We start from the raw sequence: 72,089 nt of genomic DNA on the forward strand, positions 1-72,089 counted from the left end.
TGTCCGAGCACTTCTTAGGTCGAAATTTGATAGCAACCTGCAAGAAAACAAACAGTTTCTTCAGATCAAAATAATCAGCAATGATCTATATGTTACATTTCCAAAAAAGAAACAAGAAACCAGATGTTTTGTGATTAAAGCAAGAGTAGATTACCTTCTGGTCATCACATCTACGCGTCCCTTCATACACGGTGCCGAAGCAGCCCCTACCCAGCACTGCTTTCACTTCATAAAAGGAGGAAAATGCTCCTGAAAAAAAAAAAAAAACACACGCCAAAGGATCAGATTATGATTCCTACATAACGTGGCTCAAAAAAATCAGAATACTGAACAGGGAATTAGACATATGCCAGTAGCATAAATATAAATGTGAATTAATGACAGTAGACGCACCTGTAGCTGACCATAAACCAGTTGCACCTGGGACGGGTTTGGGCTCAGGATCAGCCAGCTTGAGACTGGATGAACTGGGAACAGGCGTAACCTTGTGACTGGATGGTCCCAGGATAGACGATAACTCTGAAACAAGATCTGATAGACTTGAAACAAGATCTGATAGACTTGAATCGAGGCGGACTGAACCTGACTGGGAATCAGCTGGATCCAGAGTGGATGGACCTGAGGAGGGTAACGGGTCAGATGTGCTCTTGAAGTAAGATGCACCTGGGACGGGTTTGGGCTCAGGATCAGCCAGCTTGAGACTGGATGAACTGGGAACAGGCGTAACCTTGTGACTGGATGGTCCCAGGATAGACGATAACTCTGAAACAAGATCTGATATACTTGAAACAAGATCTGATAGACTTGAATCGAGGCGGACTGAACCTGACTGGGAATCAGCTGGATCCAGAGTGGATGGACCTGAGACGGGTAACGGGTCAGATGTGCTCTTGAAGTAAGATGGACCTGAGGAGGGTAACGGGTCAGATGTTCTCTTGAAGTAAGATGGACCTGAGGAGGGTAACGGGTCAGATGTGCTCTTGAAGTAAGATGGACCTGAGGAGGGTAACGGGTCAGATGTGCTCTTGAAGTAAGATGGACCTGAGGAGGGTAACGGGTCAGATGTGCTCTTGAAGTAAGATGGACCTGAGGAGGGTAACGGGTCAGATGTGCTCTCGGAGTAAGATGGACTTGAGACGGGTAACGGGTCAGATGTGCTCTTGAAGTGAGATGGACTTGAGACGGGTAACGGGTCACATGTGCTCTTGAAGTAAGATGGACCTGGATCGCTTAAGTCCCAGAAGAGGACAGATATTCGTGGCTGTAGATCTGCTGGATCTGGGTCCACTGTGTCGTTCCCGTAACAACTAAAGGCGGAAGGCTTTATAGTCTTCCATGTTCGTTGGATGAATGCCCTGATGTCTTTCTTCACCCTCCTTTTTGATTGATTTTCTAAAAAAGAAAAAAGAAATGGAAAAGTAAATTAAATTACGCCACGCCAAGTTTGGACAGAACAATTTGGTCTAAGGCAAATCATTTTAAGGCAATAAAGCAGAACAAAGTGATGGACTTATAATAGCTTGTGATTGTGTCATGGGATACAGTAGAGAATCACAAAATCATTTTCATATAAATAAATCCCTTTGTAAACATATCACTACAACCCACACACAAAAATGCCTTTTCAATTGTTCCTTAAAAATAAAATAAGGATTATAGTGCGGGAAAAAATCAATTAATAAATAAATCGCGATTCTATCTTTTACCTCTTCTTTATTTTATCAATTTTGACGCAAACGTGCACCTTTCGGACAGCGCATCAAGAACCGGATTAACCCGGTACTTCGGTACCACCGGTACTTAAGAAGAGCTGGTACCGTAACGGTTTAATTTTTTTAGTACCGACTTGGTACCGAAGTACGAAGTACGTTGTCTTTTGACAACACTAGAAGACTGTGTAATGATTGTAGTCAGCTTAAAGGGCATTTGTTTTATAATATTGGGTGGACTAAAATGGGAAGAAAAACTAAAAACATTTCAAGGTTCACATTTAATTCAGTAGGATTTTATTTTCTTCTAGACCTATTAAACTGTGTACCGCAGTCAAATAAGAAAAGTAACACAAAACAGTAAACTACAATCAAAATGCACATATCAAATCGAAATTTTATTCAAAATCGAGATTCAATTCGAATCGTGAGGTACCAAAAGATTCCCACCTGTAAGAACTGATTTTCCTGTTAAAACAAAACTCACCCTGCAATAAAGCAGTAAAATGCACAATGGACAGAAGATAGCAAAGACAGAGCACAAAATCTTGGCCTGCCCAAACTTATCTCATTGTCCCCTTGTTTGACTTCAACTCACCTCCTCCTCCCCCTCCTCTTCTCCCTCCTCAAGGCACTGAAAGGTCATATATATCACATATGGTATATCTTGTGAATATGTTGTTTTTCCTTTTCATGTTTGATGTCATTTAAAAGGGCACAGGGCGATTGGTAAAATGGTCTTAATTTCATTGCAGTCATTGGTTTAATGAGAAAGATTGAGAACTTAGGATAATCCTGTATCTCTCTGGCTGATATCTCTTTACGATATCCCAAGAAACCAGGTGCTACCCCCCTCGGGTACATGGATTGGCCCAAACAACTCTAAACAACATTTGCTTAACCCCCCTTCTGTTCTGATCTGGTATTTAAGGTGAGGGAACAGAGCAACCTTTGGGAATCTTTTACCAGGAGAATCCCCCGCACAGTAATGCATGTCAGTATTTTCCTGTTGGAAAGCCTTGACACATTACTGTGTGTCTTTGTCAGGAAAACATTACTTACTTTTAGAGTCGTCTTTGAGTAAATGATGTCATATATTTTTTGAATTGGCTTTTAATAATTTACTTCTGTAATTGGCATGAAACATTTTTACCTGACAAATAAATGTTAACCTTGATTTATTCTGCATTCTTCTGAAATCATTATTTCCAGTAGATTAATGTGTAGTCTGGTGTTTCCGCAAAATTTTGTCCAGAATAGATCAAACTGGAGGCACTTTGAATGGACCATGGGGCACATCTTAGGAAGACCTCCTGATTTCTGACTATTCCCTGACTTAGCATGTTGTATGCTGCAAATATTAAATAAATTACACCTATGGGTCTGTAGTGTGCGGCCGCATGGGGTAAAATATTTGTACTGCACCCTCTGACTATTTCAGGACTGGCTAGTTTGTGATCGTGAGCGCGCAGTCGCGACGTGACGTCTCAAAGCGACACTAGGTCCGTAATGAACAAATAATTGAAAGTATGGGATAATCAGAATAATCAAAGATCTAAATTAATTCATAATCAATATTTATGATTATTTTCTAATCAGAAATACGATCTAAATTTGATTATCATTTGAAATTGGAGTCAGATTACGCATAGAGCTAAAGTAATACTAAAACTAAGTTCCAATAAATTAAGTGAACTTCACTGGATCGATGAAAAGACATACACGCTTTAAACCTTCGCCAGGCCGTTGGATTCCGTCGTTGGGCTAATGGATGGTCCTTACACACCCCTAGATTACAGTGAAGAAATAAAACAGAACTAGATCCCCACATGCTAAATGTTGAACACTAATGAAGGGGAACATAAATAACATAAACAGCAGACTAGGGCAAAAGTAAAAATACAACTATAACGAAAAGAATGACAGTAGACTAATAATAGACTTACCATCAGACTCCAGTGTGGATGGACTGGAGAGGGATAATGGCTCTGGATCCGTCTGATTATTAGAGTTCAGTGTCATGCAAGTCCATTCATTCAAGGACTCAAAGCCGAGGACAGAGCGCTTTATAGCCCTCCATTTTCTGCGGAGAAACGCACCCATGGCTTTCTTCTTCTTCTTCTTCTTCTTCTTCTTCTTTGTTCGGTTTTCAGCAAACACTGAGGGAAGACATCATGAAGAAAGAAGACAATGTTCTTCAATATTTAATGCATGTTTGAATAAATCTGGCAAGTTTTTTTATGACAGCCAATGTTTATATTTCATATAACTTTATTATTATAAAAATAAATAAAAGTGTAATTTAAGTGTTTATACAAATCAGTTCATTTTTACCTTCAATATTATAGTAGGCTAATGAAGCCTATAGGCTACAACTGACTCCCATAGTTTACAGCATTAGTTAAGAGATTTGTTTTCCTTGAGAAAATTTGCCATGTATTGTACCTGATATCCAAAATAATCAATATTGAATCGAATCGAAATCGAAACGAATTGCAAGCTTGTGATTCAAAATCGAATCGAACTGTGAAATTTGTGTCAATGCCCAGCCCTAATTATTAGGTGAGACAACTGGAAATGTGAGACATGAAGCTTAATCGTCAAAAAAAAGGATTATACAAAGTAGCATAAACACTTAAAGTCCCCCTGTGGTGAAATATAAGCCTTTAATGTTGTTTATGTGTCTATGTGGTGTTTTTAATATGCTTTAAGACAAACCATGTGTAAGTCGAGTATTTTCTCCTTAAAACTGCAGTGAACCAAAGACAGTCTCAAAAACACGCTTTGAAATCGCTGGCGTTTCTGACGTCACAAACTACCTTGTAACCAATCAGATCAACGTGTGATCGTCAACCAGTGGATCTCTGAGCTGAGGGAGTGAGTGGAGGCGGGGCTCATTTGCATATAGAGGCAAGCGTGTCGAGTTACCGTCAAGATATTTTAAGAAACGACGGATTGTTTTTCAAGGAGTTTTTTTACACGTCATTTTGATGATAAAAGACGAGTTTAAGTGATGAAATGATTGACTACAGGGGGACTTTAATAATTAGGCACACAAGATGAAAACAACACAACTCAGTATAATGAAAGTACTGACAGTAATAATAATGACCATAGACTCACCAAAAGCCCTCCCTAAACCAGATGGATCTGGGATCTCAGAATCCGGTGCCGATGGACCCGGGACAGACGATGGGTCGGGATCGTCCTGACTGGAGTCCGGTGTCAGCTCGATACTAGAGAGACTGGATAATCCTGAGACAGACATCAGCTCTAGATCCGGTGCCGACTCTGGATCCGGGACAGATGAACCGGAGAGAGATGGCAGCTCGGGATCATCCGGATCGGCATTAAATGGCAGATCGAGACTCGATAGATCTGCATTAACCGGCAACTCGACTCCAGATGGACACGGGTCGACTGGTGACGCCCGGTCAAACCCGGATAAATCCTGCTGGACATCCGTGGGATCGCAGTAGGGCACTATATCGACCTCACTGCAAAGCTCTATAGCCTTTAGGGTGGTAAGATCTATAGCCTTCCCTATTTTCTGTAAGAAAGCATCGATGCCTTTCTTCTTCTTCCTGTTCTCTGGCTTTTCTAAAGAAAGGTAAAAACATTCCCACAAGAAACCGTAAATACTGAGGTTTGACATCATGAAGAAAGAACATGATGGGATGAAAAAGGTTTAGGTGAGAAAACAGTTAAAGATGTTCATCCCAAATCATCCCAGTGCTCCGATTACACACACACACACACACACACACACACACACACTCACACATGCTTTCTTCAGGGTTCATACACCTTTTCCAAGGTCAAATTCAAGCACTTTCAAGGTCCATTTTAAAGCTTTTTCCAGCATCTTACACCACCGTAAATCACAAACCAATACAGTCAAAATTATTATTTAGTGTTTTAATCACATTAAAAGAGATAATGCTATAAACAGCCAAAATTGTGTTTCGTAAATAGTAGAAGGATCAGATATTTAAGCAAAACACAAGTTTTATTTTTCAAAATGCATCAGTGTCTAAGTAGATAATGCCTATGAATAATACTTTTCATTATATTAATGTCCAAATATTGCTTCCCAGATAATGTGATTTTAAGGCTGTAGAACTGAAGTAATTTCAAGGGCTGAAAATATGAAGACAGGATTTGAACAGAAATATTTTACAGGCCTTGGTTTTGGGACACATTCTTGATATAGACAAGGTTTGAACAAAATCTGAGACAGTCCAACAATAACCTGTAACTCCATTTTAACCCAGAAGACCCTGACAGAGCACAAGCACCTGCCTGATAAATAGCCAATATTACTTGAAAGAAAAAAATGTATAAATAACATAAACAGCAGACTAGGGCAAAAGTAAAAATACAACTATAACGAAAAGAATGACAGTTGACTAATAATAGACTTACCAACAGAATCCAGTGTGGATGGACTGGAGAGGGATAATGGCTCTGGATCCGTCTGATTATTAGAGTTCAGTGTCATGCAAGTCCATTCGTTCAAGGACTCAAAGCCGAGGACAGAGCGCTTTACAGCCCTCCATTTTCTGCGGAGAAACGCACCCATGGCTTTCTTCTTCTTCTTCTTCTTCTTCTTTGTTTGGTTTTCAGCAAACACTGAGGGAAGACATCATGAAGAAAGAAGACAATTGTTAGGTGAGACAACTGGAAAAGTGGGACATGAAGCTTAATCGTCTAAAAAAGGCTTAGACAAAGGGCGTTTTCACACCTGAGAGGCCGAACCAAAGGTCATGTTTAGATACATTATTGTACACATTCGGTTAGTTTTGGTTTGGTTTCACATTGCAATTATGCGAGGCACTAAAGAACTCTACATGACGTACTGGCGTCCTGTCGTCATCATCTCTGTGGGCTGCATCTTGACATTGATTGGTTTGTAAACAGACGTGCGTCTGACGTCAGCGTGTTGTCAATTCGGCGGATAACTTTGACAAGAATGAATGAACAGACGCATATCGTCGCCACTTTACTGTTATTATTACGGCATTACTCCCTGCAGCGCCAGCTATACTCCAGGCTAGTTCACATTCGCCAAATGAACGTCCTCGTTGTGCGAACATTTTATCGTCGCCGGCAGGATGCAGGACATGTGTGTGTGTGTGTGTGAATCAGCTGGAAGAAACGCAGTGAGCAGGACTGACAGATCTGCACATAAATATTCTTCTTCAGTTGTTTAGGCTAAGCGGGAACCATCGGATCTTCCTGTAAATCTTCTGAAAGTCCGAACCATACAGAAAATGCTAGAAACGAACCAAACCTTTGTTCAGTTTGATCAGGACCGAGACTACCTCTTTTCATCGGACCAAATTTCGTCTGTTTGGTGCGGACCGCGGTCCGGGGAGGTTTAATTTAATAAGGTGTTTTTAATATGCTTTAAGACAAACCATGTGTAAATTCATAAGTCGACAGCATTGCTGAGTATTTTCTCCTTAAAACTGCAGTGAACCAAAGACAGTCTCAAAAACACGCTTTGAAATCGCTGGCGTTTCTGACGTCACAAACTACCTTGTAACCAATCAGATCAACGTGTGATCGCCAACCAGTGGATCTCTGAGCTGAGGGAGTGAGTGGAGGCGGGGCTCATTTGCATATAGAGGCAAGCGTGTCGAGTTACCGTCAAGATATTTTAAGAAACGACGGATTGTTTTTCAAGGAGTTTTTTTACACGTCATTTTGATGATAAAAGACGAGTTTAAGTGATGAAATGATTGACTACAGGGGGACTTTAATAATTAGGCACACAAGATGAAAACAACACAACTCGGTATAATGAAAGTACTGACAGTAATAATAATGACCATAGACTCACCAAAAGCCGTCCCTAAACCAGATGGATCTGGGATCTCAGAATCCGGTGCCGATGGATCCGGGACAGACGAACCGGAGAGAGATGGCAGCTCGGGATCATCCGGATCGGCATTAAATGGCAGATCGAGACTCGATAGATCTGAGACTGACATCAGCTCTAAGAGGGATTCAACGGAGACAGATGATGGCGGCTCTGGATCATCTCCGGAGGCCGATGACGTCTCAGAATCGGATAGATATGCATTAACCGGCATCTCGACTCCAGATGGACACGGGTCGACTGGTGACGCCCGGTCAAACCCGGATAAATCCTGCTGGACATCCGTGGGATCGCAGTAGGGCACTATATCGACCTCACTGCAACCGAGGGTGGGAAGCACTTTAGCCTTCCCTATTCCCCGAAAGAAAGCACAGATGCCTTTCTTCTTCTTCCCTATTTTCCGTAAGAAAGCATCGATGCCTTTCTTCTTCTTCCTGTTCTCTGGCTTTTCTAAAGAAAGGTAAAAACATTCCCACAAGAAACCGTAAATACTGAGGTTTGACATCATGAATAAAGAACATGGGATGAAAAAGGTTTAGGTGAGAAAACAGTTAAAGATGTTCATCCCAAATCATCCCAGCGCTCCGATTACACACACACACACACACACACACACACACACACTCACACATCTTTTTCCATCGCTTTCTTTTTCCTTTCTCCCAAACAATCCCAGCAATTACAGCTTTACAGTAGTGGCCACAAGTGACGTCCGGCCCAGGATAATTTACATCTGCATTTAAATATTATTATAAATGTGTTTAAGATTAAGATTGTAGTCATATTGCATAGTTGTGCTTGGAGTCAACTTTCATTTCTGATAATAACGCAATGAAACATGACAAACTGTGCAACATAATTTGTTTCCAGGCTGTCATACAAAGATATGATGAAAACATGCACACACAAAAAAAACAAGAGACAACGACCAAATATTAATAACAGAATCTGTTGTAGTCAATATTTACTTTTCCCTGTCAATTTTTGTTTTTCTATCTATTTTTCTTTTTTTGCATAGTAAAATAAAACCTGTAGCTGTAGTATGCCTTTTATTACCAAATAGTTTTGTCAGATAAATAACCTAAGCCAAATTTAGTTTCTCCTTATTTAAAAAACATACATTTTCTCATATTTTGAGGAAATAACCCCTCTGGACATCAGTTTTGGCCACTAAGTTACTGTTCATGTATAAAGACAAAAGCTAACAATCACAGAACTAACGTTAGCAGCAAAGAAAAAGAACAAGCCGCATTTTTGCAAGTTTGTTTTTAGGATTATTATTGTTGTTCAAGATTAAATCCGTATATGAAAAAAGTTCAATTTACACTCTTTATTGTTATTACTACGGCTGAACTGAACGGCTAACGTTACTATAGTTCTCCTTTATGCTTTTGACCGTTAGTTTGAGTCTCTCACCGGTCGGGCTGTTCTCCTCTTGTTCGGGAGAAGCTGATGTTGGATCGGTGGCGTTTCTTCCAGAGTCCCTGAACATCATCTCAACATCTGTGTGTCCAGAGTCACTGAACATCATCTCAACATCTGTGTGTCCAGAGTCCCTGAACATCTGCTGAATCTGAACTGCTGGCTCTGAGCTCCACAGACTCGATCGCAGGAGAAGCGCGAGAACAAACTGCACTGCTGACAAACTCTGTGTGAAAAAAAAAGTGTTTGAGCGCGTGTAAATATACTATATAGCTGTCAAACTTTCCGTATTTCAGTACTTTTCAGTATTTCAAACTTTCCGTATGTTTGCCGGCTTTCAGAAGACAGTTTCTGCTGAAACCCTATGACGTAGTCTCTAGTGTGACGTCACAGTCGCGGCGGGTTTCAAATTGAAGAGCGACTTTTAAATTTCTCGCGTCCATCTCAGGCTCAGCGAGGACGTTTAATGTTTTTATTATTAGGGCCCGAGCACCGATGGTGAGAGGACCCTATTGTTTTTGCTCCGTTTATTATTATTCTTCTCCAAAGTGAATCGCTTTTTAGAGGGCCTTAACATGCTCGAAAACTCATGAAACTTTGCACACGCTTCAGAAGTAGTGAAAATTTACGCGTGATATGGTTTTCAAAATTGGGGGGGGCAAATTCGGTAAATTATTGCCCCCACATTTTGCCCCGGCTCCTGGATTCACGTACAGGTATGAAATTTGGTACATACATGTAATGACCCAATACCTACAAAAACGTCTCTTGGAGCGTAGCCCTAAACACAACAGGAAGTGAGCTATTTTGAACTTCCTCTCAGATTTTGGGAAGTTTTTGCCATTTCCTGATGTTGTACTTTAACCAACTCCTCCTACAGTTTTGATCTGATCCTCTTCAAATTTGGTGAGTGTAATCTGAAGGCCTTTGCGACGTTAAATTGCGAAGATCTTGAGTTTTCGTCGAAGGTTGTGCCCTCGGCGGCCTGACAAACGTACACCCAATTTCGGCCTTCTGGTGATATATGCATGATCAGATAAGTTCAATATTAATGTTGCTTGCAGTTCTGATGTTGCTAGGCAACCACAGACAGCCTGCAGTAACTCAGGCATACAATTTCCAATCTGCCCCAAACTTCACATGTTTGATAAGAGTCCTGTCCTGAACACATGACCATGCTCATATTTGGTTATAGCAATAGCGCCACCTACTGGTAGCAGGAAGTGTGGCAAATACAAAACGTGCTCGAAAAATCATGAAACTTTGCACACGCTTCAGAAGTGGTGAAAATTTACATGTGATATGGTTTTCAAAATTGGGTGGGGCAAAATGGCTTAATTATTGCCCCAACATTTTGCCCCGGCTCGACGTTTCACGTACAGGTATGAAATTCGGTACATACATGTAATGACCCAATACCTATAAAAAAGTCTCTTGGAGCATAGCCCTAAACACAACAGGAAGTCAGCTATTTTGAACTTCCTCTCAGATTTTGTGCAGTTTTTTTGCACCATTTCCTGATGTTGTACTTTAACGAACTCCTCCTACAGTTTTGATCTGATCCTCTTCATATTTGGTGAGTGTAATCTTAAGGCCTTTCCTAAAGGCGCCGGGTGGCGGCGACAGGGGTGCGAGGGCCCTTTTCATCGCTGCTTGCAGCTTTAATTACTATTTATTTTTATTCCATTTATCTAAATAATTTTTTTTAACACCATACAGGAGTTTTCTTCTCCATCTCCATATTAAAATATGAAACTCCACTCCGCATTGTGCCTAACAACACTTCATCAACTTGGATGTTTAAATCATTTAAACTTACATCATACATCAAAATGACTCAAAAAATCTTGTATAACTTACAAAATAAGTTTAAAATTGCTTAACTTATTTGAGTTAAATCAATTTAAAAACATGTTGTCAAAACTTATATATATATATATATAAATTCACTGTAAACCACAGCTTCTTGGGGCTTATTGCTTTTTAAAATCAGATTTAAATATACATTTAAATATTTAATTTTAACATTTTATTATATATGATTTTTTTATTTATTATATACATGTATTTATTATATTCTTGAACAAGGAAAAGGAAGACAAACTGCTGAGGATTGTTTATTGCACCAAAAGACATTTGAAAATAATTCAGTGTGTAAATACAAGCTACATGGAATATTACTGCAATGTGCCTAACCTTTTATCACATGTCTTGGAGTATCGCAATATCAAATCGTGGTTCATGTAATTCATAACTGAATGTGACGAGACAAGAAATGTCTTGCATTTTCGACATAATTAGACATACAAAGAGTGAATGTGCATATGATCATTTTTTTGTAAACAGCTTAAATTAGGCCTACACTACTTAAATCTCTTTTAGTCCTTTATTTAATTCCTTTAAATAAATAAATAAAAATTACTCTCCACCCACTAATCAATCATGGACTAAATATAATCTATGCACATTACCAATAGGGATGAATGATGTTGAAGAAAAATGCGATAACTCATTTAATAATGTGATTTTCGATATCATATCATATATTCGATGTGTAAAATAAATGTAACATGCGAACACACGCACTCAAACATACTGAAAGTTTGACCACGATCCAGTATATCCACACGCGAACAAACATGTGAGTGTTGTAGCAAATTCAAAGTCCTCAAATTGTGTCTCAAAGAAATCTCTCAAGAGTCGAAGTTTCAGAAGAATTAACTTTATTGACAAGCAACAAAGTGAGATGCAGCTATTCATCTGACTTGCAAAGGTCGAACTTCAGGTCTTATACCTTTTCTTATCACTAGGTAGCCAATCAGCTATCTTTCTCTTTTTGCTCCGCCTTGAGATCTCGCTACCGTTAGAATCATCTTTCCCAGAGACATCTTTCTATTGGTGGAAAAATCTTTAGCCACACCCATTTAAAAAAAATATCTCAGGTAACATGATTCTCTGCACCTACAGTGTTCTAGTGCCATCCATCATTTTTAATTAATGTTTTTAGTACCATCTTATCAACTACCTATACACATCTTCTCTCTGAGCTTGTTAGGTACTTTTCCATCCTCACAGACCCTTTGACCTAATTAAACCTGATTTATCCTGATTTAACCTGGTTTCTGACTGAGATACAGCAATACAGACTTTTACATGAGGCAAAGGAAAATCTCCAACATGAGCTGATATTCAGTGACTCTGGACACACAGATGTTGAGCTGATGTTCAGTAACTCTGGACACACAGATGTTGAGCTGATGTTCAGTAGCTCTGGACACACAGATGTTGAGCTGATGTTCAGTAGCTCTGGACACACAGATGTTGACCTGATGTTCAGTAACTCTGGACACACAGATGTTGAGCTGATGTTCAGTAACTCTGGACACACAGATGTTGAGCTGATGTTCAGTAGCTCTGGACACACAGATGTTGAGCTGATGTTCAGTAGCTCTGGACACACAGATGTTGAGCTGATGTTCAGTAACTCTGGACACACAGATGTTGAGCTGATGTTCAGTAACTCTGGACACACAGATGTTGAGCTGATGTTCAGTAGCTCTGGACACACAGATGTTGAGCTGATGTTCAGTAGCTCTGGACACACAGATGTTGAGCTGATGTTCAGTAGCTCTGGACACACAGATGTTGAGCTGATGTTCAGTAACTCTGGACACACAGATGTTGAGCTGATGTTCAGTAGCTCTGGACAGGCAGATGTTGAGCTGATGTTCAGTAGCTCTGGACAGGCAGATGTTGAGCTGATGTTCAGTAGCTCTGGACACACAGATGTTGAGCTGATGTTCAGTAACTCTGGACAGACAGATGTTGAGCTGATGTTCAGTAACTGTGAACAGACAGATGTTGAGCTGATGTTCAGTAACTCTGGACGCACAGATGTTGAGCTGATGTTCAGTAACTCTGGACACACAGATGTTGAGCTGATGTTCAGTAACTCTGGACACACAGATGTTGAGCTGATGTTCAGTAGCTCTGGACAGGCAGATGTTGAGCTGATGTTCAGTAGCTCTGGACAGGCAGATGTTGAGCTGATGTTCAGTAACTCTGGACAGGCAGATGTTGAGCTGATGTTCAGTAACTCTGGACAGACAGATGTTGAGCTGATGTTCAGTAGCTCTGGACACACAGATGTTGAGCTGATGTTCAGTAACTCTGGACAGACAGATGTTGAGCTGATGTTCAGTAACTCTGGACACACAGATGTTGAGCTGATGTTCAGTAACTCTGGACACACAGATGTTGAGCTGATATTCAGTGAGTCTGGACACACAGATGTTGAGCTGATGTTTAGTGACTGGACACACAAATGTTGAGCAGATGTTCAGTAGCTCTGGACACACAGATGTTTAGCTTTTTTTCAGTAGCTCTGGACAGGCAGATGTTGAGCTGATGTTCAGTAGCTCTGGACAGACAGATGTTGAGCTGATGTTCAGTAGCTCTGGACAGACAGATGTTGAGCTGATGTTCAGTAGCTGTGAACAGACAGATGTTGAGCTGATGTTCAGTAACTCTGGACGCACAGATGTTGAGCTGATGTTCAGTAACTCTGGACACACAGATGTTGAGCTGATGTTCATTAACTCTGGACACACAGATGTTTAGCTTTTTTCAGTAACTTTGGACAGACAGACAGACGTTGAGCTGATGTTCAGTAACTCTGGACACACAGATGTTGAGCTGATGTTCAGTAGCTCTGGACACATAGATGTTGAGCTGATGTTCAGTAACTCTGGACAGACAGATGTTGAGCTGATGTTCAGTAACTCTGGACACACAGATGTTGAGCTGATGTTCAGTAGCTCTTGACAGACAGATGTTGAGCTGATGTTCAGTAGCTCTGGACACACAGATGTTGAGCTGATGTTCAGTAACTCTGGACAGACAGATGTTGAGCTGATGTTCAGTAACTCTGGACAGACAGATGTTGAGCTGATGTTCAGTAGCTCTTGACAGACAGATGTTGAGCTGATGTTCAGTAGCTCTGGACAGACAGATGTTGAGCTGATGTTCAGTAGCTCTGGACAGGCAGATGTTGAGCTGATGTTCAGTAACTCTGGACAGGCAGATGTTGAGCTGATGTTCAGTAACTCTGGACAGACAGATGTTGAGCTGATGTTCAGTAGCTCTGGACAGACAGATGTTGAGCTGATGTTCAGTAGCTCTGGACACACAGATGTTGAGCTGATGTTCAGTAACTCTGGGCAGCCAGATGTTGAGCTGATGTTCAGTAGCTCTGGACAGACAGATGTTGAGCTGATGTTCAGTAACTCTGGACACACAGATGTTGAGCTGATGTTCAGTAACTCTGGACAGACAGATGTTGAGCTGATGTTCAGTAACTCTGGACAGACAGATGTTGAGCTGATGTTCAGTAGCTCTTGACAGACAGATGTTGAGCTGATGTTCAGTAGCTCTGGACAGACAGATGTTGAGCTGATGTTCAGTAGCTCTGGACAGGCAGATGTTGAGCTGATGTTCAGTAACTCTGGACAGGCAGATGTTGAGCTGATGTTCAGTAACTCTGGACAGACAGATGTTGAGCTGATGTTCAGTAGCTCTGGACAGACAGATGTTGAGCTGATGTTCAGTAGCTCTGGACACACAGATGTTGAGCTGATGTTCAGTAACTCTGGGCAGCCAGATGTTGAGCTTATGTTCAGTAACTCTGGACACACAGATGTTGAGCTGATGTTCAGTAGCTCTGGACACACAGATGTTGAGCTGATGTTCAGTAGCTCTGGACACACAGATGTTGAGCTGATGTTCAGTAGCTCTGGACACACAGATGTTGAGCTGATGTTCAGTAGCTCTAGGCAGCCAGATCTTTTCTCCTTAAACAGCCTTCTTGCAGTCTAAAAACATTGGGTGTAAGAGCCTTCTCTCTGGCAGCCCCTAGGTTGTGGAATGCACTTCCTTTAATTGTTAGGAATGCCCCAACATTAGGTAGTTAAACCCCCATCTTTTTAAGATAGTGTTTGTGTCTTAATTGGAGGCACTGGACACTGGATTGTACACAGCAAAATATCCAGTGTTGTTTAGAGTTGTTTTTATGGTGTTATTAATTTACCAGTGTTAAAAAGTGTTGATTCTGGTGTTGATTTGAATGGCATCAACACGTGCAGTGTAAATCAGTGGTGGAGTCAGAGTAATTACAGTGAGTTGACATAATTGACACTGGTGATGAGGTGATCCTATTTCCGGTCCTTGTACATTATTGTTTCCTGTTTGATTAATGGCGGACGACCATGAGAATATCGACAGTGTTCAAACAGGTATAGGATTTTTAACCAAGTTAAGCCAGTTTTCATATTTAGTTTACGTTTCTCAACGTTGTCGGAGTGCTAACATTTTTCCTTTTAGATTACGGGGAAGAGCACCGATAGCAGCCACTATGTCATCTTGCAAATTGAGGTAAGATTTACATAGTTAATGCTGTTCAGTTTGCACATTCGACATGGGTTCTGTTATATTTTAGAATTTAAGGTGGAAATTGACTAGATCTTTTCTGTGAATCGTGTAACTTTAACTGCGTTAAAACCATAGACTTTAAAAAAAACACAAATGAACGCAAATAATGCATCCATATGGCCCACTATTGGGCGATATTCATGCTATTGTTAAAATTACTTTTCAATTAAAACACAGATTTGGGTTTGCAAGACCTGCTGCTCTTCAAGTCTGACAGTCAATGTGGAAGAGGACATTTTCCACAAATGAATCGCAGTCCACATTTATGCTTAAAGGGGTAGTAATGCCCTTTTCACAAGATGTAAAATAAATCTATGATGTCCCCAGAGTGTGTATGTGAAGTTTTAGCTGAAAATACCCCACAGATATTTTTATATAGCATGTTAAAGTTTAGTAGCAGTATTAACATTAAGTGACATAGCATCAGGCCTGGCTCTCCACTTCGTGGCTCGACCACCGCCTCTGTACAGTGGATGCCCATGACTCCATCGAGATGATGAAGATTGATCATGATCTGGCTACTACGGACCATATACCCTTTCTCATGGTGTTGAACACAGGCAATTTACCGGTGTTGTTGCCTGTGGAAAATGGCATTGATGGAGGGAAAATAAATTGGTCAAAATTCTCTAAGAAAGATGTCTAAATATGTCTATCATTCTGATGCCTTGCTGGGTAATATTAAGGTCCCAAAAGATGCCTTATTGTGTCGGGATATGAACTGTAAGAATGTACAACACTCAAGGATTTATGTTCCCTGTATGAAGCTATTGTAGAGTGTCTCGGTATTTTGAGTTGGCCTCTATTGATACTTTGCAGTCACGTGATATCTGGCGGGCAACAAACGCGGTTAGTGCATCCAATCGCACAACAACTATCTGGCATGTCGTGTACACTTCAAAACACCAACTTTTGTATATTAAAACTGGCAACGTCCTGGCAAGATCCTTGAATAGTTTACTGCTTTTCGTTGCTAGAGAATGACGTTCTTGCCCGCCAGCCAGTACAACTGACGTCACGTGCAAAGTATCAATATAAACCTAGGACAAAAGTGTGCAATGCTAAGCCAGGTTGGAAGGATCATGTAGAAGAGCTTCATGCAGAGGCCCGAAATGCTTTTAGAAAATGGGCTGAGTCAGGCAAAAGCAGGCATGGCCCCTTATTTGAAAATAAGAAATGCACTAATGCTAGATTCAAATATGCACTTTGCTATATTAAAAGAAATTAAAACACTATGAGGTCAGATTCACTGGCATGGAAGCTGCAAAAAAATAATGGTAATGACTTCTGGAAAGAAATAAAAACTATTAATAATTGCAAAACATCTCTTCCATCTAATATAGATGGTGTGAGTGGTCCTGATGAAATCTCAGAGTATGGTGGTAACATTATGACCTGTTAAACTGTGTAAAAAGTAATCTGTTTGTAGTGGATAATGTAGAGTATAATGATGATGTTGTTGCCACTTCTGCTGAAGTCCATGAAGCAATATTGAAGTAAAGAGATAATAAGGCCTGTGGCCTGGATAATATTACAGCTGAACATCTTAATCTTGCCAGTAAGAAACTGTGTCCTCTGGCGGCTGTTATGTACCTGATTCTGTGCTCTCTGTTGTGCTAGTACCAGTTATTAAAGATAAAGTGGGGAAGCTGAACAGCTCAGATAATTACAGGTCAACAGCTCTGGCCAGTGTTATGACAGTAAAACCAATTTGGTTTTAAACGAAAGCAAGGCACTGATTTATGTATTTTTGCACTGAAGGAAATTTTAGATAAATATAATAGGCAAAATTCCACAGTGTTCTTGTGCTTCATTGATGCTTCTAAAGCATTCGATCATGTTAATCATGAGAAAATATTTTCCAAAAGTGGGGTCCCTGGTTTTTTAATTATAATCTTGGTTTATTGGTACTCGCATCAGACAGTGAGAGTGAGATGGGGAATGTAACATCTGCTTCCTTCCAAGCAGAGGTGTAAAGTCCAGGTTAAGAAAGTAAAAGTCCTCCTCAGTATTTTGTTCCAATCACCTGGATTTGCTAATTCAGACAGGAGATAGAACTAATTAGTGAAATCAGCTGACTGAGTTCATGGGTGGAATAAACATATGGCAGGACTTCTACTCATTGGCCCCTGGATTACCCACCTCTGGTTGTAGTTCTTGTGTTTCTGCTCGTCTCTTTTTCTGTTCTCTTCAGAGGTGTAAAGTCCAGGTTCAGAAAGTAAAAGTCCTGCTCAGAATTTTGTTCCAATCACCTGGATTTGCTAATTAGCAGTTTTTCAGACAGGAGATAGAAATCAGCTGACTGAGTTCATGGGTGGAATAAACATATGGCAGGACTTCTACTTTCTGACCCCTGGACTATACAACTCTGCTTCCAAGTGACCAATGGTGTTCGCCAGGGCGGAATTCTGTCTCCTTTTCTTTCTAATATGTATATGAATGATTTGTCTGTGATTTTAAAAGCATGTGGTACAGGCTGTAGGGTTGGTGACTCACTAATTAATCCCCTTATGTACGCTGATGATTTGGTCATTTTTGGCCCATATAGTGCTGGTCTACAACAGCTTCTGAGAATATGCACACATATGGTGATGATTTTTATATAAAATACAATGCAAAAAAAGAGTAAGGTCATGATTATCAGAAGTAGAGAAGATAGACAGTCAAACTTCCCTGACTTCTATCTGTCTGGCACTGCACTTGGGGTGTGCAGAGAGATTACATATTTGGGCCATATTATTGCAAATGACCTGTTGATGATTAGGATATCTATAGGCAGCGTCGGAAGCTGTATGCTCAAGCAAGCATGCTATGTCATAAGTTTAGCATGTGCTCTGTACCTGTGAAGATCTCACTCTTTAGAGTGTATTGTACACCTTTGTATACTGCCTACCTGTGGTGTCGTTATAAGCAAGGCAGCATTAGAAAACTCATAGTGGCTTATAATGACAGCGTGAGGCTGCTGAGTGCTAAGTGCAAGCCATATGTGTGTCAGTGTCGACCTACTCTGCAGTTTTACGTAACCTGATGTATAGATTTATGTGTAGGGTATCTGAGTCAGAAAATGACTTAATCGCTGTTTTGGCTAACCCTGTACCCTGTCAGATTTTCTTCTAGACTGTGGAACCATTGGCGAACATGTCAGTATGTTAGACACTGGACATTGTGGAAGGTTTTGTATTTTTATGTCTTACTCTGTGTGTTTTTATTGTGTTATGGATCCTCCTGGGTCTGAAATAAAGTTTATTCCATCTGTCGCACAGAAGCCAATGGCACATGTCACTATGGGTATTGGCACATCCGGTCTTCATTGGACATTATCGCGACACCTGACAGTAGCGACTGACAGATTAATCGAGCACCTATACGGACGTAATTGTGACACAAAATACTAAATAAATTGCCTAATTTTGTGATATTTTAAATATCAATCAAACGCATTAGAGTCAGTAATATTTTTTCAAACTTGTTATTTGTCTGTATTTGATTGGCATGTGCCACTGAATGTTTTGTAATACCAGTGCGACTTTATTTTGTGTATCTCGCAGTCACAAACTGCCCATTCCATGAAAGACATGAAATAATTCTCTCATGGGTCACTGCGAATAACGTAGGCTATTAACAGTCGTGTCCGTTACTGTAAACCTTTATTTTTGTGTGATTCTGCACGGACACACGCCAGTAGGTGTCAGTATAAGTAAGTGTAACATTAGACAGCGCAAGATTCTCGTCTGACTCATGAACAATTGTTCAACAAAAACTGTATTATAATTTGCCTGCTATCAGTTATAGTTTAACATTTCCATCTTCACCGTACCGCTCAGTAAAACACACAGCTGTGCATCACCAGTGCAACAGTGAAAAGACCCTCTCAACAGTGTCTCGCCATGTTCCCAACGCTGTTTAAGCAACATACACTGGTATTGTGGTATATTAAAAATTCATATCATACATAACAAAAATAAACAGCGGTATTCGGTATGAACGGGTATATTGCCCAGCACTACAACATAGGACACCTAACAGAGAGACACGGGTAAGATACATTTCCATACAGTAGGAGTTTTTCTTAGGGGTGGCACAGAAATCTTCATTATTTCAAGATAAAAATGAGTTTGACTGTAATGTATTGAGATAGTAGTGAAGTAGGTCATGGAATACTGAGTGAATTTTGACCTTTTGTTGTATTATTTCTCACCTCCAGGGATATTAATAAAGGGGCTCACGCTATAGCTAAAGCTCAGTCAGCTTCTGGTTCTCAAAACCCACCATTGGCTTGTTCTCCGTTGTTGCATCTTCATGGATGAGATATGCAGATAACGACATACTGTAGTTCAAAGATTATTCAACCATCAATCAACTCTTCAACCATTCTGAGTTTGTCTGTTTCAAAACTCTTAAAAAATCTGTTTTGAATCCTCATGTGTAAGAATGTGAATCATGGCGGAAGTCAACAGCACATAAATGCCAGAATGTAAAATTAGTTATTTTATGCATTTCAATATGATCCATTTTTGTTTTTACTTAACAAATTAAGGCAAAATTAGAGCCTGTATTCTAGTACAAATGCACAGTGCTCACTTATTTTTGCATTAAAAAAAATTATATATCAGCTTGTGCCTTATATTGTGATCTCACATATCAGAATATTTTATTCCAGAGACATGAAACACATATAACAAATACAGACATGCATGCACAGTTTTGACGCAGCTTTAATCGCCTTTTTTGGTTATTTGTGTGAAGTTGACCATTTCGTCACTGGCTTGATTTACTGACGCATAAACGGCAATAAACGATTTTGAGACAAAGAACATCTGTCATGAATCATTACATATCAGAAATCACTGTTTGCAGATCAGGCATTACAATTAACACGGTTACTTGCATGTTGTGGCATTACTGTCCTCTGTTTGCTAAACCTCTGCGCCGAAATTGTGACTGATTTACCAAAGAATCCACAATGAAATGGACCGAACAAACCAATTATGCTTTACTGAGACATTCACATAGCTGAAAGTAAATAATATCCTTTGGAAGGATATTTTTAATCCTGTATCTCTCTTCTCATCTCACAGACACGATGATGTATAAGTGGGCGTTGATTTGATTCTGCAGAGGCGGAGGCGAGTCTCTCATCGCACTATTACATCATAATGTGACAAAATCCGCAATGAGTCCTTTTCTGAACTTGAAATCAATAAAAGCTGTTTTGAATTCTGAAGGTTACAGGATATTTTTATAGTCATTTTCATAGGAAAATTTGATTTCTCAATTCATGACCCCTTTAATACTTAAAATGTAATTATTTATAGCTTGAATAAAGAAGATTTTGTTTCTATTAATTAAGCTATTTTATAATTGATTCAGTAGCCTGTTTTTCTTCTTTCTCAAGGTATTTTCTGTTCTTCATCAACCCAGTGAAAGGCACTAAAGTGGAGAAGACAAACATCCCGTCTTCACGTGAACCTAAGAGTCCTTACACTGATTTAGTGGCGTGACGTCTGAAACTCTTTCATCTTGAAGGTTTGATTCAGCTCCTATGTTCAGTTCTTCAAGATTAAGAAGCAAGATCAAATAGTAACAGACAAGTGTTTGTTTTACTGCTCTTATATTTTCTAATTTTCTACAGTTTAAAACTGTAAAGTTGTTTACATTTTTAATGTATTTTTTACTGAATTATTCTGGAAATATCAGACGCTTTAATATTACTTTCTGCATCAGGGAATCTTGAGCGCTGGAATCCTCCCGATGGCCAAGAGCAGCGACTGTCACACGCGCCTCAGAGTACATCTCTCGGCTGATGAAAAGCTGGAATAATTGAGGGAGGTTGAATGCTTTTGTCTTTTTGAAGTATTTTGTCTTTCTAAACACTGCATTGCAGCCTCCACATAGTTGTTTGTTTGGCTCCACGTGTTGGCAAGTCTTTCCTAAAGCTGAGAGCCTAACTCTCACATCGATTGTAAAGAACCCGTAGATAGGTCGGGAACTTCTTGTATCTGTAGCGAGTTAAGACAATTAATGAATTCAAAACAATAAATCCCTCAAAACAGGCTTCTGGAGGGTGAACATATCAGAAGTGCTAATAAAATGTGTATGCTACCTCTGCCTGTCTACTATTCTCTCTCCCTGTTGGTCAAAGGGTTGTCCAGGGCTGGTACAGCAGTTCAACTGTACTCGTCTCCCTGGCATAAAGCATGTCTTTTACTGCGCTGAACAGTGTCTGCCTGTCCTTCATCTCAGTGTTGTGTTCTTTGTTCCACTCACACTCACACTCACACTCACACACACACACCTCCACACAGCTTGCAGAAGATGAACTATGCAGAGCAGCCGTGTGGCTTCAGGAAAGCCCTGGGCTAGAGCTCCCATTTCTGCCTTTAAGTCTTCTGTGAGAAACACACACTGCCTCACCTCGCCCTCCAAAGACATCCTTCATCAATGAGGACTTCAGCAGCTCCAGTCCCTCACTAACTGTCCTCTCCTCCTCTGACTGGGTTATCACTATCACACTATTTTGGAGTCCAAAAACAGACAGTCCGGTCCATAGATCTGGTCTGAGAAAATGCTGTAAATTGAGAATGTTTTAAAAAATAATGTCATAAATAGTTTTTGGTGGGGCCTGAGCACAGGTGAGACACACACACACACACTCACTAACTCACACACACACACACACGCACACACACACACATACACTATCTCTCTCTTACGCCTATGGATGTGATCAGGGTGCGATTTGTGAAAAAAACAGAGGGGGGGGATGTTTTGAAACATTTTTATTCATAAAAATAAATCATGAGAACATGAACTTCATTCACTGCATTTGCTGCTCTGGACCCTTTTCATTGTTCCCAGCTAGCTAGCTAGAGTTTTCGCGCTGAAAAATTACATAAATATTTGTACTTGGTGACATTCTGAAAAAAGCCGTACATGGATCAAAGCTAATGGACAGGATCAGATAAATCAGAGCTTAGATTCTCTGCCCGAGCCGGAACTTGACCCGACCCGGGCCGGCCCTTGATCCAGAACTTGTGTTACAAAATGCAACACCTCATGAACATGTCATGCTCAGCGTCTCCTCCACTCGCACGCATCACCGGCCCGGGATAATAAACTTTAAAAATATTTATTTTGTTTAAAAAATATTCTATATTCTAAAACCTTGTTGAATTAAATTAGAGTTGTAGCCTACTAGGCCTACTCCTCCTAGGCCATCCAAAGTTCATTCTTGTTCATTTTCTGTGTTCATCATTGTTCACAGTTTTTTTTTTTTTTTTTTTTGTTTCTTCATTCGGATACATTTGCGATCCATTTCATTCTGAATAAACAAACAAGGCAGTTTACATGATTTGTCCTTGTTGCATTATTCATTAAGATAATAATTAATAAATGCACGCACAATTATCTGTGAACTTGATAAATGTTGCAGATATGTTTTACTATGCACAAACAAATGCCTTTCAACTTATGTGTGCAAAATTCAGAAGCAGTAAATGAATGTGCAGCAATTTGTACAGAGATTCTGTAGGCCTACTATATGTGTTGTAGCCATTAAATAAGCTCATTTAGTTTCATATTTGTTCAAATATTATAATGTTATTTTTTTCCATCTATGTTGATTTATGAAAAGTGAACAGCACGAGTAAGATAGGATGTGCAGTAGCCTATATCGGGAGACTTGGAGTGGGTCAGACATGATTTTGACCACTTCATTAAGTTTTGTTTTGTAGAAAACCTTTCTTTAAAGTGAATTTCGTTTTGTATCAATTGTATCTTAATTTTAATACATTTTTCATCAACGAATTGCATGTATTTAATAAATAAGAAGCAAATATAGCAGACATAGGCTATAATCATAGAGGCGCCACCGCGGTCATTTGCACTGCACGTTAACTGGAGCGCATCTCATCATAAATTAACCGAAACTAAGTGTATGCCTGCCTCAAAGAGAATATTAAGAAATATATCTAAAGAAAGCTTGAAATGTCTTTAAACGAAACAATTCAAAACGAAAAGAAATAGGCAACACTCTGATGTAATCCATGCATTTCTCCATATATGCGCATTCACTACGGAGATGGCGATCGTCAACTTCATCTTTGCTTCATCTCAACTTCCCTGGCGCCACCCCTGGGTTTAAATCGGGCTCGGGCTTATAATTACAGTTAATGTGTCGGGCCGGGCCGACAAAGTCAATTCGCCTCATTCGGGCTTCGCGTCTACCGCGCCGCACGAAACGCCTTCGCGCCCAGGACCTCTAGACGCACGTAAACGCGTCTTTACATTGACTTAACATTGAAGTCACTCAAGAGTGAGTGAGTAATCAAAAAACCTTTGCGTTTAGCCTCAATTGAGTAAAACACTGTATGTGTAACTTCGGCCATTCATAGTGGTGTGACTGGGCTGCTTGTCATCATAGAAACAGATAATCAGACTGTGATGTTTATTCCCGCTTCAGTAGTAGGCTATGCTGAATATGCGGCGTAAAAAAAGACCTGCAACCGTCTCGCAAGTGTTGATAGGCTATTACTCGTGAGGTGTAACCAATCATATAGCGCCGTGGGCGGGACATTGAGCGAGTCTGCAGAGTGGTGATTACAGAGAGGCTGCGGAGCCAGTCAAAGTAGCGCATTTTAAAATAAAAAGGACTTTAATCAAACCACGGATCCGTGATAAGTTTTGTGATCCTCCTCGCCACTAGTGAAGTAGCACTGATCACTTTGAGGGGGGGATACATTTATCCCCACCGGGGATAAAAATAATTAAGCAGAGGCAGGGATACGTTGACCAGAAAGGGGGAAATCCCACGCATCCCCCCCGGCAAATCGCACCCTGGATGTGATGATTAAACGATAAACTGACCTTTGACGATAAACTCATGCTGTTAGACAGTATATGAACCAATTCACACCGATTGATGGCGTCTTTTTTTCGTCCTGAGGTAGCCTGTAAAAGGATATTTTGGGGTCTCCTTTTTTGTTGTTGCACCCCACCATACAACATATTGAAGGCATAGCTAGCTAGTTCCTTCGCGACTGACGTGAATCAGGTACTCAAGATGGCGGCAGACAAGTTTTAGAAATGAGCGACGTCAGTGAGGAGATGTTGGTGACATCATCTGATATTCATCTATATATATATAGTATATATATTATTATTATTATAATTTTTTAGATGTATCGGCCCAAAACGCACGTCGACCCACCGGGAAAGTGAAGAAGTTTGTCCACATTTTCATTTGTACAGCTGTGTGCAGATCCCATTTGTACAATATTTTTGTAAACAATTAAATAAATGTAATACTTAATGCATGTGTGAGTTTCTTCGTTTTTCTTTTTTTTGTGTGTGATTTGGATGGTAGATAATAGATATTGGCTAATCAACCATTAATTTGTCCTGCCGGACTATTTGGGTTGATAATTGTAAGAAAGTAAACATACAATGCCTTTCACATGTAAACAAAAACTTTGTTTTAATTGTAAATTAAAAATAATAATAATAAAATGATAAAATAAATTAAAATAATAACAACAGTAACAATACATTTTACAATTTGGGGGAGGATAGATGTATGTTCACTGATCCAACTCTACACTGAAGGCTGTTAATTGTAAGTTCTTAGTCCATGGCAGAGACTGGGGGAGAAAAACACTTCTTAATTCTTAATGCCATTCATTCATGCCATTAACAGCTCATCAAAATTAATTTCTGATTAATTAAAAGTATTAATTTCTTTCATTGCTTGCGGCAACTTGTGTGCAGCGGTGAAGCGCTCGGCGAAACCATCCACCGCAGGGCCGAAGAGACCAGTGTGAGAGCCTGAGTAGTCGAGGAAGGCAGGCTTAAAGATTTGCGATTTTACAAGTATTGCGATTAAATATTGCAATATATTGCAATTTTTTAAACACTAGACCATCGGGAAAAGTTAAATCAGAAATAATGATACTATGAGGTTTTAAAGGTCCCATGACATGCTACTTTTTGTAGGCTTTAATATAGGCCTTAGTGGTCCCTAATACTGTATCTGAAATCTCTTTCCAAAAATTCAGCCTCGGTGCAGAATTATAGTCACTAAAAGCCAGTCCCAGAATGAGCTTCCTTCAGACGGGCCGTTTCGGTGTCTGTAGCTTTAAATGCTAATGAGGAGGAGAAAGGCGGCGCAAGGTGGAGGGTGGGTGTGGCCTTGACCATCTTGCGGCAACGGTACCATGCATGTTTACGTTGGATGTATTGCATGGATGAGTGCCATCCAGTAAAATTGCCGTTTGCGCATTAGTTCGCCCACTACCGGAGAAACCGGCATCTCTTCTGCATTTTCTTAAAAGCTGAAAAATCCCAGATTAACTCAGTTATTTTGACAGGAAAATACAAACAAGAATATCATTTACATGTAGCACATCAATTTTGCGTGGTATAATGTAAGACTCTTTCTCGCTCTCTTTGCGTGCGTGAGAGAAACGCGACAGCGAGCGCGCGCCTTCACACTAGAGTTTACGGTACGTCACACACAGGTACGCTGAGCTGAATGATCGCTTGACAGAGAGCGAAACTCTCAAGCGCTCAGTCAGTGTTCAGCGAGTGGAAATATATCTATGCTAAACTTATACTTGGCATCTACATTTTCATTTGAATTTCCTGTTGAATGCACGACAATAAAGCACCGCAACAAGCGCTTCATTGATGTAATACGCAAATGCAAATTATCAGAGTAAACTCCGAGAAAACCAATGGAGAAAACCCGAAAGTAAAACAGATAATTTTATAATTAAATATTGCGATACTTTGCGCTACTGTATCGATATAATTGCGTGCGCAAAATATCGCGATACTGAACAGAATCGATTTTTTCCCCCACCACTAGTTCGTATGTGTTTAAAATTTTCTCAGATATAAACACATTTGTTTTGCTTAACCTATTTATGTACAATTTAAAATACTAAAATACTTTAAATTCTAAAATGAATTTTAAGGTCACACAAAAAAGTCACACACAAACCATAGTTCAAAATAATAGCATTTATCTGAAATAGAAAGCTTTTGTAACATTATACACTACATTTTAAAGAAAGTAATAGCCTACTTTTCCCTCAGGAAGATTTCATGTTTTCTTGCGTGGCTGGATGTTGGACTCATGAACAATAATCACGTTGTTTCAATTCACCAAAACTGATTTGCCGAAATCAAAACCCGGCCGGACAGTGAAAGGGATTTGCCGTTAGCGCGAGAATCTCCGGATCGAACCGGGAGCGACCAGTGTCAGACAGCAGAGGATTCTGTTCGCAAATCAAACAATAATTTGTCCCAAAAGAATAATTAATTCTCAATTTAGAGATTGATTTTTTATTATTGATTATTTGTTATTTGATGGTCTGATGCACGTGAGTGAGGGCTGTGTTTGGATGATGCGGTGTCGTGATCATTCTCACGTGTCGTGTTGCTGTTGTATCAGTCAGTGGTTAGATCAGTGTAGCAGTCTATTTAATCGGGACAAGGGAGGTCCCGTACGGGACAAATAAATTAGACCCAAAATACGGGACGTCCCGGCTAATTCGGCAACCCTACCCGGTTCTGTCTCCCCTTCACACTTGGTGGGGACTGAGTCAAGTGATTCATATGAATCAAGTCCCCTTTCTGCCTGCATCCCCATGGCGTGTAAGATTGCATCATCCAAATGATGAAAAAGTTTTGCTGTAAACAATGTTTTTTTGCGACACCACGATATAAACGATAGAGCATATATGAAACAATAGACTTTTTATAACGCCAATACGATATCGTCATATCGCACAGCCCTACATCGCAGCCATGGAAACATTGGGATTCATGACGAATGAGACAGTTGTGTGTGAGATTTTATTTTAGAGAATAGTCGCACAACCTATTCGATATTCTGTAATTCAATCAACTAATCGAATATTCACAAACCGTGACTCATCCCTGCATGGAATCTCTCGTTTCTTTCCCCAAATCTTCACTCGCGTCTCACCCATTTTCTAAGGGGATTATAAACGTTTCTTCCTTGGTTCGCTTTTAATTAGGCCCATTATATTCATATTCTTTACTGTGGTAACATAGAAGAACGCTGTAGGACAGATATCCTACATTTGTACTTGCACGTCAAATTATTTTTAACACCGTTTGTGCTTGTTATTAGACATGGTAAAGTGCGTCAAGTTTATTTGTAAACCGCATTTCACACGCGCGGGTGATTTTAGTTTCGCTTTCTCTGGCAGCGCAATATCAAACATAGCCTAAATGTCTTGCCCTTGTGGAGGATAAAATGTCTCTTTCCTGTATGACACGTTGTGTGGAAATATAAAACTAAAGGGTTCTTTTTATTAATAGATTTTACTTTATTATATTATTTAAGTTACCATTATTTACTGATATTTATTTCAATGCTTTACAGGCTTTAGTGTGTTGTTTCTTTGACAGAATTGCTCAAATAAACACTTTTTTAATTTCGAAACAACCCCCCCAACCACCGCCGGTAGTTGGTCCATTAAAAAACTGCCGCTGTCACAGCCCTATCAGTGTTAAACAGTATTTTTATTAGTTGTCTGGAATTTTGAAATAACTTGAATTAATATGATAATATTAGGATGGTTGTGTACGTTACAACCCTGGCTCTAGGGATGCAACATAAAGGACACAAAAACAGAAGTCTGCCAATCAAAATAAAGTTTATTTAATATTAAAAGAAAAAGGGGACTGTAGAAGCAGAAACACTGCAGTGCTGGCTGCAAGACGAGAGAGCGCGAGAGCATGTGTCCTAGATTTAAAGTGGCTCCCTTCAGGTGACACCAATTAACCCGTTGATTGCAGGTGAGCTACCAGGGAAACTGCAATGAAACACAGATTAGAACACTCCCACCCTTAAAACATTGCTATAGAATAACCTTTGGCAAAGTCAACAAGTACATGAAATATAAACAAACACAAGCACATACGACCTTGACAGAGCATCCGCCAAAACATTATCCTTCCCACGAATGTGGCGGACTGCAAGGTCATATCCCTGCAAAAACAGGCTCAATCGCATTAAGCGCTGGTTAGAGTTTCTCATGCTGTGGAGGAACACTAGGGGATTATGATCTGTGTACACAATAAGTGAAACAATTGATGAAACATACACATCAAAGTGATTCAGAGCAAGAATAAGGGCCAAAGCTTCCTTTTCAATTGTAGAATAGTGCTTCTGATAGCAAATTGATAATCAAATTTCTTTGAAAAACAGCACACGGGATGCTCAACTCCCACTGAATCATCTTGGAGAAGAACCGCACCCACACCAAAATCACTAGCATCCACATCTAGCTTGAAAGGTCTGTTAAAATCAGGGGCAGCAGGAATAGGAGAACTGCTCAATGCCTTCAGATTGTCAAAGGCCACCTGACATGACTCCGTCCAAACAAAAGGAACCTTGGGACTAAGCAGGTTAGTTAAAGGTGTAGCAACAGTGGCAAAAATTTACCAAAAACTCCTATAGTATCCTGCCATACCCAGGAAACGTTTTAGTTCCCGCAGAGATGATGGTACAGCAAAGTTCACGATGGCCTCCATTTTTGCTCCAACTGGAGACACATGACCATGGCCAACAACTTTGCCCAAGTAAGTTACTGTGGCCTGCCCAAACTCACACTTGGAGAGGTTCAGGGTCAAATTTGCAGCCTTTAACCGTTTGAACACATCCAAGCTGGGCCAAGTGTTGAGACCAGGTAGAACTATAAATAACCAAATCATCAAGGTAAGCCTCACATCCTGCAACTCCTTCCAACACCTAATTCACCAGACGCTGGAAAGAGGCAGGTGCATTTCGCATGCCACAACGTTATAATGGCAGAAGTTATCCAGCGTCACAAAAGCAGAGATCTCACAGGCTAAGTGGAACCTGCCAGTAGCCTTTTAAAAGATCTAACTTTGATACAAAGGATGCAGAATCAACTTGGTCAATACAGTCATCTAGCCGTGGAAGAGGATAGGAGTCAGGCTTAGTGATGGCATTTACCTTACAAAAATTGGTACAAAACCGAAACGAACCATCATGCTTCTCAACTAATAAACATGGTGAACTCCAAGCACTAAATGTCGGTTCAGCCATGTTATGTTCTAACATATACTCTACTTCTTTGCGCAAAAACTGGCGTTTAACAGGATTCACCCTATACGGGTGTTGCTTAGGCTAATAGGGTTAGCCTGGCCTACATCAATGTCATGCTCTAGCACATTGGTACAAGATGGAACATCAGAAAACAAGGCCAAATATTGACCAATTAACTGAATAACAGAGCGCTCAGAAAGATTTAGATATGACAAATGAATGTCTAAATCAGCCAGAATTTCAGAATTTGGCAATCTACTCTGAGCAATCTCAGAGACAGCAACACCTTCTACGGTCTCAGAAGATGGAGCATTCAGTGCAGCCAAGGCCTTGACCTCTGTAGACCCTGTTTGATTACAGTCAAAATAAGGCTTGAGTAAATTCACATGGCACATGCAGGTTTTCCTTTTACGAGTCTTAACCAAGTAGTTACACTCACCAACTTTCCGATCAATGGTATACGGACCACTATATTGAGCCTGCAATGCAGAACCCAGTATTGGTAAGAGCACCAGCACTTGGTCTCCTGAACAAAACACACAATGTTTAACCTTTCGATCGTCTTCATCTTCTCCTGAGCTGCTTTCAAATTTTATTTGGCCAGTTCACAGGCTCTACTAAGCCTGAAACGAAAGTTAGACACATAGTCCAAGAGGTTAGTAGGAGTAGAATGCTCAACATCTAACCATTTCTCATTTACCAATTTCAAGGGCCCCCTCACAGTATGGCCAAACACAAGTTCAGCTGGACTGAAACCAAGGGATTCCTGAACCAACTCTAACTGCGAAGAGGAGTAGTGGAATGCCATCATCCCAGTCGCTCTCAAACTCTTTGCAGTAGGTCTTCAGCATAGTCTTGAGAGTTTGATGGAATCTCTCAAGTGCACCTTGAGACTCTGGATGATACGCAGATGAAATGCTATGCTGAATAGACAACTGCTTTAACACCTGGGAGAAAAGGCGAGACATAAAATTAGACCCTTGATCCGACTGAACAACTCTTGGTAGTCCAAACACTGTGAAAAACTTAATAAGGGCTTTGGAAATGGCAGGGGCTGTGACCTTGTGCAAAGGAACAGCTTCAGGAAATATTGTGGCAGCACACATAATTGTGAGAAGATATTGATTACCTGACTTGGTACGGGGAAGAGGTCCAACACAATCAATCAAAACATGTTCAAATGGCTCTCCAATGGCAGGAATGGGATGTAATGGAGCTCAGGAATAGACTAGTTAGGTTTGCCTACAACCTGACAAACATGACATGATCTACAATACTGAGCCACATCGGACCTCACCCCAGGCCAGAAAAAATGCTTGGCACGGGGCTTACAAATGCTACAGTCTTTGCAGATTTCCGTTTCTTACTTAAAACAGGACAATCTGCGATAAGATGGCCTGGTCTCTTACAATAAAAACAAGCCCTTTCTGAAATCAAACCATCATTAGTCATTTTATTGGCAGGTGATGAGGCAAAGGGCACAGACTTTACAAACCGAGACCTATTGTGCTTAATCTGGACCTGAACCTCAGCTTGTTTGTCACCAAACTTTACCTTATGGGTAAAGACAAACTCATCTGCCAAGATTGCAGCTTGTTCTAAAGTCACTGCCTTCTGTTCATTCAAATAAACAGAAACAACCTCAGGCAGACAGTTTTTAAATTCCTCAAACAAAATGAGTTGTCTACGATGTTCCTTACTTTCCACCTTCTGAGATGTACACCACCGATCAAACAGATTCTCCTGTTTTGCAAACTCAACATAAGTGTCGTGAGCAAATATTTTACAACTTCGAAAACGCTGGTGATAAGCTTCAGGAACCAGCTCATATGCCTTCAATATAGCTGCTTTAACCTCATCATGATTAGCACTCTTCTCAAGGCTTAGAGCTGAATACGCTTCCTGAGCTTTACCCACCAAGATACTTTGTAAAAGCAAAGTCCACATAGTTCTCAGCCACTTTGATGTGGTTGCCACTAAGGCTGCACGATCATTTATATATGTAATGATCATGCTAAAATAAACAGGTAGATAGATATTCTTCTGATCTTCAGAAGGGTAGGTACGCGAAACGAATTTTCCCGACAGCGCTTTATCTTTAGAGTGGGAAAGGGATTCTCCATAGGGAGAGACTAGTTGGTACTTCAGCACTGCGTTGTCATCGGGTCCAGGCGAAGGTCCTTCATCAGATCTGGATACGGCCTGGATCCGGCAGGCTGCGGGAAAACCTCGGGATAAACAAAGACACTAAAATTAGCGTAGATGCCATTCTTCTTATGATGTAACGAGCACATCAGGATTTATGGGAAGTGTTCCCGGTTCCGGCTGACCTAATCTATGCAGCCTAACATTGAATTATAAAAGTCTATAATGTATTATGTGAATTCTAGGTAAAATGCTAGGAGTGTGTGTGTCTGTGAGTCTGTGAGTGTGTGCGTCTGTGAGTGTGTGAGTCTGTGAGTGTGAGAGTCTGAGTGTGTGCGTCTGTGAGTGTGAAAGTTTGTGAGTGTGTGCGTCTGTGAGTGTGAGAGTCTGTGCGTCTGTGAGTGTCTGTGAGTGTGTGCGTCTGTGAGTGTGAGAGTCTGTGAGTGTGAGAGTCTGTGAGTGTGAGCGTCTGTGAGTGTGTGCGTCTGTGAGTGTGAGAGTCTGTGAGTGTGAGAGTGTGAGCGTCTGTGAGTGTGTGCGTCTGTGAGTGTGAGAGTCTGTGAGTGTGAGCGTCTGTGAGTGTGTACTGTGAGAGTCTGTGAGTGTGAGAGTCTGTGAGTGTGTGCGTCTGTGAGTGTGTGCTGTGAGAGTCTGTGAGTGTGAGAGTCTGTGAGTGTGTGCGTCTGTGAGTGTCTGTGAGTGTGAGCGTCTGTGAGTGTGTGCGTCTGTGAGAGTGAGAGTCTGTGAGTGTGAGCGTCTGTGAGTGTGTGCTGTGAGAGTCTGTGAGTGTGAGAGTCTGTGAGTGTGTGCGTCTGTGAGTGTCTGTGAGTGTGAGCGTCTGTGAGTGTGTGTGAGTGTGAGCGTCTGTGAGTGTGCGTCTGTGAGTGTGAGAGTCTGTGAGTGTGTGCGACTGTGAGTGTGTGCGTCTGTGAGTGTGAGCGTCTGTGAGTGTGTGCGTCTGTGAGTGTGAGAGTCTGTGAGTGTGAGCGTCTGTGAGTGTGTGCTGTGAGAGTCTGTGAGTGTGTGCGTCTGTGAGTGTCTGTGAGTGTGTGCGTCTGTGAGAGTCTGTGCGTCTGTGAGTGTGAGCGTCTGTGAGTGTCTGTGAGTGTGAGCGTCTGTGAGTGTGCGTCTGTGAGTGTGAGAGTCTGTGAGTGTGTGTGACTGTGAGTGTGTGCGTCTGTGAGTGTGAGCGTCTGTGAGTGTGAGAGTCTGTGAGTGTGTGCGTCTGTGAGTGTGAAAGTTTGTGAGTGTGAGCGTCTGTAAGTGAGTGTGAGAGTCTGAGTGTGTGCGTCTGTGAGTGTGAGAGTCTGTGAGTGTGAGAGTCTGTGAGTGTGTGCGTCTGTGAGTGTGTGCATCTGTGAGTGTGAAAGTTTGTGTGTGTGCGTCTGTGAGTGTGAGAGTCTGTGAGTGTGAGCGACTGTGAGTGTGAGAGTCTGAGTGTGAGAGTCTGTGAGTGTTAGTGTCTTTGAGTGTGTGCATCTGTGAGTGTGTGCGTCTGTGAGTGTGAGCGTCTGTGAGTGTGAGAGTCTGTGAGTGTGAGAGTCTGTGAGTGTGTGCATCTGTGAGTGTGTGCGTCTGTGAGTGTGAGCGTCTGTGAGTGTGCGTCTGTGAGTGTGAGAGTCTGTGAGTGTGAGAGTCTGTGAGTGTGTGCATCTGTGAGTGTGTGCGTCTGTGAGTGTGAGCGTCTGTGAGTGTGAGTCTGTGAGTGTGTGCGTCTGTGAGTGTGAAAGTTTGTGAGTGTGTGCGTCTGTGAGTGAGAGTGTGAGAGTTTGAGCGTCTGTGAGTGTGAGAGTCCGAGTGTGAGAGTCTGTGAGTGTATGCGTCTGTGAGTGTGTGTGTCTGTGAGTGTGAGCGTCTGTGTGTGTGCGTCTGTGAGTGTGAGAGTCTGTGAGTGTGTGCGTCTGTGAGTGTGAAAGTTTGTGAGTGTGTGCGTCTGTGAGTGTGAGAGTGTGAGCGTCTGTGAGTGTGTGCGTCTGTGAGTGTGAGAGTCTGTGAGTGTGTGCGTCTGTGAGTGTGAGCGTCTGTGAGTGTGTGCGTCTGTGAGTGTGAGAGTCCGAGTGTGAGAGTCTGTGAGTGTATGCGTCTGTGAGTGTGTGCGTCTGTGAGTGTGAGCATCTGTGTGTGTGCGTCTGTGAGTGTGAGAGTCTGTGAGTGTGAGCGTCTGTGAGTGTGAGAGTCTGTGAGTGTGTGCGTCTGTGAGTGTGTGCGTCTGTGAGTGTGAGCGTCTGTAAGTGTGTGCGTCTGTGAGTGTGAGAGTCTGTGAGTGTGAGAGTCTGTGAGTGTGTGCGTCTGTGAGTGTGTGCGTCTGTGAGTGTGAGTGTCTGTGAGTGTGAGCGTCTGTGAGTGTGCGTCTGTGAGTGTGAGAGTCTGTGAGTGTGAGAGTCTGTGAGTGTGTGCGTCTGTGAGTGTGAAAGTTTGTGAGTGTGTGCGTCTGTGAGTGTGAGAGTCTGTGAGTGTGTGCGTCTGTGAGTGTGTGCGTCTGTGAGTGTGAGAGTGTGAGCGTCTGTGAGTGTGTGCGTCTGTGAGTGTGAGAGTCTGTGAGTGTGTGCGTCTGTGAGTGTGTGCGTCTGTGAGTGTGAGAGTCTGTGAGTGTGTGCGTCTGTGAGTGTGTGCGTCTGTGAGTGTGTGCGTCTGTGAGTGTGTGCGTCTGTGAGTGTGAAAGTTTGTGAGTGTGAGTCTGTGCGTCTGTGAGTGTGTGCGTCTGTGAGTGTGTGCGTCTGTGAGTGTGAGAGTCTGTGAGTGTGTGCGTCTGTGAGTGTGAAAGTTTGTGAGTGTGTGCGTCTGTGAGTGTGAGCGTCTGTGAGTGTGAGAGTCTGTGAGTGTGAGAGTCTGTGAGTGTGTGCGTCTGTGAGTGTGTGCGTCTGTGAGTGTGTGCGTCTGTAAGTCTGTGAGTGTGTGCGTCTGTGAGTGTGTGCGTCTGTGAGTGTGAGAGTCTGTGAGTGTGTGCGTCTGTGAGTGTGAAAGTTTGTGAGTGTGTGCGTCTGTGAGTGTGTGCGTCTGTGAGTGTGAAAGTTTGTGAGTGTGTGCGTAAGTTTGTGAGTGTGTGCGTCTGTGAGTGTGAGAGTCTGTGAGTGTGTGCGTCTGTGAGTGTGAGAATCTGTGAGTGTGTGCGTCTTCTGAGTGTGAAAGTTTGTGAGTGTGTGCGTCTGTGAGTGTGAGAGTGTGAGTGTGTGCGTCTGTGAGTGAAAGTTTGTGAGTGTGAGAGTCTGTGAGTGTGTGCGTCTGTGAGTGTGAGAGTCTGTGAGTGTGTGCGTCTGTGAGTGTGAAAGTTTGTGAGTGTGTGCGTCTGTGAGTGTGTGAGCGTCTGTGAGTGTGTGCGTCTGTGAGTGTGTGAGTCTGTGAGTGTGTGCGTCTGTGAGTGTGAGAGTCTGTGAGTGTGTGCGTCTGTGAGTCTGTGAGTGTGTGCGTCTGTGAGTGTGAAAGTTTGAGTGTGTGCGTCTGTGAGTGTGAGAGTGTGAGTGTGAGCGTCTGTGAGTGTGAGTCTGTGAGTGTGTGCGTCTGTGAGTGTGAAAGTTTGTGAGTGTGTGCGTCTGTGAGTGTGAGTGTCTGTGAATGTGAGAGTATGTGAGTGTGTGCGTCTGTGAGTGTGTGCGTCTGTGAGTGTGAGAGTCTGTGAGTGTGTGCGTCTGTGAGTGTGAAAGTTTGTGAGTGTGTGCGTCTGTGAGTGTGAGAGTGTGAGTGTGAGCGTCTGTGAGTGTGTGAGTCTGTGTGTGCGTCTGTGAGTGTGTGCGTCTGTGAGTGTGAGAGTCTGTGAGTGTGTGCGTCTGTGAGTGTGTGCGTCTCTGAGTGTGAGTCTGAGTGTGTGCGTCTGTGAGTGTGTGCGTCTGTGAGTGTGAAAGTTTGTGAGTGTGTGCGTCTGTGAGTGTCTGTGAGTGTGAGCGTCTGTGTGTGTGCGTCTGTGTGTGTGCGTCTGTGAGTGTGAAAGTTTGTGAGTGTGTGCGTCTGTGAGTGTGAGAGTCTGTGAGTGTGTGCGTCTGTGAGTGTGTGCGTCTTCTGAGTGTGAAAGTTTGTGAGTGTGTGCGTCTGTGTGTGTGAGAGTGTGAGTGTGTGCGTCTGTGAGTGAAAGTTTGTGAGTGTGTGCGTCTGTGAGTGTGAGCGTCTGTGAGTGTGAGCGTCTGTGTGTGTGCGTCTGTGAGTGTGAAAGTTTGTGAGTGTGTGCGTCTGTGAGTGTGAGAGTCTGTGAGTGTGTGCGTCTGTGAGTGTGAGAGTCTGTGAGTGTGTGCGTCTTCTGAGTGTGAAAGTTTGTGAGTGTGTGCGTCTGTGAGTGTGAGAGTCTGTGAGTGTGAGAGTCTGTGAGTGTGTGCGTCTGAGTCTGTGAGTGTGTGCGTCTGTGAGTGTGAGCGTCTGTGAGTGTGAGAGTCTGTGAGTGTGAAAGTTTGTGAGTGTGAGCGTCTGTGAGTGAGTGTGAGAGTCTGAGTGTGTGCGTCTGTGAGTGTGAGAGTCTGTGAGTGTGAGAGTCTGTGAGTGTGTGCGTCTGTGAGTGTGTGCATCTGTGAGTGTGAAAGTTTGTGTGTGTGCGTCTGTGAGTGTGAGAGTCTGTGAGTGTGAGCGACTGTGAGTGTGAGAGTCTGAGTGTGAGAGTCTGTGAGTGTTAGTGTCTTTGAGTGTGTGCATCTGTGAGTGTGTGCGTCTGTGAGTGTGAGCGTCTGTGAGTGTGTGCGTCTGTGAGTGTGAGCGTCTGTGAGTGTGAGAGTCTGTGAGTGTGAGAGTCTGTGAGTGTGTGCATCTGTGAGTGTGTGCGTCTGTGAGTGTGAGCGTCTGTGAGTGTGCGTCTGTGAGTGTGAGAGTCTGTGAGTGTGAGAGTCTGTGAGTGTGTGCATCTGTGAGTGTGTGCGTCTGTGAGTGTGAGCGTCTGTGAGTGTGAGTCTGTGAGTGTGTGCGTCTGTGAGTGTGAAAGTTTGTGAGTGTGTGCGTCTGTGAGTGAGAGTGTGAGAGTCTGTGAGTGTGTGCGTCTGTGAGTGTGTGCGTCTGTGAGTGTGAGTGTCTGTGAGTGTGTGCGTCTGTGAGTGTGAGAGTCTGTGAGTGTGAGAGTCTGTGAGTGTGCGTCTGTGAGTGTGAGAGTCTGTGAGTGTGTGCGTCTGTGAGTGTGAGAGTGTGAGCGTCTGTGAGTGTGTGCGTCTGTGAGTGTGAGAGTCTGTGAGTGTGTGCGTCTGTGAGTGTGTGCGTCTGTGAGTGTGAGCGTCTGTGAGTGTGTGCGTCTGTGAGTGTGAGAGTCCGAGTGTGAGAGTCTGTGAGTTTATGCGTCTGTGAGTGTGTGCGTCTGTGAGTGTGAGCGTCTGTGTGTGTGCGTCTGTGAGTGTGAGAGTCTGTGAGTGTGTGCGTCTGTGAGTGTGAAAGTTTGTGAGTGTGTGCGTCTGTGAGTGTGAGAGTGTGAGCGTCTGTGAGTGTGTGCGTCTGTGAGTGTGAGAGTCTGTGAGTGTGTGCGTCTGTGAGTGTGAGCGTCTGTGAGTGTGTGCGTCTGTGAGTGTGAGAGTCCGAGTGTGAGAGTCTGTGAGTGTATGCGTCTGTGAGTGTGTGCGTCTGTGAGTGTGAGCGTCTGTGTGTGTGCGTCTGTGAGTGTGAGAGTCTGTGAGTGTGAGCGTCTGTGAGTGTGAGAGTCTGTGCGTCTGTGAGTGTGTGCGTCTGTGAGTGTGAGCGTCTGTAAGTGTGTGCGTCTGTGAGTCTGTGAGTGTGAGAGTCTGTGAGTGTGAGAGTCTGTGAGTGTGTGCGTCTGTGAGTGTGTGCGTCTGTGAGTGTAAGTGTCTGTGAGTGTGAGCGTCTGTGAGTGTGCGTCTGTGAGTGTGAGAGTCTGTGAGTGTGAGAGTCTGTGAGTGTGTGCGTCTGTGAGTGTGAAAGTTTGTGAGTGTGTGCGTCTGTGAGTGTGAGAGTCTGTGAGTGTGTGCGTCTGTGAGTGTGTGCGTCTGTGAGTGTGAGAGTGTGAGCGTCTGTGAGTGTGTGCGTCTGTGAGTGTGAGAGTCTGTGAGTGTGTGCGTCTGTGAGTGTGTGCGTCTGTGAGTGTGAGAGTCTGTGAGTGTGTGCGTCTGTGAGTGTGAAAGTTTGTGAGTGTGAGTCTGTGCGTCTGTGAGTGTGTGCGTCTGTGAGTGTGAGCGTCTGTGAGTGTGTGCGTCTGTGAGTGTGTGCGTCTGTGAGTGTGAGAGTCTGTGAGTGTGTGCGTCTGTGAGTGTGAAAGTTTGTGAGTGTGTGCGTCTGTGAGTGTGAGCGTCTGTGAGTGTGAGAGTCTGTGAGTGTGAGAGTCTGTGAGTGTGTGCGTCTGTGAGTGTGTGCGTCTGTGAGTGTGAGAGTGTGAGCGTCTGTGAGTGTGTGCGTCTGTGAGTGTGAGAGTCTGTGAGTGTGTGCGTCTGTGAGTGTGAGCGTCTGTGAGTGTGTGCGTCTGTGAGTGTGAGAGTCCGAGTGTGAGAGTCTGTGAGTGTATGCGTCTGTGAGTGTGTGCGTCTGTGAGTGTGAGCGTCTGTGTGTGTGCGTCTGTGAGTGTGAGAGTCTGTGAGTGTGAGCGTCTGTGAGTGTGAGAGTCTGTGCGTCTGTGAGTGTGTGCGTCTGTGAGTGTGAGCGTCTGTAAGTGTGTGCGTCTGTGAGTCTGTGAGTGTGAGAGTCTGTGAGTGTGAGAGTCTGTGAGTGTGTGCGTCTGTGAGTGTGTGCGTCTGTGAGTGTGAGTGTCTGTGAGTGTGAGCGTCTGTGAGTGTGCGTCTGTGAGTGTGAGAGTCTGTGAGTGTGAGAGTCTGTGAGTGTGTGCGTCTGTGAGTGTGAAAGTTTGTGAGTGTGTGCGTCTGTGAGTGTGAGAGTCTGTGAGTGTGTGCGTCTGTGAGTGTGTGCGTCTGTGAGTGTGAGAGTGTGAGCGTCTGTGAGTGTGTGCGTCTGTGAGTGTGAGAGTCTGTGAGTGTGTGCGTCTGTGAGTGTGTGCGTCTGTGAGTGTGAGAGTCTGTGAGTGTGTGCGTCTGTGAGTGTGAAAGTTTGTGAGTGTGAGTCTGTGCGTCTGTGAGTGTGTGCGTCTGTGAGTGTGAGCGTCTGTGAGTGTGTGCGTCTGTGAGTGTGTGCGTCTGTGAGTGTGTGCGTCTGTAAGTCTGTGAGTGTGTGCGTCTGTGAGTGTGTGCGTCTGTGAGTGTGAGAGTCTGTGAGTGTGTGCGTCTGTGAGTGTGAAAGTTTGTGAGTGTGTGCGTCTGTGAGTGTGTGCGTCTGTGAGTGTGAAAGTTTGTGAGTGTGTGCGTAAGTTTGTGAGTGTGTGCGTCTGTGAGTGTGAGAGTCTGTGAGTGTGTGCGTCTGTGAGTGTGAGAATCTGTGAGTGTGTGCGTCTTCTGAGTGTGAAAGTTTGTGAGTGTGTGCGTCTGTGAGTGTGAGAGTGTGAGTGTGTGCGTCTGTGAGTGAAAGTTTGTGAGTGTGAGAGTCTGTGAGTGTGTGCGTCTGTGAGTGTGAGAGTCTGTGAGTGTGTGCGTCTGTGAGTGTGAAAGTTTGTGAGTGTGTGCGTCTGTGAGTGTGTGAGCGTCTGTGAGTGTGTGCGTCTGTGAGTGTGTGAGTCTGTGAGTGTGTGCGTCTGTGAGTGTGAGAGTCTGTGAGTGTGTGCGTCTGTGAGTCTGTGAGTGTGTGCGTCTGTGAGTGTGAAAGTTTGAGTGTGTGCGTCTGTGAGTGTGAGAGTGTGAGTGTGAGCGTCTGTGAGTGTGAGTCTGAGTGTGTGCGTCTGTGAGTGTGAAAGTTTGTGAGTGTGTGCGTCTGTGAGTGTGAGTGTCTGTGAATGTGAGAGTATGTGAGTGTGTGCGTCTGTGAGTGTGTGCGTCTGTGAGTGTGAAAGTTTGTGAGTGTGTGCGTCTGTGAGTGTGAGAGTGTGAGTGTGAGCGTCTGTGAGTGTGTGAGTCTGTGTGTGCGTCTGTGAGTGTGTGCGTCTGTGAGTGTGAGAGTCTGTGAGTGTGTGCGTCTCTGAGTGTGAGTCTGAGTGTGTGCGTCTGTGAGTGTGTGCGTCTGTGAGTGTGAAAGTTTGTGAGTGTGTGCGTCTGTGAGTGTCTGTGAGTGTGAGCGTCTGTGTGTGTGCGTCTGTGTGTGTGCGTCTGTGAGTGTGAAAGTTTGTGAGTGTGTGCGTCTGTGAGTGTGAGAGTCTGTGAGTGTGTGCGTCTGTGAGTGTGTGCGTCTTCTGAGTGTGAAAGTTTGTGAGTGTGTGCGTCTGTGAGTGTGAGAGTGTGAGTGTGTGCGTCTGTGAGTGAAAGTTTGTGAGTGTGTGCGTCTGTGAGTGTGAGCGTCTGTGTGTGTGCGTCTGTGAGTGTGAAAGTTTGTGAGTGTGTGCGTCTGTGAGTGTGAGAGTCTGTGAGTGTGTGCGTCTTCTGAGTGTGAAAGTTTGTGAGTGTGTGCGTCTGTGAGTGTGAGAGTCTGTGAGTGTGAGAGTCTGTGAGTGTGTGCGTCTGAGTCTGTGAGTGTGTGCGTCTGTGAGTGTGTGCGTCTGTGAGTGTGTGAGTCTGTGAGTGTGTGCGTCTGTGAGTGTGCGTCTGTGAGTGTGAAAGTTTGTGAGTGTGTGCGTCTGTGAGTGTGAGAGTCTGTGAGTGTGAAAGTTTGTGAGTGTGTGCGTCTGTGAGTGTGAGAGTCTGTGAGTGTGTGCGTCTGTGAGTGTGAAAGTTTGTGAGTGTGTGCGTCTGTGAGTGTGAGAGTCGGTGAGTGTGTGCGTCTGTGAGTGTGAAAGTTTGTGAGTGTGTGCGTCTGTGAGTGTGTGCGTCTGTGAGTGTGAAAGTTTGTGAGTGTGTGCGTCTGTGAGTGTGAAAGTTTGTGAGTGTGTGCGTCTGTGAGTGTGAGAGTCTGTGAGTGTGTGCGTCTGTGAGTGTGTGTGTCTGTGAGTGTGTGTGTCTGTGAGTGTCTGCGTCTGTGAGTGTGAAAGTTTGTGAGTGTGTGCGTCTGTGAGTGTGAGAGTCTGTGAGTGTGAGAGTCTGTGAGTGTGTGCGTCTGTGAGTGTGTGCGTCTGTGAGTGTGAGAGTCTGTGAGTGTGAGAGTCTGTGAGTGTGTGCGTCTGTGAGTGTGTGCGTCTGTGAGTGTGTGCGTCTGTGAGTGTGAGAGTCTGTGAGTGTGTGCGTCTGTGAGTGTGTGTGTCTGTGAGTGTCTGCGTCTGTGAGTGTGAAAGTTTGTGAGTGTGAGAGTCTGTGAGTGTGAGAGTCTGTGAGTGTGTGCGTCTGTGAGTGTGAGAGTCTGTGAGTGTGAGAGTCTGTGAGTGTGTGCGTCTGTGAGTGTGTGCGTCTGTGAGTGTGTGTGTCTGTGAGTGTGAGAGTCTGTGAGTGTGTGCGTCTGTGAGTGTGTGTGTCTGTGAGTGTGTGCGTCTGTGACTGTGAGAGTCTGTGAGTGTGTGCGTCTGTGAGTGTGTGTGTCTGTGAGTGTCTGCGTCTGTGAGTGTGAAAGTTTGTGAGTGTGTGCGTCTGTGAGTGTGAGAGTCTGTGAGTGTGTGCGTCTGTGAGTGTGTGTGTCTGTGAGTGTCTGCGTCTGTGAGTGTGTGCGTCTGTGAGTGTGTGCGTCTGTGAGTGTGTGCGTCTGTGAGTGTGAGAGTCTGTGAGTGTGTGCGTCTGTGAGTGTGTGCGTCTGTGAGTGTGTGCATCTGTGAGTGTGTGCGTCTGTGAGTGTGTGTGTCTGTGAGTGTGAGAGTCTGTGAGTGTGCGTCTGTGAGTGTGTGTGTCTGTGAGTGTGAGAGTCTGTGAGTGTGTGTGTCTGTGAGTGTGAGAGTCTGTGAGTGTGCGTCTGTGAGTGTGTGTGTCTGTGAGTGTGTGCGTCTGTGAGTGTAGTGTAGAGAACAAGTTCTGACGTTAAGTTTTCTGATTTGTATTTTTCTTTATTTTTTATAAATTATTTATTGTTCTGACAGCTCAGCCCTTTAAACAAAAACATACATCTTTTTGTGCACTTTATTTAAAAAAAGACTGTATATTTAGCAGATGTAAAGCATACATGTTTTTTGTGTTAGTCCTTTTTTTTATTATTATTATTACTTTAAAGTCGGCATGAAATCAAATTTGACAAATCTTATTTTTATATGTAATATTGTAGTGTTTATTATAAATGATTTATCTGTGCACTTCATTATTTTTTTTAAATTCATGTACCCTTATAATCTTTAATCAAATACATTACTCTTCCCTCCCCCCTGGAAACGACCTCTCTTCTCTTTCGGTCTCGTGCCATGGCGAAAGGGTGCGGCCAGAGCCGATGAGGGTGCGGCGATCGGTGTCTGTCTCGTTTCTGCACCGCCTCTCAGGATGCTTGGTTCGCGGGAGGCTCATATAAATATGGGCTGATTCCTGCCTGAAAATGTAGCTCCTCGTTCTTGTCGACGGGCTCCTCAATAAAAAATCCTTCATGGGAGGGTAACGGTGGGGAGTCCGGTGGAGAGAAATCCTCCACAACTGAATGTAAACTGGCATTCAAATCTGCCTCCATTTTGTTTGCAACGCCCAACCTCCAGCGATCCAATCAATTCCCGAAGGACGAAATCAAGCCACGCCCTACATTTTTTTTTCTAATTTCAGAAGCCGTTTCACTCGGATATTCGTCACAACAGGGGAAAAATGACAATCTCAACTTCCGTTTCATGCCGACTTTAAAGGCACACTAGGCAGCTTTCCGTTTTTGTCAAACAGCGACCCCTAGAGTCGCTGTGGAGTACTTGTATTTAACGTTACTGTCGTAAATAGCACTCGCGCAGAGCTGTCTCTCCACTCACGGCCTGATCCCTTCCGCCCTCTATACCGGTACCTGTTCAATAGGATGGAAGCTGTAACGAGTGGAAATAAGGTGTGGCCCCTTTAAGAGCTGCGCGCGCCCTGTTGAACTGTCGTCGGCAGTCTGTGTTGTATCATGTGCACCTCGAACACCCGTATACGGGTTATTTCAGTTTGATGCTCATTCTTATCCTACTTTTGTTTATCAAGTAAAGATGTGGACGTTAGAACGGGTGACAGACAGTTGCACGAGTTCGACTGGGGAATAAAGTGCAAGTTGTGAGATGCCAATCGCCTCCGTGAGTCTGTCTGGCTCTCGGTAATAACTTCATCTGTGAGCTATCCCTATTTCTCCTCCTGACAGAACGCGTTACAAAGCGTCGGACATCGAACAGGCACAGATAACCTCTGAAGATGTCTACTAGTCTATCAACAAGAACGATATTTACTCGAGTCTGACTCCTTGCTCGGTCAGTCTGCCGTTTCCTTTCTTTCGTCCTCCGACAAAGCTTTCCTAGCTTTGTGTGCAGTGCCGTAAAGCAATTTGTTACATCGCGAGACCTGATATCACACGATACTTCCTGACGCGACCCGCGGCCCAAAGTTGCAAGGGTGGTTTTTCCGCTCACAGGCGCTCGGGGGATGCGCGACGACCACCATTCAACCCGAAACAAGTCATATAACTATTCCAATGACTCCGAAGCTGTTCGGTTAAGGTAAAAAAGTTACTTAGTGCACCTTTAAGGGGAGACACGCCAGGTGAATAGGAAAAAAAGTAACTAATAGATATCAGTATGAAACTTCCCTAGTTGATTACTGACATAAAGACAAATATCTTTTGTATTACAAGTTTTAAGAATATATGTTTAAATATGCAAATTAGGGATTATCTCATTAAATATGGGCTAATTTGCATGTATTTCCAGAAGAGAAATCTGAACATTGGATAAAGCCAGATTCAAAATTCTTGTTTCATTTTGTTAACATATTAGAGTCAAAGGTTTTTACAGAGGGGATTTTGGATATCTCTTTTTATCATCGGTGGCAGGTGGCAGGGATTGCTTCTGCAACGCAATAGAGGTGGAAATGGGCTTCTCCACACAGCTCGCGCTGAAAAGTGACGCAGTGTCAAACGCTGCTCCTCCTGCATGGACTCCACCACCGCAGCGGCGTCTTGATGTGAGTGATCATATAATCACAATTTATGGTTATGTTAAAGTTAATCCTCTGGGGTCGACAAACGCGCCGGCGCATTTTGCTGGATTTTTTCCACATAGCGGCAAAATATGAATATGCCTACAGAGAGCGCGCGCTATTGACATCAACTCGACAAAACTCATCAGATGAATGTACTTTACGTCGTCTAGCGGTCCTGTGAGTCACTCTCCATTTTAGAGTCTGACAGCAGCTGTCATTAATCCGTCACTGCGGGTCTCAGGTGCACGCCCCCCCGCTCAGCCCCGCCCTCGGTTCGTCCCCTCTATCTCCGCTGGGGTCTGCCCACTTTTCTAGCATTTTTCAAATATTGCCAGTGGGTGGAGTCAGGCTCCGACCAGGGGTTTAGTTACCCTTTAAAAAGTTTTTCACTATTGCTGTGTTCTGGATGTTTTGGGCGGGGCTAAAACGGGGGCTCGATGACGTACTGGAGCCGCTGAGCCCCTGGACACGCCCCTACTGTTGATGACGCACTGGAGCCGCTGAGCTCCTGGACACGCCCCTACTGTTGATGACGCACTGGAGCCGCTGAGCTCCTGGACACGCCCCTACTGTTGATGACGCACTGGAGCCGCTGAGCTCCTGGACACGCCCCTACTGTTGATGACGCACTGGAGCCGCTGAGCCCCTGGACACGCCCCTACTGTTGATGACGCACTGGAGCCGCTGAGCCCCTGGACACGCCCCTACTGTTGATGACGCACTGGAGCCGATGAGCTCCTGGACACGCCCCTACTGTTGATGATGCACTGGAGCCGTTGAGCTCCTGGACACGCCCCTACTGTTGATGACGCACTGGAGCCGATGAGCTCCTGGACACGCCCCTACTGTTGATGATGCACTGGAGCCGATGAGCTCCTGGACACGCCCCTACTGTTGATGACGCACTGGAGCCGCTGAGCTCCTGGACACGCCCCTACTGTTGATGACGCACTGGAGCCGCTGAGCTCCTGGACACGCCCCTACTGTTGATGACGCACTGGAGCCGATGAGCTCCTGGACACGCCCCTTTGTCACGGAAATGCGTACTACCTGGATGCGATCACGTACAAAACAGATCGGTGTCCTTATTTAAATGTTCGAAAAACTATCACATCAAGAAGAGGTGGATTCATTCTGTGAAGAGCCACCTTGATGGAGAGCTGAGGATCACTGCCAAAACCCGCCTCTGTAGTGATCATTTTACACGGGACAGTTTTATAAACTTTCGTCGGAGACATCTGGGATTCACTGATAATCCGCTGTTACTGGTGAATGGGGCCGAACAGACTATCTCCCGCCTCGGCCTTCATCCTCCCATCGCGCCGACAACTGGTGCCATCACAGCAGTGCGTGCCCACCAATTAGTGTAAGTTGCCTTGTGTGCTTATGTTATAATTATAGTAGGTAGTCCACAGTAACTCTACTAAATTCTGCAACCCTCTAACGTGATTTTTTTGTTTTGTTTATATGCATCAATATGATTCCTTAGACAAGTTATTTCAACTATTATCTGTTGACAGAGCAGTCTCTTCCAACGGTTTAATTCACAGTGTGACTTAAGATATTGTCATACATTTGAGTTGTCAATTCTATGTTATGAATTACAGAAAAGTTATCTGAACAATTTAGAGCATATTCTGTTTCTCAGCTTGTGTGTTGCAATAGCTTATTTGTTTTGATAGCTTATTTTATGTACTTGCCGGCTTTTTTTATCATTCAAATTTGGCTGGGTGGCTAATAACACATTTTTCTGTGGAGTGACAAACTCAGAACACATACTTAATTTTGACTTTACAGGGACTTTAAGAAAATAGATAGGAATACAACTGGAAAGTTTGGTGTATGTAAGTGCTGCTAAAGTGGAGATTTCGGGCTCAGAGTTTGAGATAAAACCCATTTTGAGAAAACGGTCTTTAAAATCGACATCAGCCAATGAGATTTCTCTTTTAGAGTTAAATGCCCCATTGTACTTTCACGATTGGTTGCTGATAAAAAAGGAAATGACCATATTTGGATCTGACAGAATTGTACAGGAGAGAGAGAGCTTTCCAAAGGTGTATGTGATGTCAGAGTGCAGACAGCGATCGCGGAGCAGCATGTTGATTTAGAACGCCAACTTTTGTTGAATTTAGGAGAAATCTACAGACGCAAATAGATAAAGTGTAGTAAAATAAAGACCTAAATGTGTATTTTGGACTTTTTTTCACCACAAGTCTGAAAGAAGACATGTTTCTGAAGACAAATAGCCCAAAATCTCAAAATTGACCAGTGAAAAAAATAAAAAAACGATGTTTTTGCCTGCCGTGTCTCGCCTTAACAGCTCAGGGATGTTAAACCTATTTGTGCACTTGCTGAAGATTTTTTTGCACTGTGAATTTGCACTGTCAGTTCTGTTTTTGAATAAAGTTGAAAATTAATGCTTTTTTTTTTTTGGAGTGGGCTGGACGACCACCGGATGTTACCACTTGCTCGCTCCTCCGATACAGTGGCTGACTGGTTCCCATTGAAAACAACTGGGAAAATCTGCTATCCTCGAGAAAGAAACGCTTTGATGGACACACAGAGTTTCATGAGGACGCCTGCTTCACCTTCCTTCTCTTCCTCACTGTAACAACAGTATCCTGTACTAAAAATGCACATATTACATACATAAAGTACATATTTTTAGGTCACTGTAATTAAGAAAGGAAGGTGCATGATGGTCCTTGGTCTGATTTCCAGTGTCTAATGTAGTTACCTATTATCTGCCGTCCCTCACACTGCTACACTACCAGACCTCTGACCTCTTCCTTCAGTCCTGCTCGAACCACACATGCTCTAATATCTGCTCTAACGTTGGTCTCTTGCTTTGAAAAATGTCCAGACACTGCTTTATCAGATCACAGCATTCTGTACGAGTTTTCAAAGAGGAAAGAGATGGTTAGTCATGGACGCTCTTCTTTATGGCAATGAATGTTGTCAGGTATGAAAATAGCTTCTAAAATGCATAGTAGGGCTGTCAAATAAAAATGATAATTAATAATTGACATTGCACCCTTTTGTGGGCATAGGAGACAATTCAGTACTTCTTTCCTCTAACATTACGTATTGCCTTGTAAACTAATTTGAATTTGGCTAATATTTAAGAAAGAAATTCGAGTTTAGCTTTTCAGCCATTTTGACAGCCCTACTGTAGAGTATTTAGTGCTGTATTCAACATTAAACAAACAAGGACAATCTTCTTCGTTAGTTTGTCATCAATACAGTAGATATCCATTGATCATTTTTAGGTGTTCAATCGATCAGTTCTCCCCTTTTATATTTAGTTGACTAACTCCCTGATTTTGTGTGTTTAACAGTGTTATTGTGATCTCACCTTTGGATAAAGTTGGCCGCAGTGGACCAAGTTTCCCGGATTGAAGAAGATTCAAGGGCTGGGATCCGCTCACTATCTCTAAAAGCACTCTTCCCAGAGACCAGACTGTCGATTTCACCGCCCATTCACGCCCTGAGTTGGGAGAAAGAGATCATTTCATTTGCAAAAGTCATCAGTGAGCCATTGGTCTACTTTTAGATTACATTTGAGCAAACCTATAAAAAGGATAATGGCATCCAATCCAACACATGCTATTGTGGGAACAACAGGGTTCGTACAGATGCTGTCAAATAAAATTCCTGGACTTTCAAGATTTTTCAAGAACTACTTTTTTGGTTTTGCAGGACTACAATCAGAGGTTTCACTTATTAAATAATATCTTTATTATCTTTCAAATTCTAAAAAAGGTAAACTAATAATACAAATAAACTAATAAAACAAAATGGTACAAATAAAGTGCAGCAGATCCAATAACAGTAATAACTTTATCCATTGAAAGGATACTATGACAAAGATATCGCTTTCTTATTCAAACTGATTTTCCGCATGAATATAAGATTGACCTGAAGAATGAAAGTTGAATCATATAGTTGGATATTTATGAGCAATATCACACTCATAGCCATACGAAATGGCTCTATATCTATATGAGACGGGCTCCAGCGTTAATTTTGCACGAAAAGATTGTTTTATCTAAAAAATTAAACACTAATTTCACATATATTTTCTTTCAATAATTCAAGCACTTTTAAAGTACCTTTTAAAAAATATGGTTGTTTTCAAAGGTTTTCCAGGACTTCAATTTCAAAAAGTCACTTCAAGCACCTTTTGCGAACCCTGGAACAATAAGCTTGAATCATCATGTACAATATCTAATGGTTAACTCACCTTTACAGGTCTTAAAAAGTTCACAACAGCCAAAGTCGATGAATGAGAGCTGCAGCGTCTCAGTGTTGACCAGAATGTTGTCCGTCTTGATGTCTTTGTGGAAGATGCCGTGGTCAATGCAGTGTTTGGCTGCAAGCACCGCTTGGCGCATTAATCCACGTGCCACGGGTTCATCCAGGAAACCTCCGTTGCGCAGGGAGAATTTGAGCAAGGTCTCGCACGGATGCGGATACTCCATTATTAGGATGAACTGTTCCGGCTGATCGAACCAATCCAACATGTGCACGATGTGCGGGCTTTTCGGAGGTTTGCGTATCAGCAGATTCACAGCCACTTCCGTAACCAGAGGTCCGGTGGATCCTGGCTGGAGAAACGTGTTGGACAAAAGATCAGCTGTGAGCTTTCCCTTTTATATTGACACAGCAGAGTCTACAAGTCTGAGACCACTTCAATTTGGCATTTTAGTTCTATTTGTCCATTACAAATTATATCATCAAATCCTTGGTTTATTTCTAGATTTTCAATGTGTCCGCAGACTTATGGACCCAAAAACGTGTTAAAAGACGCATGAATGCTAGAGGTGCGGCGGATCAGCTCCCCACGGTTCGGCACGCATGTGATTTTTGGATTAACTGCTCAATTTAACCATCATGGAGTGAAGTTTATCATTTGGATGTGTTTTGTCTTGGCAATTTACATATTCAAACAATTTTAACCACGGAAGAAGAGGCGAAAATCGGGACTCGCGCGTTATCTGAGAGAGAGAGACTCGTTTCAGACAGCACTCGAACACCGAATTGATTCCTTTCGCGTTTCCTTGCTCTTGAATGGACACATACACACAAAATTATGCCTAAATACCCGTCTCGGCAAGTATTCTCTCGGTTATTTTATAAGTGAATGGTTGAGAAAGAAACCAGATATTTGTCCGTTTATTCAGTCTTAGGGTGTATTCACACCTGCCTTGTTTGGTTCGATTGAATCGAACTCAAGTTCGTTTCCACCCTTGGAGCGGATCGTACCAAAAAAAATCAACATTGTATTTGGTCCGGACCAAAGCAAGTGAACTATCGGACTTTCCTGGTGTGAATACACCCTTAAAGTGACAGCAGCCTAATATTCCTGCTGTTGTCTCTGTCATTAATGTTAATAAAACAACAAAATTCAGCTTTAACAAAGATGAAACTATATTTAATTTCTACAGTGAACAAATAGTGTTAGTTAATATTTAGGCTTAATTATTCATTTATGAACCTGAATTCTACTGTTAGGCTTTGTAACTTTGTTATTTAGTATTCATCTCTGCTTGTAATTTGTGTATTTGTTCTTGTTTTATTACTGATTGTTCACTTGTTTTTAATAATGTTCAAACTTGATCAGTTAGGCTCGTGGGTTTTGATGTATTTTGATGGGGTTTTTTTGCTGATCCGAAAAGATGTAAAGATGAATGAAAGTCTTGCCAACTTACCAGATCAATAAACGTGTCCGAGCACTTCTTAGGTCGAAATTTGATAGCAACCTGCAAGAAAACAAACAGTTTCTTCAGATCAAAATAATCAGCAATGATCTATATGTTACATTTCCACAAAAAAAACAAGAAACCAGATGTTTTGTGATTAAAGCAAGAGTAGATTACCTTCTGGTCATCACATCTACGCGTCCCTTCATACACGGTGCCGAAGCCTCCGGTTCCCAGCACTGCTTTCACTTCATAAAAGGAGGAAAATGCTCCTGAAAAAAAAAAATCACAAGCCAAAGGATCAGATTATGATTCCTACATAACGTGGCTCAAAAAAAATAGATCCATCAGAATCCAGTAGCATAAACACTTACTATCTAGGTACAAATGTGAATTAATGATAGTAGACGCACCTGTAGCTGACCATAAACCAGACGCACCTGGGACTGGTTTGGGCTCAGGATCAGCCAGCTTGAGACTGGATGAACTGGGAACAGGCGTAACCTTGTGACTGGATGGTCCCAGGATAGACGATAACTCTGAAACAAGATCTGATAGACTTGAATCAAGCGATGAATCGAGGCTGACTGAACCTGACTGGGAATCAGCTGGATCCAGAGTGGATGAGACGGGAAACGGGTCACATGTGCTCTCGGAGTAAGATGGACTTGAGAAGGGTAACGTGTCAAATGAGCTCTTGAAGTAAGATGGACCTGAGACGGGTAACGGGTCAGATGTGCTCTTGAAGTAAGATGGACCTGAGAAGGGTAACGGGTCAGATGTGCTCTTGAAGTAAGATGGACCTGAGACGGGTAACGGGTCAGATGTGCTCTCGGAGTAACATGGACTTGAGAAGGGTAACGTGTCAAATGAGCTCTTGAAGTAAGATGGACCTGAGAAGGGTAACGGGTCAGATGTGCTCTTGAAGTAAGATGGACCTGGATCGCTTAAGTCCCAGGGGAGGACAGATATTCGTGGCTGTAGATCTGCTGGATCTGGGTCCACTGTGTTGTCCCCGTAACAACTAAAGGCGGAAGCGTTTATAGTCTTCCATGTTCGTTGGATGAATGCCCTGATGTCTTTCTTCACTCTCCTTTTTGATTGATTTTCTAAAAAAGAAAAAAAAAGAAAAAAAGAAATGGAAAAGTAAATTAAATTTCGCCACGGCAAGTTTGGACAGAACAATTTGGTCTAAGGCAAATCATTTTAAGGCAATAACCGAAGTAAGTATCGGGTCTTTTGACAACACTAGAAGACTGTGTAATGAGCTTAAAGGGCATTTGTTTTATAATATAGGGTGGACTAAAATGGGAAGAAAAACGTACTTGGTTACTTACGTAACCTCGGTTCCCTTAGAGATAAGGGAACGAGTACTGCATTGCAAACGCTGGGGAAAAACTCCTTTTCTCGAGAATATTGAAGCCTTTATTTTAAAACGTATTGCTACAGCACAGGCGAGAGCATCATGCTCGCGTGAGAGCGCTGATAGGCTGTGCTGAGGCAACTGCACGAACCAATGGCGAGAAGGCAGAGGCGCGCGAACCAATCAGGGTGCTTGGCGCCCTGCCAGACTCGAGCGCGCCAAACGGCACGTGACAGAAGAGTATAAATACAGAGAAAAATCGCCATATGACAGGTCTAATCGACTGAAGCGAAAATACACCTGACGTAAGAGAAATAGCACGGCAAGGCAACGCAGTACTCGTTCCCTTATCTCTAAGGGAACCGAGGTTACGTAAGTAACCAAGTACGTTCCCTTACGAGAACGTTCTCTCGTACTGCGTTGCAAACGCTGTGGGAACACTTTTTAAAACGCCGTGCTATTAGTCTTGTGGCTACTCTGACAGTCCGGGGAGCCCCGGGACTATGACAGAGTAGCCAAAATACCACAGACCAGAGTGTCGGGGCCAAAAGGGGTATTCAAAAGTGTACATAGAGCTGGACCAAAAGGGCCAGTCACCTAAGTATAAACCCACATAACTCGAGGTAACAACCATGTGTCTGAGTCAACACCAGCCTGGGTCCACAGAGCCAGGGTCTAGATGGAGAGAACTCGTGCCTGCAGAGCAGGGACCTCTAAGTTATAAAATCTTGCAAATGTGGACGGAGCAGACCAGCCGGCCGCCGCACAAATGTCTTTGATAGGGATACCACTGGACCAGGCCCACGAGGAGGCCATGCCTCTTGTAGAGTGAGCTCTAACACCTATGGGACAAGGGAGGCCCAGTGAGGTGTATGCCAGAGCAATGGCATCCACTATCCATCTGGATAGCGTGAGTTTCGTGACCGGAAGACCCTTGGTCCGGCCCCCGAAACAGATAAAGAGCTGTTCAGACTGTCTGAAAGAGGCAGAACGCTCCAGATATATTCTCAGAGCTCTGACGGGGCAGAGCATGTGAGCATCACTGTCTTCTCCCGAGACTGGAAGAGCCGACAGAGAAATAACCTGGGCTCTGAACGGAGTTGAGAGCACCTTAGGTACATATCCATGTCTTGGCCTAAGGAAGACTTTAGAGTCGTTAGGGCCAAATTCGAGACAGGAAGCGCTCATGGAAAGCACTTGCAAGTCCCCTACTCTCTTAACTGACGCCAGTGCCAACAGCAAAGCGGTTTTCAGGGAGAGGGGTTTTAGATCAGCCGACTGAAGTGGTTCAAAGGGGGGTCCCTTAAGAGCCCGTAGAACCAGGGAAAGATCCCAGGCCGGCACTGAAGGTGGCCGAGGCGGGTTAAGCCTTCTAGCTCCTTTAAGGAAGCGAACTATAAGGTCGCTTTTACCTAAAGAAGATCCGGCTATCAGTACGTGAAACGCCGCAATAGCTGCCACGTATACCTTGAGCGTGGAGGGGGAGCGTCCCGTGTCCAGCATCTCTTGGAGAAAAGATAGCACCATAGGTACTTCACAAGTGTGTGGGTCGAGGTCTCGAGCTAGACACCAGCTGGAGAACACTGACCATTTAAGGTGGTAGAGACGTCTAGTAGACGGAGCTCTAGCCTCCATAATAGTATTTAGGACACCCTCTGGGAGGTCCTGGGGTACCCGTTGAGTGGCCATACATGTAGGGCCCACAAGTCGGGACGGGGGTGCCAGATCGTCCTGTTCGCCTGAGCCAGGAGGTCGCACCTCAGTGGAATTGGCCACGGGTCTATTACAGACATTTGCATCAGCTCTGGGAACCAAGTCTGGGTTCGCCAGAGGGGGGCTATCAAGAGGACTGCGCACTTCGTGTTCCTGATCCGTTCGATGACCTGAGGGAGCATCGAGACCAGAGGAAGCGCATAAAGGGGAAGGTTGGGCCACTCGTGGGCCAACGCATCCCTGTTCTTTGAAAAGAAGATTGGGCAGTGACAGTTGTCTTCTGAGGCAAAGAGGTCTACTTCTGCCTTTCCGAAGACCTCCCATAGTAGGAGAACCGTCAGGTTGGTGTGAGCCCATAGCAGTAGCTGTGTGGCTATGGCCAACAGGTTGCGGGACCTGAGGCCGCCCTGGCGATTTATGTAAGAGACCACTGACATATTGTCCGTCCGGACCAAGACGTGGTGTCCCGCCAGGTATGGAAGGAAGGTTTTTAGGGCTAGAAAAACCGCTCTCATCTCAAGGCAGTTGATGTGTAGGCGTCTCTCCGAGCTCGACCAGAGGCCGGAGGCAGGCCTGCCCTCGTACAGGGCTCCCCAACCGGAGTTGGAAGCATCTGTCGAAATAACCCTCCTCTCTGAGACCACCCCCATGCTTACGCCCTGCTGGTACCAGCTGGTGTTTTTCCAGGGGGCCAGGGCTCGAATACAGCGCTGGTCCACCCTGATATTCAAGAGGCCTGAGCGCCAGGCGTGGGGTGGTACCTGAGGTGCTAGCCACAGCTGAAGAGGACGCATACGCAGTAGGCCTAGTTGGAGTACTGATGATGCTGAGGCCATCAGACCCAAGATCCTCTGAAACGTTTGGAGGGATACAAAGGAGCCCTCTGTGAACGACGCGGCGAGCCGCTGAATCGACAGAGCACGGGCCGAGGTGGGCCATGCTCTCATAAGAACGGAGTCGAGAACTGTTCCCAGGAACGTGATATGTTGGCTGGGCAACAGAATACTCTTGGAAAAATTCACCCTGAGCCCTAGGCATTCCAGATGGCTGAGGAGCCAGGCTTTGTGAGTATGGGACTCCGCCTCTGACTGAGTCAGTATGAGCCAGTCGTCGAGGTAGTTCAGAATGCGCATTCCCCGCTGTCTTAGGGGGGAGAGAGCTGCATCCATGCACTTTGTGAATGTGCGAGGTGCCAGTGCCAGTCCAAATGGTAGAACTGTGTACTGGTATGTCTGCCCCTCGAAGGCGAATCTCAAGAATGGCCTGTGGTGGGGGTTCACTTGGATGTGAAAATACGCATCCTTTAGATCTACTGAAAAGAACCAGTCCCCTGGGCGAATCTGCGCCAGGATGTGTCTGGTCGTAAGCATTCTGAATGGCCGTGACATGAGGGCCTTGTTCAGATGTCTGAGATCTAGAATGGGTCTCAGGCCGCCGTCTTTCTTTGGAACGAGAAAATAACGGCTGTAAAACCCTGACTCGCTTTGTGAAGCGGGGACTGTCTCGATAGCCCCTTTCGCCAGCAGACATAACACTTCGGTGCGGAGGACGTGAGTCAACGTGCTCTTTACTGAGGTTTGGATAACAGCGCGAAAGCGCGGAGGTCTGCGGGCGAATTGAAGCGAGCAACCGTGCTTTATAATGTTCATCACCCATTCTGAAACTCCGGGGATGGCCTGCCAAGCCAGAGCCCGATGAGCCAGAGGTATGATCATATCTGATGACGGAACGCCCAGAGTCGGGGGTTCGACCTGACATGAACTTAAGTGAGAAATTTTGCTCGATTTGTGCTTTTTGTGGGTCGCTGTTAAAACAGCGTTTGGGTGCAGGGGTGCGTGACAAATGACGGGCCCATGTTCTGCATTTAAAACTGCTCCAACCGCCTGAACTGAAGAGGGGGCTGTGAGTAGCACTCGAGCGATCTTCGGGGCAGGTCCGGCCGCGGCGGGATAGAACGGCTATCGAAAGCCGTTCGGATAGAACGGCTTTTTGGGCTCATGGTCGAGCGTGAGCTTCGGCCGGGGCCACTGGCGCTTGGGGAACGGGTACCGTTTCGCAGGCTTCAGGTGCTGGCTGGTTTCAGCCGCTGGGCGGGGCTGGAGAACCTGTGGCACCGACTGTTGAAGCCGAGCTGGAGCGTTTAGGGAGGAAGTGCTTCATTGCACTTGAAGCTTTCTGAGCTTCAGTGAAACGCTCTGCGAAGCCGCTGACAGATGGGCCGAAGAGACCAGTTGTGGAGACCGGAGAATCGAGGAAGGCGGTTTTGTCTGCGTCCCTGATTTCCGTTAAGTTTAGCCATAAATGGCGCTCCAAAACCACCAGGCTGGCCATATTGCGGCCGAGGGCTTGAGCAGTGGTCTTTGTAGCCCGTAGCGCCAAATCCGTAGCACTTCGGAGGTCCTTAAAAGCGTGAGGGTCAGGTCCTGACTCATCCATAGAGCGGAGGAGCTTAGCCTGGAACACCTGAAGAGTCGCCATGGCGTGTAGTGCAGAGGCGGCTTGACCAGCGGCAGCATATGCGCGGCTGGCTATAGCCGAAGTAGTCCTGCACGGTTTAGATGGGTGCATCGTCTCTGACCTCCAACTTCCTGCAGTGGGAGGGCACAAATGCGCGGCGACCGCTTCCTCAAGTGGTGGGAGAGACACATAGCCCTTTTCCTCAGCGCCGTCAACAGTGGAGAGCGTAGAGGAGGAAGAGGAGCGTGTTCGCGCGCGCCAGCTTTTAGTGAGCTCTTCGTGGACCTCAGGCAGGAATGGAGCGGCGCGCTGGCGAGGGGCCTGCTGGCGCCCCGGCAGGTACCACTCGTCGAGGCGGCTTCTGGCGGGTTCAGCTGGGGAAAGCCAGTCGAGACCCAGCTCGTCGACAGCACGAGACATGACACGGAGAAGTTCGGCGTCAATACTCGCTCTAGTGTCGAGACGATCAAACTGAGAGGAGGGGGCGGGGTCCGCGGAGCCCGACCAGTCCTCGCTCTCAGATGCCGCCACAGAAACTGCGTCATCCATATCTTCAGCAGATCCGCCGAACGAAACGAGTCCGGCCGCTTCACGTGAGGGGCGTTGGTCGCTTCGAGCGAACAGAACTGGAGAGGGGGGTGTGGGCGAAGCACGCGGGGAAGGACCCGGCGTGCATTCGCTGAAATCACCGCGTTCAGGGATCCTCTGATCGCGCCGTTTCTTCCTTCGGGGCTCGCGGGGCGCTGAAGACGGAAGATGGGCGGGTTCACTCTCTGAAGTAGCGAGAGCGAGTCGAGATCGGAGGACAGCCACAGGCATACCGTCACAATGTAGACAGCCGCCTTTAGTGAGCGCTGCCTCGGCGAGCTCAGGACCGAGACAGGCGGCACACTGTGTGTGTCTATCAGACACGTGCAGGGGAACCCCGCAGGAATCACAGATGGGAAGCGGCATTTGAAACAACGCCACGCGCTGTGAAAACAGCGATTTGCTCTTTTAGAATAATAGAAAAATGATACTCGTCGGATGCCACAGGGAAACGCTTGGCTGGCGACTGCCGAGATGCGAAGCTGTTCCGCTGAGAGGCTTTTCTACGACGAGCGGCTTCCTATCCGGAGAAATCAGTGACGAGGCGAGTCAGAACTGAAGGAGATAGATCTGTCATATGGCGAGTTTTCTCTGTATTTATACTCTTCTGTCACGTGCCGTTTGGCGCGCTCGAGTCTGGCAGGGCGCTAAGCGCCCTGATTGGTTCGCGCGCCTCTGCCTTCTCGCCATTGGTTCGTGCAGTTGCCTCAGCACAGCCTATCAGCGCTCTCGCCTGTGCTGTAGCAATGCGTTTTAAAATAAAGGCTTCAATATTCTCGAGAAAAGGAGTTTTCCCTCAGCATTGCAACGCAGTACGAGAGAACGTTCTCATAAGGGAACTAAAAACATTTCAAGGTTCACATTTAATTCGGTAGGATTTTATTTTCTTCTAGAGCTGTTAAACTGTGTACCGCAGTCAAATAAGAAAAGTAACACAAAACAGTAAACTACAATTAAAATGCACATATCAAATTGAAATTTGATTCAAAATCGAGATTCGATTCAAATCGTGAGGTACCAAAAGATTCCCACCCCTAGATTACAGTGAAGAAATAAAACAGAACTAGATCCCCACATGCTAAATGTTGAACACTATTGAAGGGGAACGTAAATAACATAAACAGCAGACTAGGGCAAAAGTAAAAATACAACTATAATGAAAAGAATGACAGTTGACTAATAATAGACTTACCAACAGACTCCAGTGTGGATGGACTGGAGAGGGATAATGGCTCTGGATCCGTCTGATTATTAGAGTTCAGTGTCATGCAAGTCCATTCATTCAAGGACTCAAAGCCGAGGACAGAGCGCTTTATAGCCCTCCATTTTCTGCGGAGAAACGCACCCATGGCTTTCTTCTTCTTCTTCTTCTTCTTCTTTGTTCGGTTTTCAGCAAACCATAAGTCAAACACTGAGGGAAGACATCATGAAGAAAGAAGACAATGTTCTTGAATATTTAATGTTTGAATAAATCTGGCAAGTTTTTATGACAGCCACCATTTAAATGTTTACTTCATATAACTTTATTATTATAAAAATAAATAAAAGTGTAATTTAATTGTTTATATACAAATCAGTTAATTTTTACCTTCAATATTATAGTAGGCTAATGAAGCCTATAGGCTACAACTGACTCCCATAGTTTACAGCATTAGTTAAGAGATTTGTTTTCCTTAAGAAAATTTGCCATGTATTGTACCTGATATCCAAAATAATCAATATTGAATCGAATCGAAATCGAATCGAACTGTGAAATTTGTGTCAATACCCAGCCCTAATTGTTAGGTGAGACAACTGGAAAAGTGAGACATGAAGCTTAATCGTCTAAAACAAAAAAGATTAGACAAAGTAGCATAAACACTTAAAGTCCCCCTGTGGTGAAATATAAGCCTTTAATGTTGTTTATGTGTCTATGTGGTGTGTTTTTAATGTGCTGTAAATTCATAAGTCGACAGCATTGCTGAGTATTTTCTCCTTAAAACCAGATTCATCATCTTCATCACTTTCTCCTTAAAACTGCAGTGAACCAAAGACAGTCTCAGAAACACGGTTTGAAATCGCTGGTGTTTCTGACGTCACAAACTACCTTGTAACCAATCAGATCAACGTGGGATCGTCAACCAGTGGATCTCTGAGCTGAGTGAGTGGAGGCGGGGTGAGTGGATTAATATAATTTGCATATTAATAGAAGCGCGCATACTAAATGAGGCAAAGGTGTCGAGTTACATTCAAGATATTTTAAGAAACGATGGATTGTTTTTTTTACATGTGTCATTTTATGATAAAAGATGAGTTTAACCCCCTGGGGTCGGCGGTATCGCCGGCAATACCAGCTCGCTTTTTTTTTATCAGTGTAAAAGAGACTCATAAATACTCTGTTGACTTTGATTTTGCATAGGAGTTTCATACATCAATCGATCCTGTTAAGTGTGTATTTTTTTGTGTATACTCACAATTAGTGTTGTCAAAAGACCCGGTACTTCGGTACCAAGTCGGTACTAATTTTTTTTTAAACGTCACGGTACCAGGTTTTCTCAAACCCGGTACTTGATGCGCGTGCATGCCCGAAGCGCGTGCAGTTGCGTCCTCTTCATAAAAGCGCTGATGGCGATCGGCGGTGCTGCTGCTGATGTGGTGCTGATGTTTTTGCGCGTGCAGATACGTTATTTCAAATGGCGCGCGGCAAGCGCGCTCATAATAGAAGCGGCGCACTCGCTTTTCCATGCGCATTCATGGATGCATAGCAACGACAGACGCCACGGGAGTACAAACGCTTGTGCGAACTGCGCTCTCCATGACGACGAGGAAGTGTGACATAGGCCTATTAATTGATTTCTAGCCCTTGCATTAGCTTTACTACTAGATATATTTATGGAGATGAGAAATAAAAAGCCGTCATTAATATCAGTCCGTCAGAAAAGCAGTTCTAGTCTTATTCTTGGCTGGATAACTCTTAGCAGGTTTAAAAAGCCATTTTAAAGTTAAATATGAATACAGTTTTGGATTAAATAAAAGTATAGTCAAGTCAAATAAAACATATTTTATCTCCTGTATAGTTTGGTAACGCTACAATAAGATACCATTCATTAACATCACTTAATGCATTATCTAACATAACACATTGAGTGAACAATATATTTTTACAACATTAATTAATGTTTGTGAATGTTATTTAATACAAACACTTGATTGGTCATGTTTGTTCACTTCATTCATTGTGCATTAAATAATGTTAACAGAAATAATGTTAACTTTTGATTTTAAAAATGTATTTTTAAATTAACCCCTAAAGGAGAATAATTGCGACAGTAGGCCTATATAACTATTGTTTTTTTGTTAGGTCATTTTATCTAATGTTATCTAACAAATGGAATCTTATTGTAAAGTGTTTTTAATACTACAGTTTCCATCTTTGTAACTGTGATATACACTTTAATATAATTATGTAAATTTAATCTAAATTAAGCTTTGGTACCGAAATTGGTACCGAGAACCGTGGATTTTCACTGGTATCGGTACCGAATACTGAAATTTTGGTACCGTGACAACACTACTCACAATAAAAACAAAGTGTTGTGCTTTTTGCCAAATAAAGAAAAATAAACACGAAGCGAGCTCTGCCTTCTCTCTGTCAGTGTAGTCCATTCTGAAACGCGTCCGAAAATGAACCATAACTCAGCGAATACTCAGTCAAACAGGCATACAGACACACAGGCATGAAGCTTGAATTCTCTTCTTTTAAATGAAGTAATTTTTATAAAAAACAAATATTCTCAGTTTATGCAATCTGTATGAAAAGAGAGAGATGTCAGTCATTCTCATCTCAGCTCATTATTTTTTTATTTGACCCCGCCCACGGAGAGCGCGCGCTATTCAAACGCAAATGACTGAGGCAATCCACGCAAACTGTGAACGCCCTCATCAGCTCGAGAAAACACATTGTACTTGTTTACACCGTCTCGCAGCGCTGTGAGGAATAATACTATCGTAATAATAATAATGGAAAATGTACCTCAGAAGTGCTGGTATTTCGAGGACAACGGATCCTGAGCTATGGAATACTGTAGTAAGTTTTTTTTTCATTCTCAAGTGAATCGCATTTCTGTGAATGAATGAATGAACGGCAGAGATGCGCGCTGTTTACCACAACTGGAAAAAGATGGTTTAAATTTGAATTGCGTTTCTGTGTGTGAATGAATGTTTCGCTTTTAGCAAACTGTATTGCTATACTGAGTAAAAATCGACTGAAATATGTTGAAATAAAATGTATTTGTACAAGCAACGTATTAAACTGCAAATTAACATTTATATTTCTTATAATAAAAACGAAAGACCTAGGCCTATGTTACAGACATATGAAAGACAACACAGTTGATTAGTTTTGGATAGATTATACATTTTTACTGTAAAATATCTGCCACCTCAAATAAGCTTTTGTTTGCCAATTTTTGCTCATATGTTAAATATAGTATGTTCTGTCAAAAATAAAGTAATCAAATAATATGTTATAGTGTTTATTCCAATGTAGCCTAGGCTATATTCAAGTAATGAATCCTTAACTTTGAAATATGTATGATAAAATGTATACTTTAGTTTTTACAAAGAAAGATTACACTTGAATTGTTGTTGTAATTGTAACCTTTTTAATAAAAAATATATATTTACAAGGTAGATGTAAACAAACTATTAAAAGGTAAATATAAGCCTTTTCTTTAAATAATTTTTATTATGTTTTATTAGTGACAAATTTGGGGAGAGGATAAATATTCCAAAACTGAAAATACAGTATGAGAATTAACTGCACAATTACTAGACATGTTTTCCTTGGATATTATAGGCCAATTTGCAAGCACAATTTGTGGAAATTTAAAAAAAAATTGAGATGCTTCCAACTGTTGCTCTTGCATTCTTTCACTCAGTGACACACCTGAATGAATGGCTCATTAAGTATGCGGGCCCCATTGTCTCCTCAGGTGCGAACCACTAAATATGCATGATGGTGTTGGATCGTTGACGCAGTGGGCATATTGCCTTTCCAAACAGAAAGTGTTTTGCAAAATTTAAATCAATGTATTGTGTTATGTGAATGATTAGGCAGGATGATTTTCACATCATTTTGAAGAAAAAACTCTAGGCGACATATTTAGTATGTGTTTTGTGGCCTTATTTCAGAAACTTTCATTTTTAGTTTTTTCAATAACCATGCATAAACATTATTCTCTCAAAAATACAAACATGTACATGTTGCTCACATATTATGGTAGCCCTGTTTGTGCTTAATAGAGTGTAATTATACCTTTGCCATTAATATGTTTATAAGCAACTGAAAAAAGAACAAATGTCAGGGCATGTCAGAACATCTCAAGGACCCCAAAAACCCCTTAGACCCCAGAGGGCTAAAGGGCATCTTGCAGGTTTTTTTCTTTTTTCAAAATGAATATAACCTTGTATGAAAATACCATATGAAAGTAAATGCAGGATTAAAAATTGTTTTGCAAGACATAAGGGCACAAATTTAGTAGAAAACGTGACAGTTTCCTTGACCGTTTTGAAAAAACGCTTTTTTTTCACCATCGCGTCATATGACGTCACATGAGGGAGTCGTTTGCCGGCTCTGCGTTCACTCAGTGCAGAGTAGGTTGGTATTCTGTTGGAGCGGTAGTGATTCAGTGTGTTTTCGCTGGTTATTGTATTTCAATTAATCATCGTTGTGGTAAATGATCGTGAATTATGGCCTGTCAGGACATCGAGTCCACAGGTTTCCGAATAAGTAGGCCTGTCGCGATAGTCAATAAATCAATTAATTGCACGATAAAAAAAATGAGCTCAATAATTTTCCCGGCCGCGATAATTCCATTTGCATGCTTGTTTGTTTTCCTCGTCTCTCTCTCTCTCTACCAAAGAGACTGGATGACCACCCTCGGTTCCTTAGCGTATAGGAGGAGTGAACTCTCTTGTCAGTTGCATGGTCTTTGTGTGGGGAGGCGGCGCCACGGCACTTGTCAGTCACATGGTCTTTGTATGGGAAAGCGCCGACGGGACTGCTTGCGGCGACTGCCGGGAGAGAGAGAAGACGCTAGTTGTGAGTAAAAAAAAAAAAAAAAAAAGATGGAATTGGTTTCAAAGCCAAACGCGACAGCGAGCCCGATCTCATGAAAATGCGTATCTATACCACGAATGTTATTTCTCGTGCCATTTATACGCCAAAAATAGTTTTTGCGTGCATATGATACGCACTTTATGGTGTGTAAATGTAGCACTCCTGTAGGGGAGCACGTTTATCAATAAACAGTCAGACGAGATGCTTCATATACAGAGTTTTTACTTAGAATGAAGCGTCTCGCGAGAACTCCCCAACTATTAGTAAACGCACGCGCACACACACGACCAATCAGATACACTTATCCCAAGCATGTCATCATTACATTTTTAACCTCATACGAAATCACTAAACATATGAATTAATGCAAAACATAACATTTCAACGTCCTAAACAACATTAATATTTTATAATTATTTAAACTGATTACTGGATTAAACCTCAGGTGAACACATACAGTAAATCTTGTTCACATCTTACTCAGCCTATTACATAAAACACACGCACTCCTCACCCCTAATCCTAACCAAGTATTTTCAGTGCGTAGCATACACGCAATAAAGTGCGTCGTCTTCCCGACAGTACACAATCACTCGGGCATTTAGTCGACAGAGTAACAGGAGGACAGTGCAAAATGGTGTGATATGGCCTGTTTTTGTTTACAAAGGTCCTGACCGGCAGTTTTGCCTCTTATTGAATGTATCACTATTTATGCCTAATGTCTAAAGCCTAATGTTTAATATATTTTGAAGTGCAATTTTGTTTACATCCATTTTATTTATTAACAGACATTTATTTTGTTAACAGACACTGAGAGTCCATTGCTTTTATTGTTTTTGGTTGTTTTGTTCATTTTTTGTGGATATTTAAAATGTTTTCCGTTTTCAATGTTTAATATTCTTTAGAAATAAAAGTTTATAGATCTTTGAAAAGGTGTACCTGCATTATTATGCCATTATCATTATATTAGATGAAAATGGTCTCAGAACGACAATATTATCGATTATCGCAATAATTTCTTGGACAATTATAATCCAGCAAAATTTGTTATCGTGACAGGCCTACGAATAAGAAAAAAAACCGGTGCGATCTTCCGTGCCTGTGTGCGTTTTGTGCAGGGTAAGAGACGGGACTTCACTTCTGCTTCTGCTTTGAATAACGCGGTAGTGTGTAGCGTTCACTATAGACCGGATGATTATAATCCCGGAGATCAGAGATCACTGTACATCTGTTTTACAAAATGTGCCTTGTCTTAATTTAATTAATTAAAATATCCTACATAAACTTGTAATGTAATGCATTTTTGTGTTTGTTATTAGTCTGCAGCTGACACTTATTATTATTATAAATATAATATGTTCTATAATTTATTTTTAATCTGTACAAACCGACTTTAATGTTTGTGTTGGCTGTTTCTACATATAAAGTTTTTATACAATAAGACAGTTGTGACACATTTTGGATGTCTCTCTTATCTGACACACTCAGTTCAGTTCATGGAGTCTCTCCTAACGAGCTGATGATCTGAATCAGGTGTGTTAAATAAGGGAGACATACACAATATGCAGAGCAGTGGGTCCCGAGGACTGGAGTTGAGAACCACTGATATATATAAATTATATGAATTATTATATATCATACAAGTAAACATTTAGGCTACAATTCCCCCAGCTTTCCGAGCTGTCATTGCGATCCATTGCTTTCCTATTGTTTACTTTGACCGCTCTCCCTCATGTTACGTCACTTCCGGTTCGGCGGTTTTCAAATGCGGAAGTAAAATTTTCTCATAAAAACGACTCCAGAAGCCTAAATAGCGTTTTATAAGTATATGTTTATATTTAAATCTAGTTCCTATGTTATTTTTCTATACATTGGCTTACTGGGTACTCTAACCTGCAAGATGCCCTTTAAGTGATGAAATGATTGACTACAGGGGGACTTTAATAATTAGGCACACAAATCAACACGACTCGGTATAATGAAAGTACTGACAGTAATAATAATGACCACAGACTCACCAAAAGCCGTCCCTAAACCAGATGGATCTGGGATCTCAGAATCCGGTGCCGATGGACCCGGGACAGACGATGGGTCGGGATCGTCCTGACTGGAGTCCGGTGTCAGCTCGATACTAGAGAGACTGGGTAATCCTGGGACAGACATCAGCTCTTGATCTGGTGCCGACTCTGGATCCGGGACAGATGAACCGGAGAGAGATGGCAGCTCGGGATCATCCGGATCGGCATTAAATGGCAGATCGAGACTCGATAGATCTGCATTAACCGGCATCTCGACTCCAGATGGACACGGGTCGACTGGTGACGCCCGGTCAAACCCGGACAAATCCGTGGGATCGCAGTAGGGCACTATATCGACCTTATTGCAGCCGAAGGTGGGAAGCTCTTTAGCCTTCCCTATTCCCCGAAAGAAAGCATCGATGCCTTTCTTCTTCTTCCTGTTCTCTGGCTTTTCTAAAGAAAGGTAAAAACATTCCCACAAGAAACCGTAAATACTGAGGTTTGACATCATGAAGAAAGAACATGATGGGATGAAAAAGGTTTAGGTGAGAAAACAGTTAAAGATGTTCATCCCAAATCATCCCAGTGCTCCGATTACACACACACACACACACACACACACACACACACACACTCACACATGCTTTCTTCAGGGTTCATACACCTTTTCCAAGGTCAAATTCAAGCACTTTCAAGGTCCATTTTAAAGCTTTTTCCAGCATCTTACACCACCGTAAATCACAAACCAATACAGTCAAAATTATTATTTAGTGTTTTAATCACATTAAAAGAGATAATGCTATAAACAGCCAAAATTGTGTTTCGTAAATAGTAGAAGGATCAGATATTTAAGCAAAACACAAGTTTTATTTTTCAAAATGCATCACTGTCTAAGTAGATAATGCCTATGAATAATACTTTTCATTATATTAATGTCCAAATATTGCTTCCCAGATAATGTGATTTTAAGGCTGTAGAACTGAAGTAATTTCAAGGGCTGAAAATATGAAGACAGGATTTGAACAGAAATATTTTACAGGCCTTGGTTTTGGGACACATTCTTGATATAGACAAGGTTTGAACAAAATCTGAGACAATCCAACAATAACCTGTAACTCCATTTTAACCCAGAAGACCCTGACAGAGCACAAGCACCTGCCTGATAAATAGCCAATATTACTTGAAAGAAAAAAATGTATAAATAACATAAACAGCAGACTAGGGCAAAAGTAAAAATACAACTATAACGAAAAGAATGACAGTAGACTAATAATAGACTTACCAACAGAATCCAGTGTGGATGGACTGGAGAGGGATAATGGCTCTGGATCCGTCTGATTATTAGAGTTCAGTGTCATGCAAGTCCATTCGTTCAAGGACTCAAAGCCGAGGACAGAGCGCTTTACAGCCCTCCATTTTCTGCGGAGAAACGCACCCATGGCTTTCTTCTTCTTCTTCTTCTTCTTTGTTTGGTTTTCAGCAAACACTGAGGGAAGACATCATGAAGAAAGAAGACAATTGTTAGGTGAGACAACTGGAAAAGTGGGACATGAAGCTTAATCGTCTAAAAAAGGCTTAGACAAAGGGCGTTTTCACACCTGAGAGTCCGAACCAAAGGTCATGTTTAGATACATTATTGTACACATTCGGTTAGTTTTGGTTTGGTTTCACATTGCAATTATGCGAGGCACTAAAGAACTGTACATGACGTACTGGCGTCCTGTCGTCATCATCTCTGTGGGCTGCATCTTGACATTGATTGGTTTGTAAACAGACGTGCGTCTGACGTCAGCGTGTTGTCAATTCGGCGGATAACTTTGACAAGAATGAATGAACAGACGCATATCGTCGCCACTTTACTGTTATTATTACGGCATTACTCCCTGCAGCGCCAGCTATACTCCAGGCTAGTTCACATTCGCCAAATGAACGTCCTCGTTGTGCGAACATTTTATCGTCGCCGGCAGGATGCAGGACGTGTGTGTGTGTGTGTGTGTGTGTGAATCAGCTGGAAGAAACGCTTTGGGCAGGACTGACAGATCTGCACATAAATATTCTTCTTCAGTTGTTTAGGCTAAGCGGGAACCATCGTGACTTTTTTTTATTAAGTGATGAAATGATTGACTACAGGGGGACTTTAATAATTAGGCACACAAAACAACACAACTCGGTATAATGAAAGTACTGACAGTAATAATAATGACCATAGACTCACCAAAAGCCGTCCCTAAACCAGATGGATCTGGGATCTCAGAATCCGGTGCCGATGGACCCGGGACAGACGATGGGTCGGGATCGTCCTGACTGGAGTCCGGTGTCAGCTCGATACTAGAGAGACTGGATAATCCTGGGACAGACATCAGCTCTAGATCTGGTGCCGACTCTGGATCCGGGACAGATGAACCGGAGAGAGATGGCAGCTCGGGATCATCCGGATCGGCATTAAATGGCAGATCGAGACTCGTTATATCTGAGACTGACATCAGCTCTAAGAGGGATTCAACGGAGACAGATGATGGCGGCTCTGGATCATCCGGATGGCTCTCAGGTGACATCTCAAAACTGAATACATCTGAGACAGACATTAACTCCATAAGGGATTCTCCGGAGACCAGCATCTCGACTCCAGATGGACACGGGTCGACTGGTGATGCCCAGTCAAACCCGGATAAATCCTGCTGGACATCCGTGGGATCGCAGTAGGGCACTATATCGACCTCACTGCAACCGAGGGTGGGAAGCTCTTTAGCCTTCCCTATTCCCCGAAAGAAAGCACAGATGCCTTTCTTCTTCTTCCCTATTTTCCGTAAGAAAGCATCGATGCCTTTCTTCTTCTTCCTGTTCTCTGGCTTTTCTAAAGAAAGGTAAAAACATTCCCACAAGAAACCGTAAATACTGAGGTTTGACATCATGAATAAAGAACATGGGATGAAAAAGGTTTAGGTGAGAAAACAGTTAAAGATGTTTATCCCAAATCATCCCAGCGCTCCGATTACACACACACACACACACACTCCCACACACACACACTTACACATGCTTTCTTTTTCCTTTCTCCCTAACAATCCCAACAATTACAGCTTTACAGTAGTGGCCACAAGTGACGTCCGGCCCAGGATAATTTACATCTGCATTTAAATATTATTATAAATGTGTTTAAGATTTTGTAGTCATATTGCATAGTTGTGCTTGGAGTCAACTTTCATTTCTGATAATAACGCAATGAAACATGACGAATTGTGCAACATAATTTGTTTCCAGGCTGTCATACAAAGAAATGATGAAAACATGCACACACAAAAAAAAACAGGAGACAACGACCAAATATTAATAACAGAATCTGTTGTAACGTTAAGTTTCCTGTCAGATTTTTGTTTTTCTATCTATTTTTCTTTTTTTGCATAGTAAAATAAAACCTGTAGCTGTAGTATGCCTTTTATTACCAAATAGTTTTGTCAGATAAATAACCTAAGCCAAATTTAGTTTCTCCTTATTTAAAAAACATACATTTTCTCATATTTTGAGGAAATAACCCCTCTGGACATCAGTTTTGGCCACTAAGTTACTGTTCATGTATAAAGACAAAAGCTAACAATCACAGAACTAACGTTAGCAGCAAAGAAAAAGAACAAGCCGCATTTTTGCAAGTTTGTTTTTAGGATTATTATTGTTGTTCAAGATTAAATCTGTATATGAAAAAAGTTCAATTTACACTCTTTATTGTTATTACTACGGCTGAACTGAACGGCTAACGTTACTACAGTTCTCCTTTATGCTTTTGACCGTTAGTTTGAGTCTCTCACCGGTCGGGCTGTTCTCCTCTTGTTCGGGAGAAGCTGATGTTGGATCGGTGGTGTTTCTTCCAGAGTCCCTGAACATCATCTCAACATCTGTGTGTCCAGAGTCCCTGAACATCATCTCAACATCTGTGTGTCCAGAGTCCCTGAACATCTGCTGAATCTGAACTGCTGGCTCTGAGCTCCACAGACTCGATCGCAGGAGAAGCGCGAGAACAAACTGCACCGCTGACAAACTCTCCGAGTGTTTGAGCGCGTGTAAATATACTATATAGCTGTCAAACTTTCCGTATTTCAGTACTTTTCAGTATTTCAAACGTTCCGTATGTTTGTCGGACTCGGCTTTCAGAAGACGAGTTTCTGCTGAAACCCTATGACGTGCTCTCCAGTGTGACGTCACAGTCGCGGCGGGTTTCAAATTGAAGAGCGACTTTTAAATTTCTCGCGTCCATCTCAGGCTCAGCGAGGACGTTTATAATGTTTTTATTATTACTATTTATTTTTATTCCATTTTATCTAAAAATCGAATTTATCTAAATAAATTTTTTTAACACCATACAGGAGTTTTCTTCTCCATCTCCTTATATTTCATATTAAAATATGAAACTCTACTCCGCATTGTGCTTAACAACACTTCAACACAATCAGCTTGGGTGTTTAAATCATTTCAACTTAAATCATACATCAAAATGACTAAAAAAATTTGTTAAATCTTGTATAACTTACAAAAAAAGTTTAAAATTGCTTAAAATTTGAGTTAAATCAATTTAAAAACATGTTGTCAAAACTTATTGATCATATATGTACACGTTCGTATACATATATGAACGCACCTTAGCTGTTATAAATTCACTGTAAACCACAGCTTCTTGGGGCTTATTATTTTATTAAATAAAATTTAAATATACATTTAAGATTTAATTTTAATATTTTATTATTATTTTAAAATAAACTTTCTAGAATGGTCTTGAACAAGGAAAAGGAAGACAAACTGCTGAGGATTGTTTATTGCACCAAAAGACATTTGAAAATAATTCAGTGTACATACAAGCTACATGGAATATTACTGCAATGTGCCTAACCTTTTATCACATGTCTTGGAGTATCGCAATATCAAATCGTGAGTTCAGTATCGTGATGTACCGAATCGTGACATGAGGATATCGTTACACTCCTAGTAATAAGTAAAACAATTTTAATGAAATATCACTCTTTTGAAGTGAAAATGCGCTATAATTTACATGGTTCATGTCATTCATAACTGAATGTAATGAGAAAAGAAATGTCTTGCATTTTCGACATAATTAGACATACAAAGAGTGAATGTGCATATGATCATTTTTTTGTAAACAGCTTAAATTAGGCCTACACTACTTAAATCTCTTTTAGTCCTTTATTTAATTCCTTTAAATAAATAAAAAAATAAATTACTCTCCACCCACTAATCAATCATGGACTAATTATAAACTATGCACAATACTAATATATAGGGATGCATGATGTTGAAGAAAAATGTGATAACTCGTTTAATAATGTGACATATTCGATATGCGATACGCTTTAAGTGTGTAAAATAAATGTAACATGCGAACACACGCACTCAAACATACTGAAAGTTTGACCAGGATCCAGTATATCCACACGCGAACAAACATGTGAGTGTTGTAGCAAATTCAAAGTCCTCAAATCGGGTCTCAAAGAAATCTCTCAAGAGTCGAAGTTCCAGGTTTCAGAAGAATTAACTTTATTGACAAGCAACAAAGTGAGATGCAGATATTCATCTGACTTGCAAAGGTCGAACTTCAGGTCTTTTACCTTTTCTTATCACTAGGTAGCCAATCAGCTATCTTTCTCTTTTTGCTCCGCCTTGAGATCTCGCTACCGTTAGAATCATCTTTCCCAGAGACATCTTTCTATTGGTGGAAAAATCTTTGAAATCATTTTTAAAAAATATCTCAGGTAACATGATTCTCTGCACCTACAGTGTTCTAGTGCCATCCATCATTTTTAATTAATGTTTTTAGTAGCCTACCATCTTATGACCTACCTATACACATCTTCTCTCTGAGCTAAAAAACAAATGAACGCAAACAACGCATCCATATTGCCCACTTTGGGGCTCAAGTTATTTGCGCGAGCAAATTATGGCAATAAATTGCCTGCCAATAAAATGTTATGTCTCATTGTACAGCCATGCATTATGTTCCAAATAATCCATGACTGTGTCGTGTAAAGTTAAGTGCAGCAATCATACCGCGCAAATCTTAAACGTAGCCTAGCCTACACCCCGCGCGCAGCTTTGGATAGTCATGAAACACAAAGCGATTACGCTCTTCTCCAAACTAAGACAGTGTATAATGATGATGTTGTTGCCACTTCTGCTGAGTCCATGAAGCAATATTGAAGTAAAGAGATAATAAGGCCTGTGGCCTGGATAATATTACAGCTGAACATCTTAAACTTGCCAGTAAGAAACTGTGTCCTCTGGCGGCTGTTATGTACCTGATTCTGTGCTCTCTGTTGTGCTAGTACCAGTTATTAAAGATAAAGTGGGGAAGCTGAACAGCTCAGATAATTACAGGCCAACAGCTCTGGCCAGTGTTATGTCCAAAGTGCTGGAGACAGTAAAACCAATTTGGTTTTAAACGAAAGTAAGGCACTGATTTATTTTTGCACTAAAGGAAATTTTACATAAATATAATAGGCAAAATTCCACAATGTTCTTGTGCTTCATTGATGCTTCTAAAGCATTCGATCATGTTAATCATGAGAAATTATTTTTTTTAAATTTTCTATAAGTGGGGTCCCTGGTTTTTTAATTATAATCTTGGTTTATTGGTACTCGCACCAGACAATGAGAGTGAGATGGGGAATGTAACATCTGCTCCCTTCCAAGTGACCAATGGTGTCTCCTTTTCTTTTTAATATGTATATGAATGATTTGTCTGTGATATTAAATGCATGTGGTTGTACAGGCTGTAGGGTTGGTGATTCACTAATTAATCCCCTTATGTACGCTGATGATTTGGTCATTTTTGGCCCATATAGTGCTGGTCTACAACAGCTTCTGAGAATATGCACACATATGGTGCTGATTTTGATATAAAATACAATGCAAAAAAAGAGTAAGATCATGATTATCAGAAGTAGAGAAGATAGACAGTCAAACTTCCCTGACTTCTATCTGTCTGGCACTGCACTTGGGGTGTGCAGAGAGATTACATATTTGGGCCATATTATTGCAAATGACCTGTCTGATGATAGGCAGCGTCGGAAGCTGTATGCTCAAGCAAGCATGCTATGTCATAAGTTTGGCATGTGCTCTGCAGTTTTACGTAACCTGATGTATAGATTTATGTGTAGGGTATCTGAGTCAGAAAATGACTTAATCGCTGTTTTGGCTAACCCTGTACCCTGTCAGATTTTCTTCTAGACTGTGGAACCATTGGCGAACATGTCAGTATGTTAGACACTGGACATTGTGGAAGGTTTTGTATTTTTATGTCTTACTCTGTGTGTTTTTATTGTGTTATGGATCCCCCTGGGTCTGAAATAAAGTTTATTCCATCTGACGCACAGAAGCCAATGGCACGTCACTATGGGTATTGGCATATCCGGTCTTCATTGGCATGTGCCAGTGGATAGTGGCATGTGTCACTGACATTATCGCTACTGCGTCAGATGACAGATTAATTGAGCACCTACTAAAGTAATTGTGACACAAAATCCTAAAAAATTGACTAATTTTGTGATATTTTAAATATCAATCGAACGCATTAAAGTCTGTAATATTTTTTCAAACTTGTTATTTAGCTGTAGGCTATTTGATTGGCATGTGCCACTGAATGTTTTGTAATACCAGTGCTACTTTATTTTGTGTATCTCACAAAGTCACAAACTGCCCATTCTAGGAAAGACACAAAATAAATCTCTCATGGGTCACTGCTACGAATAACGTATTAACAGTCGTGTCCGTTACTGTAAACATTTTTGTGTGATTCTGCACGGACACACGCCAGTGTGTCAGTATAAGTAAGTGTAACATTGGACAGCGCAAGATTCTCGTCTGACTCATGAACAGTAATCACGTTGTTTGTTGTCGCCCAAACTGATTAGCTGGAATCCAAACGCAGACAGTGAAAGAATGGTTTCGCGAGTCCCGATGGCTGTGAAGCAGAGCGACCGTCGGTACATGATTCTGCTGGGTCTTAAAGCCTTCCTCAAATGTCTATGTTTGCAAATCAAACAAAGATTTGTCTCAAAGAAATGGTTAATTCTCAATTTAGAGCGTGTGCCTGAAAATACGGGACAAACTGCTTTCCGTACGGCTTTCATACGGGACGCTTCATTTATGCTTTAAATACGGGACGATTCCATAATATACGGAACGGTTGGCAACCATAATTGTGAACCAATGAATGGGAAACACTGTAATATAATTTGCCTGCTATCAGTTATAGTTTAACATATCCATCTTCACCGTAACGCTCAGTGACACACACGGCTGTGCATCACCAGTGCAACAGTAAAAAAAGACCCTCTCAACAGTGTCGCGCCACGTACCCAACGCTGTTTAAGCAACATACACTGGTATTGCGGTATATTAATAGTTATATTAATAACTGAGCAGGAGTTACTTCCTGCTCAGCTACTGTTCGGACGCTCTTGCTTACTGCTCCGCGCTTTGCTCTATCGCTTTTACATTTTATCTCCTTTATTTTTATATTTTATTTC

The sequence above is a fragment of the Abramis brama genome, assembly GCF_963993115.1.
Source record: "Abramis brama genome assembly, chromosome: 17".
NCBI lineage: Eukaryota > Metazoa > Chordata > Actinopteri > Cypriniformes > Leuciscidae > Abramis > Abramis brama.